At 42.9% G+C, this 72,089-nt stretch overlaps 2 protein-coding genes and 1 long non-coding RNA gene across 3 annotated transcripts in view; 2 read left to right on the top strand and 1 right to left on the bottom strand.

Annotated features, from left to right (window-relative positions):
- LOC115144879 (CUGBP Elav-like family member 5) overlaps window positions 1-10,029 on the top strand; it is a 49,544-nt gene extending 39,515 nt beyond the window's left edge. Inside the window, exons 9-11 of the mRNA XM_065002787.1 lie at window positions 9,187-9,393; window positions 9,843-9,929; window positions 10,025-10,029. Of these exons, the coding sequence (XP_064858859.1) occupies window positions 9,187-9,393; window positions 9,843-9,929; window positions 10,025-10,029 (299 nt within the window). The remainder of the gene's footprint in view (window positions 1-9,186; window positions 9,394-9,842; window positions 9,930-10,024) is intronic.
- Window positions 10,030-24,620: 14,591 nt separating this feature from the next.
- Window positions 24,621-35,371, bottom strand: LOC115144877 (repulsive guidance molecule B-like). Its single transcript, XM_029685975.2, has 3 exons — window positions 35,145-35,371; window positions 31,241-31,752; window positions 24,621-26,305 (listed from the first exon to the last, which is right to left on the bottom strand). The coding sequence occupies exons 1-3, from the start codon at window positions 35,236-35,238 to the stop codon at window positions 25,607-25,609; spliced, it is 1,305 nt and encodes a 434-aa protein (XP_029541835.1). The 5' UTR covers window positions 35,239-35,371; the 3' UTR covers window positions 24,621-25,606.
- Window positions 34,366-48,946, top strand: LOC115144878 (uncharacterized). The gene is made up of 2 exons (XR_010459419.1): window positions 34,366-34,469; window positions 46,548-48,946. It is a non-coding gene; the product is annotated as an uncharacterized LOC115144878 (long non-coding RNA).
- Window positions 48,947-72,089: the final 23,143 nt, after the last annotated feature.

Raw genomic sequence — 72,089 nt, 5'->3', positions numbered from 1 at the left:
TTATTCTTTGTGATCAGAACACCTCAAACTTAGATTAGTCTGACCATAACACTTTTTTTTTTACAATCTTCCTATGTCCAGTGTCTGTGTTCTTAATCTTAATATTTTCTTTTTATTGGCCAGTCTGAGATGTGGGTTTTTCTTTGCAACTCTGCAACTCAACTCTGTTGACATTGAGATTGGTGTTTTGCAGGTATTATTTAGCTGCCAGTTGAGGTCTTGTGAGGCGTCTGTTTCTCAAACTAGACACTCTAATGTACTTATCCTCTTGCTCAGCTGTGCACCAGGGCCTCCCACTCCTCTTTCTATTCTGGTTAGAGCCAGTTTGCACTGTTCTGTGAAGGGAGTAGTACACAGCATTGTATGAGATCTTCATTTTCTTGGCAATTTCTTGCATGGAATAGCCTTCATTTCCCAAGAATAGACTGATGAGTTTCAGAAGAAAGGTCTTTGTTTTTGTCCATTTTGAGCCCGTAATCGAACCCACAAATGCTGATGCTCCAGATACTCAACTAGTCTAAAGAAGGCTAGTTTTATTGCTTCTTTTATCAGAACAACAATTTTCAGCTGTGCTAACATAATTGCAAAAGGGTTTTCTAATGATCAATTAGCCTTTTAAAATTATAAACTTGGATTAGCTAACACAGCGTGCGATTGGAACACAGGAGTAATGGTTGCTGATAATGGGCCTCTGTACGCCTATGTAGATATTCCATAAAAAATCAGCCGTTTCCAGCTACAATAGTCATTTACAACATTAATAATGTCTACACTGTATTTATGATCAGTTTGATGTTATTTTAATGGACAAAAAATGTACATCACAGAAGAATGAAATGTAAGCAAAACTGTTTGACATAGAAACACCAGATTTTTGTTTTATGTTATTTTATATCATCTTTATTAATTATGAAAATATGAAAAATATTAATAACATTCCACCCATGAGGCCAAAGAGTGTGCTTTTGGTCATTGACTGCAGGAAAGGGCTACGGAGAGTTCTCTGAAAACAATGAAACATCCATTTGATCAACAGATGTAAAGCATTTAAGCTTGATGGCGCATAAGCAGCCGGCCAGATGGTTGACTTGATTAGAGCATGTGTCCTTACAATGATACATGATGATGCTTATTGAAAATAATGTTCAGCAGGTGCACTTCCTGAGCTACATAAGAAATCCAAATGAAACGATAAAGAAACATGTTCCCGATCCCCTGGGATAGATAGGGGGAGGGGTGTGAAAGGAAAATGGCAGTCAAGAGTGCTTTGTTAGGTCAATCACATAAGCAGGAAGTGTATAATCAAAGTCACATAATGTTATGTTCCAGAGCGCTGCACTACATGGGCTGAATGCATATGTTCCATGTAGGCCCCTGCCTAACCGCACTCCCATTCAATTCATCCCTGACTGTGTCATTGATGAAAGTGGGTTTAGACTGGGGTCCAAATCATGATGCAGGATGATACCACAGAGTGATTAATGCTACAGCTGAAGCTAATGAGCTGTTTGACATAGTGTTTGTGACCACCTGAAGGGCTCTGTGCAGAACTACACCTCAGTGGGAAAGCCTGCCTGGCTGCCTGACTGGGCTGCCTGCCTGACTGGGCTGCCTGCCTGCCTGCCTGCCTGGGCTCAGGGCTGCCTCACCTTGCGTTGCTGTGTGTCACATTATCCATGGGATTCCAGCTCAGACAGAATCCCCCCTTTGGCACAAGCCCCATTTGTCCTCCCAGGGTTGCTGCATACAGACCACGACACTGAATCACATTTTATAAAATATCTACCATATAAAGACTCACCATTACCATCATCTAAAATAGAGCTCCCTTTTTTAGGCTGGACTTCATCACATTACAATGGATAGGATTTTAATGTTCAGTAGCAACATTTTGTAGATTTCTTGCTAACTTAATCTATACCAAAACAGTTTTACCTTCACATTTGAACAACTACAATATATACGATTATATACGATTGCACCTAGTTTTTAAAATCAACTAAATGAAAACATCAGTTATGAATGCTTATTTCTTGCTTCACTGAGAGACTGTCCTTGTGTACATAATGACTGTGGTCCTCTCCAATATGGGTCCAGTGCTCCTTGTCGATTTGATTGTTTAATTAGCATAATAAATACTTATTTTGCATATGGCTGGCCTCTTTCTCAGTGCAATCATAATAGGGTGTAAATCCACAATTTTCCCAAAGAATAGACTGCAATAATGCAAATGTAATTACGCTTTCATAGCATAAAACCAAGTGGACTATGTAGTAGACTCACTTCATGGCATAATAACTGTAGAAAGCTGACAGATAAGACAGAGTTGTATAATATAAGCAATCTCTTGACCCATAGCATCCTATTACCCATTCTGGAGTACAAAACAACATGTCATTATTTTGGGCCGATGCATTCAGTAAACAGGCATTCAGTAAACAGGCATTCAGTAAACAGGCATTCAGTAAACAGGCATATGTATATTCACATGCTTGTGTGTGCTTTGCAAACACACTATGAATATGATTTTCACAGTGCACGCTGGAGTATAAAATGAAATGTTTTGTATGTATGGCACCATATGGAGAACAATCTTTGTCATGCTCAAGCTATAAAGACATTTACTGAGGCCTGTTCCTAATATTTTAGTAGTATATGAGGTATAAGAGGAATATGAGGCTAAATGAAATCATGTTCTCAGTATATTCTTCACAATCCCACCTGTCCATAGCGACGTACTTATTGTATACCAAAGGTTTTGAGCAGTTTCACCCCCCAGAGATATACACTGAGTGTACAAAACATTTGGAACACCTTCATAATATTGAGTTTTACCCCCCACACACACCCCTTTTGCCCTCAGAACAGCAACAATTTGTCAGGGTATGGACTCTACAGGTGTCGAAAGTGTTCCACGAGGATGCTGGCCCATGTTGACTCGTCAGCTGTCAGAGCAGCTTACCGATCGCTGCAGCTGTACACAGCCCATCTGTAAATAGCCCATCCAACCAACTACCTACCTCATCCCCATATTTGTTTTTGTTTTTCTGCTCTTTTTCACACCAGTATTTCTACTTGCACATCTTCATCTGCACATATATCACTCCAGCGTAAATTGCTAAATTGTAATTACTTTGCCACTATTGGCCTATTTATTGCCTTACCTCCTTACTTAATTTTCACACACTGTATACAGATTTTTCTATTGTACAATACTGTACAATATTTTGTCCCATGTGTAACTCTGTGTTGTTTTTGTTGCACTGCTTTGCTTTATCTTGGCCAGGTCACAGTTGTAAATGAGAACTTGTTCTCAGCTAGCCTACCTGGTTAAATAAAGGTGAAATATATTTTAAAAAAGAAAAAAAAGGCTTCCCACAGTTGTGTCATGTTGGCTGGAAATCCTTTGGGTGGTGGACCATTCTTGATACACAGCAGTGTTGCAGTTCTTGACATGGACCGGTGCACCTGGCACCTACTACCATACCCTGTTCAAATGCACTTAAATCTTTTGTCTAGCCCATTCACCCTCTGAATGACACACATGCACAATCCATTTTCTCAAGGCTTAGAAATGATTATTTAACCTTTCTGCTCGCCTTCATCTACACTGATTGAAGTGGGTAACAGGTGACATCAATAAGGGATCATCATTTTCACCTGGATTCACCTGGTCAGTCTATGTCATTGAAAGATGTTTTGTACACTCAGTGTATTGGTGACAATATAAGTGTCAATCGGTGTCAATATATTGGTGTCAATAGAGTTGTTATCTCTCCCAGATATATATATATATATATATTGGTGTAAATGAAAGGCCCAAAAGATTGTCAAAGACTCCAGCCACCCAAGTCATAGACTGTTCTTTCTGCTGCCGCACGGCAAGCGATGCCGGTGCACCAAGTCTGGAACCAAGAGGACCCAGAACATCTTCTACCCCTAAGCCGTAAGACTGCTAAATAGTTAGTTAAATAGTTAACCAAATACTGTAGCTATCAGGACTATCTGCATTGACCCTTTTTGCACTAACTGTTTTGACTCATTACATACGTTGCTGCTACTGTTCACTATGTCACTTTATCCCTAGTTATATGTACATACAGTGCCTTGCGAAAATATTCGGCCCCCTTGAACTTTGCGACCTTTTGCCACATTTCAGGCTTCAAACATAAAGATATAAAACTGTCTTTTTTTGTGAAGAATCAACAACAAGTGGGACACAATCATGAAGTGGAACAACATTTATTGGATATTTCAAACTTTTTTAACAAATCAAAACTGAAAAATTGGGCGTGCAAAATTATTCAGCCCCTTTACTTTCAGTGCAGCAAACTCTCTCCAGAAGTTCAGTGAGGATCTCTGAATGATCCAATGTTGACCTAAATGACTAATGATGATAAATACAATCCACCTGTGTGTAATCAAGTCTCCGTATAAATGCACCTGCACTGTGATAGTCTCAGAGGTCCGTTAAAAGCGCAGAGAGCATCATGAAGAACAAGGAACACACCAGGCAGGTCCGAGATACTGTTGTGAAGAAGTTTAAAGCCGGATTTGGATACAAAAAGATTTCCCAAGCTTTAAACATCCCAAGGAGCACTGTGCAAGCGATAATATTGAAATGGAAGGAGTATCAGACCACTGCAAATCTACCAAGACCTGGCCGTCCCTCTAAACTTTCAGCTCATACAAGGAGAAGTCTGATCAGATATGCAGCCAAGAGGCCCATGATCACTCTGGATGAACTGCAGAGATCTACAGCTGAGGTGGGAGACTCTGTCCATAGGACAACAATCAGTCGTAAATTGCACAAATCTGGCCTTTATGGAAGAGTGGCAAGAAGAAAGCCATTTCTTAAAGATATCCATAAAAAGTGTCGTTTAAAGTTTGCCACAAGCCACCTGGGAGACACACCAAACATGTGGAAGAAGGTGCTCTGGTCAGATGAAACCAAAATTGAACTTTTTGGCAACAATGCAAAACGTTATGTTTGGCGTAAAAGCAACACAGCTCATCACCCTGAACACACCATCCCCACTGTCAAACATGGTGGTGGCAGCATCATGGTTTGTGCCTGCTTTTCTTCAGCAGGGACAGGGAAGATGGTTAAAATTTATGGGAAGATGGATGGAGCCAAATACAGGACCATTCTGGAAGAAAACCTGATGGAGTCTGCAAAAGACCTGAGACTGGGACGGAGATTTGTCTTCCAACAAGACAATGATCCAAAACATAAAGCAAAATCTACAATGGAATGGTTCAAAAATAAACATATCCAGGTGTTAGAATGGCCAAGTCAAAGTCCAGACCTGAATCCAATCGAGAATCTGTGGAAAGAACTGAAAATTGCTGTTCACAAATGCTCTCCATCCAACCTCACTGAGCTCGAGCTGTTTTGCAAGGAGGAATGGGAAAACATTTCAGTCTCTTGATGTGCAAAACTGATAGAGACATACCCCAAGCGACTTACAGCTGTAATCGCAGCAAAAGGTGGCGCTACAAAGTATTAACTTAAGGGGGCTGAATAATTTTGCACGCCCAATTTTTCAGTTTTTGATTTGTTAAAAAAGTTTGAAATATCCATTAAATGTCGTTCCACTTCATGATTGTGTCCCACTTGTTGTTGATTCTTCACAAAAAAATACAGTTTTATATATTTATGTTTGAAGCCTGAAATGTGGCAAAAGGTCGCAAAGTTCAAGGGGGCCGAATACTTTCGCAAGGCACTGTATCTACCTCAATTACCTCGTACCCCTGCACAGTGACTCAGTACTGGTCCTCCAGACAAGTTATTGTTACTCATTATGTATCTATTATTACTTTTAATATTACGTGTTTTACTTTTGTATTATTTCTCTATTTTCTTTCTCTCTGCATTGTTGGCAAGGGACCTTTAAGTAAGCATTTCACTGTTAGTCCACAGCTGTAGAAGCATGTGACGAATTAACTTTGATTTAAGCTGAGTAGTGTTAATTATTTAAAGCTATTTATTATCTCTATTTATATCTGTACTCTCTCACATTACACATGGTGGACTTCGCTCCCTGCTGCTGTCTCTCCTCCATGATACACTGGGCTCTCCCTGGCCCCAAGGTCCACCAGTGCCGCCCAACCAGCACAATCTCCCAACCTGTGACTTCTATAATCTCCTTTCTCTGAGCTCTTATCCCACACTGCATCTGCCTGCTGACCCTGAGGCACACGGCGGCCGCCACCCACTGCTAAGCCTTGGAAAATGAATTTTCCTGATGATGGAGAGGCTGCATTATGGCGCTGTACAGTAGAGTGCGTGTGGTCTGCCAGACTGGCTGTCTGAGCCCTCAGAACGGGGAGCAACAGTCTCCTGGGGCCCCGCCAGAGAATGGGCCAGAGCTGCCGTCTAATTCATCACAGGTCGGCAGAAAACAAGCAATCGCAGAGAGCTTAAACAAAGAAATGGTGCAAAAGACACAAAAGCTCTCGCCGGGACCCAGGCAATTCCCCTGGTCACAGCGGTTGGCTGCATGAGTGTCAGGTTAAAGAAGGATTTTTGAGACAATGAATTGTGTATGTGTGCCATTCAGAGAGTGAATGGGCAAGACAAATGATTTAACTGCCTTTGAACGAGGTATGGTAGTGGGTGCCATGCGCACCAATTTGAGTGTATCAAGAACTGCAACGTGCTGGGTTTTTCACGCTCAACAGTTTCCCATGTGTATTAAGAATGGTCCACCACCCAAAGGACATCTAGCCAACTTGACACAACTGTGGGAAGCATTGGATTCAACATGGGCCAGCATCCATGTGGAACGTTTTCGACACCTGTCGAGTCCATACCCTGACCAAATGAGGCTGTTCTGAGGGCAAAAGGGGTGAGAGGTGGGGGGATTTCAACGCAATATTGGGAAGTTTTTTTAAATGTTTTGCACACTCAGTGCATATCTGTGAGAGGGAAAAGGGTGTGAAACTGCTCAAAAACTTTGATATAGGTACTTTCAATTGCACTAGTGGGATTATGAAGAATATACTGAGAACATAATTTAATTTAACCTCAAATTACTTTTGTTTTTACTTTACTTCTTTACTTCTCTATGGGGGATCTTTGCTTCGCTATAGAGGTTATTTACTTCTCTACAGAGGCTCTTTACTTCTCTACAGAGGCTCTTTACTTCTCTACAGAGGCTCTTTACTTCTCTATAGAGGCTCTTTACTTCTCTATAGAGGCTCTTTACTTCTCTACAGAGGCTCTTTACTTCTCTACAGAGGCTCTTTGCTTCTCTATAGAGGCTTTTTACTTCTCTATATAAGCTATTTAGTTCTCTATAGTGGTTCTTTACTTCTCTGTGCTACTCTATAGTGGTTCTTTACTTCTCTGTAGAGGCTCTTTACCTCTCTGTACTTCTCTATAGAGGCTCTTTACTTCTCTATAGAGGCTCTTTGCTTTTTCTATAGAGGCTCTTTACTTTTGCTTCTCTAGAGGCTCTTTCTTTAGAGGCGTTTTACTTCTCTGTAGAGGCTCTGTACTTCTCTATAGAGGCTCTTTGCTTCTCTATACAGAGGCTCTTTACTTCTCTGTAGAGGCTTCTCTTCAGAAGCTATTTAGTTCTCTATAGTGGCTTCTCTTGCTCTTTCTACATAGGCTCTTTACTTCCTACAGAGGCTCTACTTCTCTATAGAGGCTCTTTGCTTCTCATACAGATTTACTTCTCTGTAGTGGTTCTTTCTATAGAGGCTCTTTGCTTTTAGAGGCTCTACTTCTCTATAGAGGCTCTTTACTTCTCTATATAAGCTATTTAGTTCTCTATAGTGGTTCTTTACTTCTCTTTAGAGGCTCTACTTCTCTATAGAGGCTCTTTGCTTCTCTATAGAGGCTCTTTACTTCTCTATAGAGGCTCTTTGCTTCTCTATAGAGGCTCTTTGCTTCTCTTCAGACGCTCTTTACTTCTCTATAGAGGCTCTTTGCTTTTCTACATAGGCTCTTTACTTCCATACAGAGGCTCTTTACTTCTCTATAGAGGCTCTTTGCTTCCATTCAGAGGCGTTTTACTTCTCTGTAGAGGCTCTGTACTTCTCTATAGAGGCTCTATACGTCTCTACGGAGGCTCTTTACTTCTCTAGAGGCTCTTTACTTCTCTATAGAGGCTCTTTACTTCTCTATAGTGGCTCTTTACTTCTCTATAGAGGCTCATTACTTCTCTATAGAGGCTCTTTACTTCTCTATAGAGGCTCTTTACTTCTCTATAGCGGCTCTTTACTACTCTATAGAGGCTCTTTACTTTTCTATAGAGGCTCTTTACTTCTCTATAGAGGCTCTTTACTTCTCTATAGAGGCGCATTACTTCTCTATAGTGGCTCATTACTTCTCTATAGTGGCTCTTTACTTCTCTATAGAGGCTCTTTACTTCTCTATAGAGGCTCATTACTTCTCTATAGCGGCTCTTTACTTCTCTATAGTGGCTCTTTACTTCTCTATAGAGGCTTATTACTTCTCTATAGAGGCTCATTACTTCTCTATAGAGGCTCATTACTACTCTTTACTACTCTGTCTTTACCGAAGTGGTCCCCAAGGCTGATGCTCCACTATTGAGCTTACTTTCAAAGTAGCCACCATCCATATTGAGATCCTCCTCAAATAGACTCATTCACATTCCACAGAAGATTGCACATGTTCAACAAGAGGCTGGTTTTAAAGGATCATCCAATTCTATTTCAACCGTGAAACATCCTGCAACCGCGCGTGTGTGTGTGCGCGCGCGCGCACGTATGTGTGTGTGTGTGTGTGTGTGTGTGTGTGTGTGTGTGTACTTATTCATGGTATGTCAAACTATTGGATATTTTTCATGATGTTTAAAGAGGGTAGGAGTCTATGTTTTGCTTCCCCTGTCCACACTGAGCAAATCTTTCACTGTAATCTCCTCTATCTCTCAGGATCTTACTGGAGTTTCATAGTGGTTCCCTCATCCTGTTCACACTCAGATCCAGCAGGGTAACTCAGAAACACAACAGACAGGCTCATTTTTTGACAGGTTCCCAGTTTTCCAGCGGCATGTCTCACCACCAGCGCCTGCTATGTAACAGTCCTTGTGATGGAGGGGAAGGAAGTGTAGTGAGCAAAATGGTGTATGTGTGTGGGTATGTGTGTATGTGTGGTTATATATGTGTGGGGGTAGTATAAAAAAAAAAGTATAAATATCCTTGTCTCAGCAGGCCTCAGCTCTCCACCAGCCAACATTACCACTCCCAACATCGTCACTCCCATCGTCAACGGCTTCACGGGTATCCCCCACCATCAGCCCAACGGACATCCCACCATTGAGACCATGTATACCAACGGTCTCTCGCCCTACTCCACCCAGAGCCCCAACGCCGCAGACACCCTCCAGCAAGCCTTCACCGGAGTACAGCAATACACAGGTATTGTACACATTGAGAAGTAGAGCAATACACAGCACAGATACTGTGCACACTGGCCTGGGCCCTTAAACCCTGGCCCAGACTGAGAGAGATGTGCACTAATATGGTGCAGGAGTAAAATCAGGGACGTGTTGGTGTACCATAAAGCAGAATGGCTACTGTTTCTTTACAGGTGCATATCATTGAATGACAAACTACATAACTGACAGCATAAACACAGCGTACCTGACCGAAAACAAGAGATACTGTATTGAGAGGTATAGAGATCTATATGAGATATACCAATACAAAGTGTGTGTGTGTGTGTGTGTGTGTGTGTGTGTGTGTGTGTGTGTGTGTGTGTGTGTGTGTGTGTGTGTGCGTGTGCGTGTGTGTGTGTGTGTGTGTGTGTGTGTGTGCGTGTTTGTGTGTGTGTGGGGGTGGGGTGTGGGTGTGGGTGTGTGTTACAGCTATCTACCCAGCCGGCACACTGACTCCCATAGGTCAGACACTGCCTCAGCCATCACAGGTCATCCAGCAGCAGCAACAGAGAGAAGGTGAGGGTGAGAGAATAATATTTCTATTTTACAACGCTATTGTAAATATTCACTTTTATTGCTTTATTTTCATATTTCGATATTCCAATTTACAGGTTAAAGAGTATTATGTTAAATACAATTGCATTTCATTTTTTGGTATTACACTTTCCTAGTAATATTGTCCAGGTGTTATAATGCTGTGATGAAATGTTCTCATTTTGAAAATGAAAGTGTTACACAGTACTCTGTACGCATAATGGTATTATCTGGGGCAAAACCAATCAATCATCATCATCAATGTGATGCAGGATGGACTTTGGCTTCAACCTTTTCCTAAAAGTAGACTACATGGAGATTACATTAGAGCATGTACAGTATTGGTTGATTGCATTGTGTAATCCATTGACTGGGTTCAAACACATTTCTCGTCACATCTCAATCTGCTTAGCTGATTATGATGACAACCGTGTGGGATGTCATGTCATTTTGGATTCACTATTTCTAAGTCGTTACCAATCTGTTTTTCCTCAAATAAGTATGCGTGCATTATTATTATTATGTAGGCCTTTGTGTTGATGAAATAGTCTGATTTCCACCATTGTTTGACTAGATTATATGCTTGAATGAAGGCTTAATGCTGCCTCTGAACGGCTCCATCTAAACAAATCAGAAAGTTTCCACCTCAGTGATGTAATGGTGCCACACCATGCAAAATCAAATCAAAGTTGGAAAATGCACAGTTTGTATTTGTGGTGGTAAGCACAGTTTTATTATTTATTAATACTGTCACAGAAGTCAGAACAAATGTCTTTGCCACTCCATTAGTCGTGCTCCTCAGATCTGTTCCCCGGCCAAATGAGAAGCCACGGGTCTGCAGGCAGCGGAAAATAGGTCTGATTGTGGTTGCCATGGTTTCTGTGTGTTCGCAGGGCCCGAGGGCTGTAACCTGTTCATCTACCACCTGCCACAGGAGTTTGGAGATAACGAACTCATGCAGATGTTTCTGCCTTTCGGGAGCGTCATCTCCTCCAAGGTCTTCATGGACCGAGCCACCAACCAGAGCAAATGTTTCGGTGAGTTTTAAAGCTAGTTTTAAATGGGTGGTCTATGTTTGTTCAGTCAACCAAACAATTAAAACAGTTTCATGTATTGCAAACAAGGCAAGGATTCCTGTGATATTTCAACAAAAGTAAACTTTTTAAACAAATTGTTAGCCTATAATCCCCTTGTTATTTCAGTGGGGATGTCCTCAGAGCTTGAAAAGCATTTATCTATCTGTTTACTACAAAGCTTTGGAATAGGATGTATGTAGCCACAGCATCAAGATCACCACTCTGTAACCCATATACCTGTCAATACCCAGTGTGCACTGGTGCTGATTCACACCCCAACCTGGATCTGGTCCCACTTGGCTCCACAGACCAGACCTGACTTTGGCCTTGAAAATAAAAGTGGGGATGAAGAGAGGGGAGAGAAAAGATTTGGCAAAGGACAATTATAGATCAGCATTTGTTTTCACTTGAGGGAGCCGTACATCCCTGGGTAAAACTGATTTCTGCCATGCTCTCAGGGCGAACTTAATAACATAGAAATTCATAAAAGAAGTCCTATTTGCAGTATTGACTAATACACTATGCTTTTACAACATAATGTTAGGTCTGACAGGGCTGCTTTGTAGGGTAATTCATCTAGAAAGCAGGAAGAGGGTTAAACCCAGACTGATGGTGCATGGAGAACAGCTGACATGGAGAGCTCCCCTTAAAAGGAAGTTTAAGTCCACATCCTTCCCTGTTATCTGTGGCACGGTTGGCCCGGGGTCCTCCTTTCATCCTCTCCTCCTCCCTCCCTCCCTCCCTCTCTCCCCCTTAACCCTTCCCCCTAATGAGGCATTATAGGCAGACACCTCCCTCCCATGTGGCAGGAGACCTGGGGAGGATCCTGTTGTTTTTCATGGGTCATCGACTGTTGCTAATGACACTCTAGACACTGGGGATTGCATCAACCGGAGCCACACTCCACTGCAATTTCTGGTCACTTACTTTTACGGCTTTATTCTTACACTTGATGGAAACAGGATGCTCAGCATGAGTTTGGGCTTGGGTGTCTAGGGTCATACACATGTGCCTCTGCTTCGGCCTGTCTCTCTGTGTTCATCTGTGGGCTCTGCTTTTCTGTGCAAGTGGCACATCCACAAACGCATGCTCATTGATATATATTGAAGAGCATTTGAGAGTGTTTGCACAAGCTACACGGAGAAGCAAAATGGTTCAAATGACAGAAATTGTTATATATTGTTCAATATTGTTCAACATTACTTTGGTTCCAATCAAAATAAGCACTTTGATATAATAAATAGTCAAAGCATAATGCTATTAGATTGAGCAAGTGCATTGTTTGAAATCCTTTCTCTGTTTCCTCATAATTCAATTATTATTTGGCTACATGTTCGTATTGTACAGTTTTGGCTTTTAGGTTTATACACTTCGTTTCTTTTCTCCTAGGGTTTGTGAGCTTCGACAACCCAGCTAGCGCACAGGCAGCTATTCAAGCCATGAATGGCTTTCAGATTGGAATGAAGAGGTTGAAAGTCCAGTTAAAACGACCGAAGGATGCCAGCCGCCCTTACTGACACAACCTAGCCATCAGTATTCACTGCAACAGCACAGGTTAGCCCAGTGGACTCTCTTATAGACTCAGACTGATAGAATGCCTGTCAACTAGAAATGGGAAAATCTATCATCATCATGATAGACAAAGATTGACTGAATTGCAAATGTGGGCTGGCTTTCTCTAAACCATCACACTGATATCATGGGCAGAATTGAATAATTACAAATAACTGTAAAATCTATACCTCAAGAAATGTAATCTACATATCTAAATAACTTCAAAAGAAAGTAAGCTAGATCTAAACATGGTTTGATATTTGTCTTCTAGGTTTTGAGAAAACTGAAGATATCTTGGAGTTCAACTTTTTTCTTTGAAAACAAAAAAATATGTTTTAAAAAACATCAACACAAGGAATTTTTGAAGACATATCAGCATTTACTTATGAAGAAGACATAGGATTACGCAGCTATAGGAGGAGGTGTGGAGTTAGCAGAAACTACACAGAAGGACTTCAACAACAACGCAACAAACTGCACAGTGCAAGACAGACTAGAGAAGTAAAAAATGGGAAAAAGATGTGAAACTCTTAACAACAGAACTTTTCTCGTTGAGACTTGAATTGTTAATTAAGCAACAAACAAACAAAAAGCAGCAACAACAAATAGATTTCTATATACGTATTATATACACACATATATATATAAAGAAAAAGGCGCTTGTGGCTTTTATTATACTGGACAAATGAGGGTTAAAAGTTGAAGATCAAGACAAAGTGGTAAAAAGAAGTGATTCTGTCCCACTGATGGACTTTCTTACTCTTTCCCTCTTTCTCTAATTCTCTCACTGTCTTTCAGCAAGCGCAGAACTATGGCTTTCTCGGGTCACTGAGGTTTCCATTCGCTACAGTACATCTGAAAATATTTCACCCCTAAGGGACCAAAGGACCAAACATTTGTATTGTTCTAAACGGTAATATATACTATTATTGATTCTAATACTGCAAACTACAATTAATAATGTTACAAGTTCAAACTTAGAAGAAAGAAGAAACTTACTAGCTTCCGGTTGGAGGAGGAAAAGGGGTTTGGTTTATTCTCCTTTTACATTTATAGCTACTGGGTTTGAGAATATTTAAACAAAATATAAAAAAAGATAACAAATATTTGAAAAGCTTTACTATTTTAGTGGACGTAGAATATGTGGATTAGAGATTGTTTCGGGCATGTTCAGATGTTCTTTTAGCAGTCATCCGTCACCCTTACATTCCAAATCTGCACTTTTCATTTTTCGACATATCTCTCTCTAGTAACTTCTCTGTGTGGGAGCAATAAGGCAACTCTGAGTAGTTGCACATGAAGCTCAACACAGTAGTGCCAAAAGATATCCTGTAAATTGTGTCAAACCAAAACATTCAAGACATACAGTGTATTGAGAAATGTCTTCAATCATCTGCTGTTTCTAGTCCTCTGTCAGTGCACTGCATTCCATCGTGATGTATTGTCATTGTAGACCCCCATCTTTTTCATTGCAGAAAAAGGCATTCCGTGTCAGGAAAAAGCGAGGCAGCATCATTAAAGCACTGACAATACAGTTAATCTGACCACTAAGCACAGCGGTAAAAGTGCCACCCAGTAGTGTGGATATGTAGTAAAGAAGTGCAACACCTTCAACTGGTTAATAAAATATACAAATTACCCTGACAATGGTTATAAAATTGCTATCCAAGCTGCGCAAGGCTTGCCGGGTCCTGCCCCCTTCCGCTGCCAACCTTCTCCAGCTGCTTTCTGCAGGGGGGCTCCCCGCTCAAGCACATCTCTTTTTATAGGGACCATCATTTTACGGGGACCTGAGAGCTAACGCGCATCATAATTAGGGTAATGCTAATATTGATCAGATGGAGAGCAACACTGCAGGGCAAAAGATGCACAATCAATTAACACACATGACATATATCTAATACATTCCTGGAATGGAAACAAATGGTTCTATGTAGCATAGCAGCAAGCAATGAGGTCAAACGGAGCCTGCTTGTTTGCTCTAGATGGGACTTAACTAAAGAGCAGATGCAGTCTTTCCATTGGGCACAATAGCACACTGAGAGGAGAGCTCTTACACCATGAGGAACAGCTTGGCTTTAGCAGCCTTAGGAGGTCAAATTAATAGCAAAATGATCCATCAATTAGAATGCAGCAGGCTTGACTTTAAATGTAGTTACTGCAGCTGCTGCTCGGAAGGAAAGTCAAAACCAGGAACACAAACTCTGCAACAGAGGGACAACATCGAAGCATACTATTAGCCTCAACAACCAATACTGTGTTTTCTAGTAGCTGGCAACACATATGGCCAGATTGATTAGAAAAAGTAAACTGTTAAAGCAGTATAAGTTACTATTCCAATAAAATATGAACATGGTTTACACTAATGATATGTCTGGGATGAAATTGGTTTGAAGATGTGTCTCTTCAGTTGTAGTAGTAGTTCTACTCAATTCTATTCCCTTTTCCAATTTTCATCGCAAAGCTATTCTATTATCATACTCATTCTCCTCTGATGCCTATCCATCTCCCACTGAGAGGCATCTCCCTCCCTCTCTCTCTTTCCCTCTCCCCCCTCTCTGTCTCTCTCTCTCTCTCTCTCTCTCTCTCTCTCTCTCTGTCTCTCTCTCTCTCTCTCTCTCTCTCTCTGTCTCTCTCTCTCTCTCTCTCTCTCTCTCTCTCTGTCTCTCTCTCTCTCTCTCTCTCTCTCTCTCTGTCTCTCTCTCTCTCTCTCTCTCTGTGTCTCTCTCTCCTCTCTCTCTCTCTCTCTCTCTCTCTCTCTCTCTCTCTCTGTCTCTCTCTGTCTCTCTCTCTGTCTCTCTCTCCCTCTCTCTCTCTCTCTCTCTCTGTCTCTCCTGTAGGTTGACAGAGTCCAGCCTTGCTTCTCTCTGCTCATTATGCCTATTTAGACAATGTTTTGTTCCACCACACATCCCGTATGTCTGTCTGTCTGATGACTGGCAAATGGCATCTCTTGGGTTTGAATGACTGAGCAACAAACCAGAATGACAATTTGGCTGAGCAAGTATTCCCTACCAGCATATATATTTAGTGCTCTCTGAAGAGTGCTGAATGTAAGCCTCAGCATTGAAACCAAATGGACAATGCATACTAAACTTGACCACGGACAGCAACAAAAGGCTAGAGTTCTTGTATGCTGTCACGGTGTTGTAATGCCTTTATCAACATCGGAGTTGCCAAATCTCAGTCGAATGCATTTATAAAGGGAAAACATCTGTTTAATTCCTCCATCAGACATTAAAATGTGCGGATTGTATATCCAAAAAAGGGAGAAACGGATGAAAGATGAACAATATTCATATGCAGCAGTGCAATTGGTAGTAGTAAATAGTAGTAGATTAAATGTTTGATGAGGTATTAGTAGGTGAAATATTCGCAAATTATAGAACAAGATAGAGAACATAATGACAAAGTAGGTATTCGAACACAGTCTCTTCATGAGTTACTGTGTTGGTCCCCTCCATTTCCCCTTCCCTCTCTGGACTTGGCACCTTAGGAAGCTGTTACATACAGACATGTGCCCCAAGGGTAGCTACTGGAGGGATTTTTTCATTATTAAAATCGAATTAAATTCAACAGCTTGGGTAATACAAATTAAAGATGGCAACTGTGGCTGAAATGTAATTAGTTTGAGAAATGTGAGGTTATTTTTGTGGAGGGGGAAAAGTTACAAGAGTACAATAATTGCGACGGAGGCGTGTGGATGGAGACTGTTTATATCAATTCCAGTATTATTTGCCCATTGGGCGCGAGTTTACAGGTACTGTCCTATCTGATTTGGAGGCAACACTAGTAATTCTCATTGCACCATTCTGCCATGTTCATCCTTTGTCATTCCATCTCTCCAACCATGATGCTCATTCAATATCTGAGCATGCTCAATAGGGGGGCTGGGGGGTTAAAGATTATAATAATGGTACTAGCTACTCGCTTTAACAATATTATTATTTACCAATGGTTTGAATGCTAAGGATAGTAGCTTATTATTAATATGAAATCTGTATATTATGGAAAATCAGCACAGGTCCTTTCTTTGGGTGGGTGGAATGGGTGGAATGGGGAGGGAGGGGAGGGTTTTTGCTTCATAAAGATGTTAAACTTCTGGTTTCTCAGCACAAAGCATACAAAAATATATGACAAAAGTATTGAATCTGTTTAGTAGATTTTATTGACATGTTATAGGGCAAGGGACATTTCAGTGCTATTCTCTAAACCTGGACCAGAACAATGCTGTTTACAGGCTATTTTTTTCTTCAAGAGGAGAGCACCACCTATCTGCTTGATGGGCTCAGTACAGCATGGTTAACTGAAATGGAAAGCAGTACCTTTTTATAAATAATAAATCAATTAAAATATGTGTTCTGTAATAGCCTGAGAAACCAAACGTTTTTTCCCCTGTTGACATTTCTTGAATACTTGCTGCTTAGATTATTTCATATTAATGATTAATAATTTAATGGTTTTATAATTATTTATTTGATCAGGTAAGAAACTTGATATGTAAATGTATTTATTCATCTATTTATTGAATTGTTTATTTACTGATGTATTTATTTAATTGATAATTAATTTAATGTATTTATTTTATTGTTCTGTTATGATAAGGTATGTATAAAAGGAAATGCTTATTGGGGCTTTTCTCTTTCTCTCCTTTTTTTCAATTTTACAATAAAATTTCAAACTGGATGTTGCATTCTCAGATGTGTAATAAATGCATAACTACACCACAGAAAAGGGGAGTCGTTGCACGAACAGCCATTCCAGGTGTCCATCCCTCTCCCGAAGGCAGTGTATGTCTACGGGTATAGGGTAATTGAGTGTGCTGAAATGGCCATTATCACTGATTACCTTATGCCCTTTCAGCACGTTACCAGCAGTACCAATCACATGCAATCTCTAGGGCAACACCTCCAAGACCTTCCGGAAACAAACTTGTGATAATTAATTAGAAAATATCTGATATGAGTCTGTTCTAGGATTCACAGTGTAGCATAGAGCAAGGCAGTAGGTGGAGGGGTAATGTATCCATTTTATGCTTCTATAGAAACCTAATGAGGCAAGGTGTAGAGTGATTGAAATGACCTGTCATCCTAAAGACTGAGGGCCCAGTGCTCTGCTATTTAATAGGTTACCTCTGATGGTATGGTTATTGGAAATTATATATTGTAAGGCCAATTTTGATGGGTAACAAAAACCAGAGGGAATGATGCTACATTTTCATCGACCACGTATATGTTTGGACGGAGTATGGGCAGGAACAGTCAAAATGATTGCGTTACAAATAAAGAAACTGGTAAAACATAAATACTGTACATACATTATGCTCTCAGTGCAATGAATATAAATCATGGCAGCTGCACGAACAGATAGCACCTTCATGCAATACTGACAAAAAGTACAGTATATCCATGAAAATATACCATGTCTTAGGTAGACACAGGAAAACAAACAAATATGTTATCACTGACTTGACAAATTGGCCTGTGTAGTAAAAATCTAAAGATAGGCTATTTAGTGACAGAAACAGTATGGCTGTGACACTACAGTAATGAATGGAGGAAGAACATTTTAAAGAGCAGTGGGAAAAGGGAGGACAGAAAGAGTAGAACCACTGGCTCATGCAATAAATTGGCCCAATTATAATAAAGTGTGGCTCTTGGTCAGTGTGCAAGCCCGGCAGTTCATCTTTATTACAATCAGTTAATGAAAATCAATCCCCCTCCTGATAAACTCTTATCTCCACAGCCTTTGCGCACCCCGTGTTCAGGGACATAATAAATTAGGGTAATATTGCCTTTGATGAGGGAGTGAATTGCAAATTATTGTAACTTTCCAAGATTTATGATGCAGATGCCGAGTGGGGTTTTTCCAGGCTCTGGGATGCAGAGGTGCCATTTGTTAAAAGTTTAGTGACACAGCCTCATAGCAGAACTATACACAACTGTCCAGGTAATCTCTACTGTGTATTGCTTTACTGTACAGCAGTGCAACTACCACTGCAATGGCATTAATTACTTATTGCATAGGATGAAGGAACATCCTTGTTATTTGACACAATACAGTGAATAGAATACAGCAACATGCCTGCTGAAAGACACAACCCAGGGGAGGTTATACAGCAACATGCCTGCTGGAAGACACACCCCAGGGGAGGGTATACAGCAACATGCCTGTTGAAGGACACAACCCAGGGGAGGGTATACAGCAACATGCCTGCTGAAAGACACAACCCAGGGGAGGTTATACAGCAACATGCCTGTTGAAAGACACAACCCAGGGGAGGGTATACAGCAACATGCCTGTTGAAGGACACAACCCAGGGGAGGTTATACAGCAACATGCCTGCTGAAAGACACAACCCAGGGGAGGGTATACAGCAACATGCCTGTTGAAAGACACAACCCAGGGGAGGGTATACAGCAACATGCCTGTTGAAAGACACAACCCAGGGGAGGGTATACAGCAACATGCCTGCTGAAAGACACAACCCAGGGGAGGGTATACAGCAACATGCCTGTTGAAAGACACAACCCAGGGGAGGGTATACAGCAACATGCCTGTTGAAAGACACAACCCAGGGGAGGTTATACAGCAACATGCCTGCTGAAAGACACAACCCAGGGGAGGGTATACAGCAGCATGCCTGTTGAAAGACACAACCCAGGGGAGGGTATACAGCAACATGCCTGCTGAAAGACACAACCCAGGGAGGGTATACAGCAACATGCCTGTTGAAAGACACAACCCAGGGGAGGGTATACAGCAGCATGCCTGCTGAAAGACACAACCCAGGGGAGGGTATACAGCAACATGCCTGTTGAAAGACACAACCCAGGGGAGGGTATACAGCAACATGCCTGTTGAAAGACACAACCCAGGGGAGGGTATACAGCAACATGACTGCTGAAAGACACAACCCAGGGGAGGGTATACAGCAACATGCCTGCTGAAAGACACAACCCAGGGGAGGGTATACAGCAACATGCCTGCTGAAAGACACACCCCAGGGGAGGGTATACAGCAACATGCCTGCTGAAAGACACACCCCAGGGGAGGGTATACAGCAACATGCCTGCTGAAAGACACAACCCAGGGGAGGGTATACAGCAGCATAAGCGGTTGCTTAGAGGTGTCCATCAGCAGTTTTTCTCTTGCTACGTCAGTCACTAACCAGGTTTCCATCAGCAGTTTTTCTCCTGCTATGTCAGTCACTAACCAGGTTTCCATCAGCAGTTTTTCTCTTGCTACGTCAGTCACTAACCTTGTTTCCATCAGCAGTTTTTCTCTTGCTACGTCAGTCACTAACCAGGTTTCCATCAGCAGTTTTTCTCCTGCTATGTCAGTCACTAACCAGATTTCCATCAGCAGTTTTTCTCTTGCTACGTCAGTCACTAACCAGATTTCCATCAGCAGTTTTTCTCCTGCTATGTCAGTCACTAACCAGGTTTCCATCAGCAGTTTTTCTCCTGCTATGTCAGTCACTAACCAGGTTTCCATCAGCAGTTTTTCTCCTGCTATGTCAGTCACTAACCAGGTTTCCATCAGCAGTTTTTATGCAAGTAAAGTCACACCATATTAAAAACAATCACGACAGCTGTGATGGAAACAGCAAGTTTCGGTACAATTTTATAAATGGCGACACATAATTTATGGTGGGAACTTTTTGTGTATTTAAAATGTATTATGAGAGAAAATGGCGGTGGGAATGCCTTTTGCGCAAATGTTGATATTATGTCCAACATATCGAAGTAAACTTGGAGTCACGTGATGATATGCTGTGTGGTCCTGCCATTATCAATCAAATGTATTCATAAAGCTTTTTGACAAAGCTATTGGTAGAGTTGAAAATGTGATTTATTTTAATCCCCAGCAATTCAGTTTGGTGGAAACATACCACTGGTGGGAAAATTCACATATTTTCTTTATGCAGATTTTATTAGAATGGCAATAAAATCTGTCGCCAATTGGATGGAAACCTAGCTACTGACAGACACTCAAATAGTCATGTCAGGTAACAATTTTTTGATTGGTATTTAGTCTAGCCTGTTATCTAAACTTGTAGAAATCATGGGCGAATACCAATCGGTCATGCAGGGCATGTGTCCAAAGGACCTGACCTCCAGGGGCCCCATATTGATTTTGTTGGTCATTGTCACTCAAATATCATATTAACATGGCATTAGCAGGGTTGGGGAGTAACTGATTACATGTAATCAGTTGCACTTAATCTGATTACAAAAAAACATGGAACAGTAATCAGTTACATTACCAGTAAAAAATATTGTTATCGGATTAGATACTTTTGGAAAACTGCATTACTTCTTGGATTACTTTTAAATTCAGAAATTATGTCTGAGAAAAAATACATTATGACACCTTTCTGTTTTCTCAATGACATTAATTTCAGCAAAAAGGCGCAGTTCTAAGTTTTTTCCACCTGAGTTAGTCTGACCACTATGATGACACCAAATGCGTTTGATGGATATTTTTTGGTCTTCTTCTAATGCCTCTTAAATGGAAAGTAATCCAAAAGAATACATGTAATCAGATTACGATACTGAGTTTGGGTAATCCCAAAATTATGTTACTGATTAACATTTTCGACAGATAATTAGTAACTGAAACGGATTACATTTAGAAAGTAACCTACCAATCCTGGTCATGACATTGCAAAATGTCTAGAATTGCAGGATATTAGCTTTAAAAAGTGCAAAAATGTCTCTCTACCCCATGGCAAAATGTCTAGAATAGCAGGAAATTAACTTTAAGCTTAATATTTTCTCTCCGCTTTCAAGAGAGGGCCACTAAAATGTTATGCCACGAGGTTGGGGTCCCCCCAGCCAAATCTCACTTAGGGAACGCAAAAGGCTAGGGCCAGGCGTGAGGGTATGTGTTTACTTAAGTAGAAATGGCAGTCCTCCTTTATACTATTATTGTCTCTCATACCAGAGTAGTTTGATATGTAGGTCAGTGACCATGTGTGTATCAGGTTGCCTGTAATCAGAGACATGTTCAGGTTCCCCCTGTCAGCCTGATTATTGAAGAGACAGAGAAACATTGACTTGTTCAAGTATGAAAGCCTGTGCTTTGAGATAGCTGGGATCATCCAGAATCCCCCTCTCCATACACACCCTCCACCTACAGAAACTTCTAACATGTTGGCTTATGTTAAGTTATGTTGTTCTGTTGCTGAGATCTATGCAACAGTGTGTGAGTTGTGTTTATGTGCTGAATTACAAATGGCTGTATCTTACACAAGCACAAAGGTAGGGCCACAAACTAGGCCCACGGCCTGAATGCATAACTATTTTACCATTATGCACAGCACACCAGCTACCTGCCACTGATTCATGGTAAAACAGGACGAGTTGTGATTTAATTGGCCATGAAAAACATGTAAAAAATAATACAAACTTGAGAACTACCATACTTGCTGCTGTCCACAAAGGTAGCTGAGCTATTAAACAGGAGTTCCACACTTTCATATAATCAATTATTTATTCCCTAAATGTGAAATGATTGAAGTGAAAGTGCTTTTAAAAAAGATTGTCCACAGTGAATCTCAGCATTTTTGCTTGAAATAAATTGCATACATTGAAAGTCTTGCACCATGTTTTTCAGTACAATCTTGACTGAAGATAATATCACTATACCAACAATAACTTCACCAGTCACATATTTAAATAGCACTACAATGCGAAGAGACTTAACATAGAACATTCTGTTGACCTTGTATAATACAGAACTCTGTGTCCTTATCAAGGCCAAGTCATTTTCAACCTTGTATAAAAACAGCCATCAATCTAACTATTTATCAATCAAGGAGAGGACTCACATAGCACTATCTATTTATCTTGCCAACTGCTCTGTTAATATCAAATTAATTTCTCCGTTGAGAGTATCAATCACTCAAGGGTTTCTTCTCAACTCATTAGCATTTTAATTGTCCTTGTTTACAGGGGAAATGAAGGGAGACTTGTTGTAGAGAGTGGGTGATGGCCAATCTATATGGCTGAAATGTACAAACCCACTTATCTCAATCCTTTACATAATGTAAGTCTACATGTGTGTACCATTCGGAGCATGCAAGACATCTACTCTAAAGGAAGATGTTTTTTAAAGAAAAATATATTTTTGTAAACGTATTTATTTATTTTTATCTTCTAACCAAATTTGTGTACTGGCTTGTCAGATGTTTAAATATTTCAAGTTTGAACTATTCAGAGCCCGCATGTCAGTTTTAGTGGCAGTAGTCATGCTGTCACTAGTTCTCCCAGATATGAATCAGGACTGAATCTTGAGTTTGTTTAACACCGCTAGGAACATTTACATTTCATCTCCCCACCATGTTCACAATCAAAGAACAACATGGACAGTCTTAACCCATCTATTTATGGAATGAAAAATCATAAGGCAACTGAAGTGGGAGGGTTGACAAATGTCATTAAAACAGAAAAGGCTGTATAGTGCAGAAAAATAACCATTAAAGCGTCAATTGGACCCATATAGCCGTCAGCATGTTAACTAGTGCTCTGTGTGCTCGGCTGCCAAGACAAGATATCTTGTGACAGGTTTTACAACCCAACACAATTTACTCTCTTCATATTTTTCCCCTCAGATGATATAAAAAATAAGGGTGATGAAGCAGGCACCCCAAAAACAAAATGATTGAGGGCATCTGGAGTGTGATAAGAGTATAATGATCAAATGTTGACGCATTTCATCATTTCCCTGCCCGTCTCCATACCCTTGTGACTCATTGGAGTATCATCTGAAATGTGCATACTAGTATACAGCAGACAATGTGAGAATATGGCTTAGCCTACATTGCAAAATGAATAAATACTGGAATAAAACACAGCCAGGGAATGCTGACGAGCTAACTGGGAACATTTATGTATCTAACAATGTCCTGTGCTGTCTGTGGTGTATTTATTGTTTTTAAAATACTGTCAAGCACAGGCCAAACCTTGTTTGAAGCCTAGTCTGGCAAACTCGATCAGATTCACTAGCCAGCTCAGCAGTAAACTAACATTTACACACAGACCACACATAAACACCCCCTACTGCTGCACACACACACATGTATGCACACAAAGAAAGTAGAGCCAGATAGAAGCAGTTAGTTTGGGGACTCTTGAGGAACCCGGCAGGGAATCAGTGGGATAATAACCATGGCATGTTCTGTATGCAGGAAGAGGGCACCTATAGCCTACAGACTTGGAAAACCTGGATTATTACCGTAATATAACCATTGACTATGCTTCTATGAATGGTACTTTCAGAGTGCTATACACACCCTTCTGTTAACCATATTTTGTAGTTGCCAGTTCAGGAATAGCCTATAAGTCCCTAACAAAACAAACAAAATTAGGTTCTCTCTTCACTTGGAGACAAAACCTTCTCTCACTATTTGTCAAATTCTAAATGATTTGGCACAGATCTTGGCATAAAAAATACTAGTTACCCAATTGGCTTAATCCAAATTCATTTCAGAACTGCTTAAATGTAGATCTTCATTTAATCAACAGGAAAGTGGGCTGGATGGGCTAGAAGGACAGCCATCAATATCTCTGGCTTGTCAGTCTGTGGAATAGGCTCCAGTGCGCAGCAGAAATGTGCTATATTTTCTGTTGGCAAGTAAATCCCTTCCACACGGTCCACGACACAAATGTCCCCCTCGTTCAACACAACCTGAACACCTAATGCCTTCATTTTAAATATATCCAGGGTGTTTTTCAAAAGTGTTTCACTTTATCCAAAACTGAGAAGTGGGTCTTATCCATCAGTGGTGCAAAGGCTGTGTGTGTGTCTGTCTGTGTGTGTGTGTGTGTGTGGCAGTGACATTTTCTTATGGGTTTTATCCCACCAATTATAGCATTTTTATTAGTTTCACTCAGAAACAGTCAATGGCCTATGCTAAATCCAAAATACAACCATTTAGGAAAACTCAAAGAATTGACAGATTTGCACTAGCAAAACCAATCTAGTGCAGTAGACAGCATTGAAAGGTGGATGGAAAAATATCAAACAAACTAAGCCCTGGTGTCCAACACTTTTTAATATGGAAAATGACAGCTAAGGTAAAACACATTAGTTAACTTTTCATACAAGAATTTAAAAATACCTAACTAATCATAACAATAAAACATAGTACAGTTAAAACATCTATACACAGGTAAATGTACACAATATAAAACACATATATACACTTTCAATATATTATTATATAGAGATTTTGTTTCTTTACCTTTAAAAACTGAAAGCCAAGCAGCTTGAAGAGGGAGTGTTTCACCTAACTGATAACTATCACACTTGGATGCAGAGAATATCACACTTAAACCAAATACATATGGATAGGTAGTATTTTCAGTTAGTTGTTGGATCATCCCATTTAAACATACATATTTTCAGTAAATATGACAACACAGAGGAACTAAATGTGTAGTGTTCACTGTTTGGTGCCAAATGATGATACTGTAAAGAAGATTGTGTCTTTCATTTCCACAAAGGTCTCTGCACTATAACAGACCATTTTCACCATCTTCAGCCTGATAGGCCTACTTTCTATGATTGTGATGTCTGGCAGGGTTGTGTGCATCGTGACGTATTCCCAACAAACATGAAATATTTACAAAGATGACTTTTGATAAGCTGTCTTACATCCAGGCTCACAGACGACAACAACAGTGTTATGATGAATTTCACATTTCAAGCATCCTGTAACAGTCTTAATCCAATTTACAAACAGTGTGAAAATGGAAAGAGCATTACGCACTTAACCATCGACAGATCCCACATGATTGTGTGCATTCAGACTCATACTCAATTAAGTGGCAGATGCTGGCAGCCATCATGTATTTGGGGGGACAAGAAGCATTGGGATCCTTTTTGAGTGTTAAATCCTTCAAACGGTTAAGTGACAGGAAAAGAACCACAACATTCACAAATGCAAAAGAAAAACATCTCTGACTTCTAGGCTTCTGTCCTCAAGCTGGGGTCACGTCAACTTTCAGTCCTATTTTCCCTTTACAAAAGCAGCAGAACCAGAAGCAGGAATGTGACCAGACTGGGGGTGGCTGTAGCCAGTATGTGTGGCCCGCCTCTGTTGAGTTGGACACGAGGAGTCCTCGGAGAGTTCTGCTTCAGTTTGCTGGGAGGAAGGGCCTTCAGATCCTCCAGGGCCCCGTAGGCTGCCATGGAGAACTCAGGGTCCCCCGTGGTGAGCAGGTCAAACACACAGGACTGGAAGTACACGTCCTCCACCTGCAGGGTCTCCCTGCACTTGGCTGTGGCGCGCTCCACTGTGTAGGTCTGATGTGGGGGCAGGAGGGGCCCCAGCTCGGGGTTAGACCCAGAGCCCGGGAGGCGGGGGTGAAGAGGCTGGCGCCCCAGCATGTGCTCCTTGATGAGCTCGTTGCGCGGGCATCCGTGCAGACAGAGCTGCAGCCCACTGTTCTCCTCAGAAAAGTCAAGGGTGTCCTCCGGCATGCGGATGGCAAAGGTAAGGTATCGGCCCACCCGGCGCACTATGATGGACGTCCCGATGTAGCGGGCCTGGATCTTCACCAGGCGGCCCCCAGAGCCACCCTTCTCTACGATCCACAGACTGCCCCCCTCCCCGCCACTCCGTGTGCCATCCTGGAAGGCAGAGGGTAGGTCCTCTGTGGTGGCCTGGTACACCTTCTGCTCAGTACAGCCATGGTACGACTTGAAGATCACCGTTATCTGAAAGACACAAACAAAGAGATGCCAGTGAATGAAAGTCCGTTCCTGATTTAATTGGAGGCAATTCAATTAACATCTACCCTTCTACTCTTTCAATAGTACTGCATGAAGGTAAAATCTGTTGAAAGTTGTGTCCTGCATACAGGTACACAGATTACTAATAGGTCTACTAAGCAGCAGAACCATCAGACGCATTCAAAAGGTGTAATACTATGTTGAGCCACAGTATGTCAGTAGGACCTTCACTTTGTATGACAAGGGGAACAGTTCATTTCAATGTTTGAAAACCCAAATTCCTGTCTTTCTCTTGGAAAAGGTATCCAACTATTATGTAATCTGAAGGAAGGAAAGCACCGTGAGCAGAAATATTCATTATGCCCTTTATTTTACAGTAAATATGGACAAGAAAACATCACTAATACATAGATGATGTCTTGTCCCACCAATTTAGAGATTATCAACCCCAAAGAAACAACTAGGCCTACTCAATATGTGCTTTCTAAAACAAATATCAATGTAAATGTCATAAACCATTGCATATGTAAGGCTCCATACTTTTTCTTGAGAGAGTGCAGGATCAAACAAACCCAGCTGTCTGATAGACCCATAAATCAGAAATACCTTCCACTACAACTGCCACAGGGTCTGGACTACTCTCTGACAACTCTGGAGTCCAGTCTGGATATTTTGTACTAGGCCGACATTTCTTCAAAGCTGTTATTCGAAGAGGTGGCTATGGTTAACTTTATACAGTTAAGGGGATACTGTTTTTGATGAACGATTCCCTTTCTGTACTGTAACAGTTGAAAATGACCCCAATTCAAGCAGACGGTGGTGGCATGCGGGTGTTGGCACCGGCACCCTGACTTACAGCTTTGTATTTTTCTCCTCATATGCACTCAAAACTATTTTAAATAGTTGGGTCTGAAATCTCTCTGGTTCTCTCTTTAGTAGTGTTTGGGCGGCAGGGTAGCCTAGTGGTTAGAGCGTTGGACTAGTAACCGGAAGGTTGCAAGTTCAAATCCCCGAGCTGACAAGGTACAAATCTGTCGTTCTGCCCCTGAACAGGCAGTTAACCCACTGTTCCTAGGCCGTCATTGAAAATAAGAATATTTTCTTAACTGACTTGCCTAGTTAAATAAATCAAAAATGAAAACGCAAAGGTTATTTAGTAAACTTCTTGAGGTTCATGGATTTCAACAAACTCTGATATGAAAGAAACTTGCAGACCACAGTTAGTATAACTTTGTTTTTATAGAATCTAGCCTATATGATTTGGCCTAGGCCAATTTCTATTGTTCTTCTCAATCTGGCTAGTCCAAAACCAAATCGTTAGTGCTGTTGCTTGTAATTCACATGAGCTGAAAATAACAGTACTGATAAAAATAGATTCTCTTAGAAAATAAGCAAATGTGGCAAGGTGGGCTAGCTAGCACTAGTAAAATTGATAGTATGCCTACTTTTTAGTGTCTACCAAGTGTTGTATTCATCTAGTGCATATCTACAAATAATACGTTGAGCTCCAAGTATGGTCTTCAGTATAAATATAGCCAAAGAACCAGACTTAAATTCAGACTTCAGATTATATTAAGAAAAGACAAACTCAAATCAGTAGAATCAAAAATATGCTGCTTCTACCAAACAACTTCGTTATTTTTCCAAATAATTTCATATTTACACAAAAAGACCTGTTAATTATTTGACTAGAGAGCTGAAAAAGGTTATCCAACTGTGGGAGAGGAAAATGTTTGAACAAGCGTTAATCACTACCATATGACTACCCATGTGTTAAAGGTAAAGCGCTCAAGCATGTCCCTGATCCAACCCCACTGAATGACCCAGTCTTTCCACTGGTGTCTGGAAGAGAAAAGGTCAGAGGTAGGGTGCCTGGAGGCAGTAGAGACAGATTGATTCCTAACTTGAGATAATATTTCTATATATTGAACCATCGTTCAATGTATGACATACAGTACCAGTCAAAAGTTTGGACAGACCTACTCATTTTTCTTAATTTTTTACTATTTTCTACATTGTAGCATAATAGTGAAGACATCAAAACAATGAAATAACACATATGGAATCATGTAGTAACCATAAAAGTGTTAGACAACTCAAAATATACTGTACATTTTAGATTCTTCAAAGTAGCCTCCCTTTGCCTTGATTACAGCTTTGCACACTCTTGGCATTCTCTCAACCAGCTTCATGAGGAATGCTTTACCAACAGTTTTGAAGGAGTTCCCACATATACGGAGCACTTGTTGGCTACTTTTCCTTCACTCCGCGGTCCAACTCATCCCAAACCATCTCAATTGGGTTGAGGTCGGGTGATTGTGGAGGCCAGGTCTTCTGATGCAGCACTCCATCACCCTCCTTCTTGGTCAAATAGCCCTTACTCAGCCTGGAGGTGTGTTGGGTCATTGTCCTGTTGAAAAACAAATTATAGTCCTAAGCGCAAACCAGATGGGATGGCGTTTCGCTGCAGAATGCTGTGGTAGCCATGCTGGTTAAGTGTGCCTTCAATTCTAAACAAATCACAGACAGTGTCACCAGCAAAACACCCCCACACTGCCCCCTCCATGCTTCGTTGTTGGAACCACACATGCGGAGTTCATCCTTCACCAACTCTGCGTCTCACAAAGACACGGTGATTGGAACCAAAAATCTCAAATTTGGACTCATCTGCTCAAAGGACAGATTTCCACCGGTCTAATGTTCATTGCTCATGATCTAATGTACATTGCTTGTGTTTCTTGGCCCAAGCAAGTCTCTTCTTATTATTGGTGTCCTTTAGTAGTCGTTTCTTTGCACCAATTTGAACATGAAGGCCTGATTCACGCAGTCTCCTCTGAACAGTTGATGTTGAGATGTGTCTGTTAATTGAACTCTGTGAAGCATTTATTTGGGCTGCAATCTAAGGTGCAGTTAACTCTAATGCAGCGGTAACTCTGTTTTCCATCCTGTCTGTGGTGGTCCTCATGAGAGCCAGTTTCATCATAGCGCTTTATGGTTTTTGCAACTGAACTATAATGTTAATATTTCATCCCGCCAGGCGAGACACAAAACTCAGAAATAACGATATAATTCATGCCTTACCTTTGACAAGCTTCTTCTGTTGGCACTCCAATATGTCCCATAAACATCACAAATGGTCCTTTGTTTGATTAATTCCGTCGTTATATATCCAAAATGTCCATTTATTTGGTGCGTTTGATCCAGAAAAACACTGCTTCCAACTCGCGCAACATGACTACAAAATCTAATAAATTACCTGTAATCTTTGCCCAAACATTCCAAGCAACTTTCCTAATACAACTTTAGGTATTTTTAAATGTAAATAATCGATAAAATGTAAGACGGGATAAACTGCGTTCAATAGCGGATAAAAACAAAGTGGAGCGAGCTTTCAGGTCACGCGCCCCTGACAAACAGTACACTAGGGTCGACCCTCGTTCTGAACAGCCCTACTTCTTCATTACACAAAGGAAAAACATCAACCAATTTCTAAAGACTGTTGACATCCAGTGGAAGCGATAGGAACTGCAAGCAAGTGCCTTAGAAATCTAGATCCCCATAGAATAACACATTGAAAAGAGTGACCTGAAAAAATATTTTCCCTAGATGGTTTGTCCTTGGAGTTTCGCCTGCCAAATAAGTTCTGTTATACTCAGACATGATTCAAGCAGTTTTAGAAACTTCAGAGTGTTTTCTATCCAAATCTACTAATGATATGCATATCCTAGCTTCTGGGCCCGAGTAGCAGGCAGTTTATTTTGGGAACGCTTTTCATCCGGACATGAAAATACCGCCACCTAGCCTAGAGATGTTAAAGTAATGATGGACTGTAGTTTCTCTTTGCTTCTTTGAGCTGTTCTTGCCATAATGTGGACTTGGTTCTTGCCATAATATGGACTTGCCTATCTTCTGTATAGCACACAATAACTGATTGGCTCAAACAAATTAACAAGGCACACCAGTTAATTGAAATGCATTCCAGGTGAAGCTGGTTGAGAGAATGCCAAGACTGTGCAAAGCTGTCATCAAGGCAAAGGGTGGCTACTTTGAAGAACCTCAAATATGAAATATATATTTTTTTTTTACCCCTTTTTCTCCCCAATTCCGTGGTATCCAAATGTTAGTAGCTACAACCTTTCTCATCGCACAACTCCCGTACGGGCTCGGGAGAAACGATGGTTTAAAGTCATGCGTCCTCCGATACACAACCAGACCAAGCCACACTGCTTCTTAACACAGCACGCATCCTACCCGGAAGCCAGCAACACCAACGTGTCAGAGGAAACACTGTGCACCTGGCAACCTTGGTTAGCGTGCACTGTGCCCGGCCCGCCACAGGAGTTGCTGGTGCGCGATGAGACAAGGATATCCCTACCGGCCAAACCCTCCCTAACCCGGACGACGCTAGGCCAATTGTGCGTCGCCCCACAGACCTCCCTGTCGCGGCCGGTTACGACAGAGCCTGGGCGCGAACCCAGAGTCTCTGGTGGCACAGCTCGTCCTGCAGTAGAGCGCCCTTAACCACTGCGCCACCTGGGAGGCCCTATAATATATTTTGATTTGTTTAACCTTTTGCGTGTAGGGGGCAGTATTTTATTTTTTGACTAAAAAAAACATACCCATTTGAAACTGCCTATTTCTCAGGGATGGGTAGCGCCAAGAAATTAACACTTTTTTTGGTTACTACATGATTCCATGTGTTATTTCATAGTTTTAAATATCTTCACTATAATTCTACAATGTAGAAAATCGTAAAAATAAAGAAAAACCCTTGAATGAGTAGGTGTGTCCAAACGTTTGACTGGTACTGTACATTAAAAATGCAGGTATCTTTGTTATGATTGAGCCCTAAGTTTTTCAGTGTTTTAATGACATTACTGTCAGCAACATGACCAGATGTGAACCCATAGCACAGCTTACCTTGCTGGTGGCGGTGGCACTGGAGCCCAGGACAACAGGCACGTTAGTCACCTGCACTGACAGGTAGCGGTTATCGATGAGAGGCCATGCCCCCTCCACCTTGCACGTCTGGAACTCGTCGCGGAACGTCCGCAGGTGCGGGTCCCCGAATAATCCACAGTGGGCGTACTTCTTCCCCTGGCCTGCGGGGCCCAAGGCCAGCACACGGCTCTCGTAGTCGCATAGCTCGGACACGGCAGGCCTGGAGGTGCTGGTGGCCTTGGCCGAGGAGGTGGGCCCGTCGCTGGAGCAGTTTTGCTGGGAGAAGAGCTCCTTGATGCGGAACACAGCTGAGTGGTAGACCAGGTCGCCCCTGCAGCTGCGCGCTGTGCGTCGGGTACACAGGGCATAGGCGCGCAGGGCGATGCAGTAGTCCACATCGGACAGGGAGTCCTCTTGGAGACCACTAGAGGGCGAGGTAGAGGCCACGTACTCCGCATTGCAGCGCTGGATACGGCACTGCTGGCAGTGTGCTGTGGGGAGGGAGGAAACAGTAGGCAGGTGTTACATGTTTATCATCGCTAAAGTTGTCAACAACCCCCCAATAACAGGTGACCAGAAACATTAGGGGGAAAGTATTTTATTTAGAACTTGAACCATTCATGTGTAAGTCAAAGCGAAGATATATCTTGGCCTAGTTCATGGTAGTGTATACGAATGTGTTTTGTGTCTCAACTCATTGTAAGAGTGAACATTGATGATGAAAAAACTGCTTAACACAACTGTAACGACCATATAATAAAAAAGATGTCCAACAGAAAACACTCTTATTAGTTTGTTCACTGCCTAATAACTTTGTTATAGTGAATTTGCAGGGTTTAAACACATCAGCTGTACAACCTAGCTACGTGCAGCAGGACAGCCAAACTTTTCCACCTATGGAGTTTACGTCAATAAAGAGCTCATTAAAACCCAACTACACCAGCCAGCCCACACGGGAATGGTCAGTCCAAACTTATTTCCCTCAACTCACCCTCACTGAAATAACACAGTGCTTCACTGCAGGAGGAAGCCAATCTGTGTAGTTTGCTTAAGGGTGTTGAATATGGTTTGGCTGTTGCTGGGTCAATATGGGGGGCATTAAGGAGCATGGCACATGACCACTGTATAAGAGGCTGAATTCAGACCCAAGAGGAACTGCACAAAGAGCCGTGCTTGTTCAGCATTGAGCAACAGCTGGCCAAGGATGTTGGGATTGTATAAATTTGGCACTTCCTATGTGAAGTTATTACTCAGTACTGTGCATCTGCCAGTGAATATGTTGGGGGCGACAAGGAGACTATGTATTCCAATGTTTGATGTTTTGAGAATATTATATCTTATCTTGAAGCTCTAGATGCCAGGTGCATTTGCATTACATCAACATAATGCCTGTGCAAGTGTCATAAGATGTCACAGATATAACACACTTAAATAAACAGCCTCAATAAGACTGAAAACAGAAATATAAACAATATTTTTTATTAACATTGAAAGAAGAGCTGACATAGGCTAATCGACAAGTCCTCCAAACTGTTTTAAATCCAAAGGGCATGATGAACTTGCCAATAATAAAAATATTGAAATATTTTTCCCAGACAGTCCAAAAAGATCCTTGGTTGCAAACTGTGTGAATAAATTCTCTAGTAACTGAAGCCCACATGGGTCTTGGCAACTGTTAATCAAAACTGAGATGAGTGTGAGGTCAACTCAGAAGCATTCTACCAGCCCTCGTCTGATTTCCACCAATGATCTCCCTGCAAGCACTGGGGTCACCGAACTCGGCTATGATTGTCCATTTTTGACAATCACGGCATATAGAGCTATGAACAACCATGTCTATCTCTAAAGGCTCTTTATGGCCAGCCTTTGACAAGAGGCAATGTGACAACCATGTGAGGAAAACATGGGAAAGGATTAAGAAGAGAATAGGACGAATTTGCATTTATAACAATATATTTCAATAGGCTTGAGAACAATTTAAGGGAAACAAAATAAACTGAACTAATCTGTGGAATAGAGGATGGCTTTAATATGTAAACAAAGGCAAGTATGTCATATCCAGTTTTATAAGAATTATCATCACCCTGCTATGTACATGAATACACTTAAAATGCACAATAACCCTGTCATAGCAGTCTACCACATTATGGGGAAGTAATCATTTAACTGGGGGTGATTCATGGACGGTGGCAGGGTAGCCTAGTGGTTAGAGCGTTGGACTAGCAACCGAAAGGTTGCAAGTTCATATCCCCGAGCTGACAAGGCAGTTAACCCACTGTTCCTAGGCCGTCATTGAAAATAAGAATTTGTTCTTAACTGACTTGCCTGGTTAAATAAAGGTAAAATAAAATAAAATAAATGGACAATAACCATAGTCTACCACATTATGGGGAAGTAATCATTTAACTGGGGGTGATTCATGGACAATAACCATGTCATAGCAGTCTACCACATTATGGGGAAGTAATCATTTAACTGGGGGTGATTCATTTAACTGGACTAGCAACCGGGGTGATTCATGGACAAGTTAACATTGAAAATAAGAATTTGTTCTTAATGACTTCTGGTTAAATAAAATAAAATAAATGGCAGTCTAATCATTTAACTGGGGTGATTCATTATAGCAGGGAAGTAATCATTTAACTGGGGGTGATTCATGGACAATAACCATGTCATAGCAGTCTACCACATTATGGGGGGGTGATTCATGGACAATAAATATTTCATGATAATTATGCTGAACTACATTGAAAATGATTCAACTATCACTAATACAGGCTACTACTGTTTTGCAAAGCGTAAACGTGGCTAAATGAAATCCATTAAATTAGAATTCATAGCGCCCAACTTTATGTGAAGTTTATATAATGATCTATGGAGAAACGCCCCACTGATTTGTTGACCTTCCAATTTCTACCACTCTTTTTGTGAGTGAAACTTGTGTAGGTAATATTATGCGAGTTTAAAGTCAAAAGGCAAATCACCACACATACACACTTTGTTTCGTTAGTTAGATGCATGTTTTGGTAACAAAGCATCCAAACGTCTGACGATGTATCGCGCATGCACACAACAAAGTTCAGGCGAAAAAAACACGTCAAGTTACTGCACGATGGACACATTCAGAGGCCGAGAAGTCTGACACCATGCCATGCATGGTAACAAATGAAGCATGAACACAACACCATCTAAAGTTTCATTTTGCAAGGTAAACTAGTCACGGCACTAACAGTTGGTTAGCGTGTTACGTGTTAAAACGTATTAGCAATTTGTTGCTACTTTGTACAAGCAACATGTTTGAACACAACGTCAATAGGTTATCAAGCCAAATGCTAACGATCTTTATTAGCGGACTTCTACAAGCTCGAACTTTATTCAAGACTTTGTGTGTGAATATAGTATCGATAAAGTATAATCGTGAAAGTATGATCGTGAAAAAAAATACATAATTGAAGACTGCTCGTGATTAATGTTACTTGACGGATTTAGAGAATGTAGCTAAAAGTTCGACCGAAGTAGCTCGTGTTGTCTAGCCAGCTAACTAGCAACAGCAGCAGGTTGGTTCGCGACGATGGCTGCTAAGCTAGCCTGGTATAGGCCAATGACTACCGTTATATTTGAAGGTCTAGGCACACAGCAAAAGTCCGCTGATGACCGAATTAACTTATAGTAACTGTCAAACAGTAAATAGCTACAACTACATGTACATACATATACTGTAAACAAAACACACTGCCATATTTTAGTTCATAAATATTTAAGAAAGCGAGTGTTTTTGTGAACAAGTCTCGCTCATCTTTAGCACAGCCAAGAAAGTTTTCCATCATCCATTCGCGATGCGGGGAAAATATTTTGCATGCATCACATATGAATGTTGCTTTACCTGGTCTGAGTAGCAGCGAAAGTAAAGCCATCGTACAATTAATGTAATTCCAAAGCTGCCGCTTAGCCAAGTTTTGAGGTCCGCTTCTCCCCATGCCAATCCATTCAGTTAGAATGGAGTTCTTCGACTGCTGCTCATCAACGCAGTAGCTGCGGGAAATTAGACATAAATTCGTATCTTTCCCCTGTGCTGTCTTTCAAAAGGGGTCTAGTCTTCAGGGCGGCTCTACGTGGGAGGGGTCTAACAGAGTCGACGGGGATCAGAGGGGGTTGTTCGCCAATGAAACACTAATTATTCGTTAACCACTTGATATTTACATAAGCGGTTTGTGGCAATCATGGAACATTGGGACCAAGCCAATGGAAAGTGTTTCTAAAGACAATGAAGGCGGTGCAAAATATTTGTTGTGTAGTATTTGAGAGGGAGTTAAATTAACAGGTAACCAACCGGTCAGGAAAGAGTGATGATGAAAATGATAGTTCTCACATCTAAATACAGCATGATTCTTTTTGCAGCCAACGTGATTTATCTCAAGACTGAAATAGTGAACCTCTTTCTGGGGAGAGTTTGAGATATGAGTTGTAGCTATGTCCACATAGCATGCCCCTCTGCACTATAACGCATTCAGCTGTGGCAGTTGTCCTGTTTGAGCTCCCTGGGTCTCAACAGAGCTGCGGAGCAAATTGCCCAATGCAAACAATCGTATTGTTTCTCTGCTCTAAGCATTACATTACTTCCTCCAACTGCTGAAGAAAATTCTCACCCAGGATGACAATGGTGTCATTAATGTCTAGCTTTGCTATTCATGCTAGGTGTTACATGGTGGTAAACGACCCTAGGTTTGAATACAGATGTGTCACATATATCAGCATGAAGGGAGTGAGTTTCAAGATACTTTTGTCACTTTGCTATTAGGCTGAATCTTTGTAAGGCGAGGCAGGTCACGTCATACAAGTTCAGAGGTGACGTGTTAATGTATGCACACATGGATTTGCATATGGAAAATTATAAGGTAACAATGATGCTGAAATGTACACTTCATGGCCAAAAGTATGTAGACACCCCTTCAATTTAGTGGATTTGGCTATTTCAGCCACACCTGTTGCTGACGGGCTCCCGAGTGGCACAGCTGTCTAAGGCACTGCACCCCAGTGCTAGAGGCATTAATACAGACACCCTGGTTCAAATCCAGGCTGTATCACAACCGGCCGTGATTGGGTCCCATAGGGCGGCGCACAATTGGCCCAGCGTTGTCCGGTTTTGGCCAGTGTAGGCTGTCATTGTAAATAAGAATTTGTTCTTAACTGACTTGCCTAGTAAACATTTTAAAAATACTTCTAAGTAAAAACATAGTTCTGTTTTGAAATATTTATTAACTCATTTCCAGATATCTTCTAAATTACCCACAATGCACTCTTTCTCAACGTCATATGGAGAATCTACTCTGTGCTTCCGAGATCGAATGCTAGCTCGGTAGCTAGCTCAAGCTGACTAATGTTAGCCACTTGCCATGCTAGCCACACAAGCTCACAGAACGGGAGCATGTAGTGCGTACAAACTGTCTGTCCTCCGTTGCAACACTCGCTACCGATTTCCAAACTGCCTCTGGAAGCAACATCAGCACAAGAACTGTTTGTCGAGAGCTTAATGAAATGGGTTTCCATGGCAGAGCAGCCCACACAAGCTTAAGATCACCATGCGCAATGCCAAGCACCGGCTGGAGTGGTGTATAGCTTGACTCAATTGGACTTTGGAGCAGTGCAAACGCGTTCTCTGGATTGATGAATCACGCTTCACCATCATTTTCAGTGGAAATTGTTAAAAGTCATCCTTGTGCATAGACTTGGTTTGTTTAACTTCGCAGTCATTGGTTTTTGTTTGGCATACATTTTAAATTGAGAAGTCTCAGCATCACTCTGTTACTATGGAATTGCTCATATGTTACCCTGGATGTTGTTTCATACCGGGGGTCACTAAGCATTGCCAGAGATGGTAAATCTGGTCAATATGTGGCATTTACCCATTAGTATTACATCTCTATAAAGATGAACAGCTTGTTATTTGAACATACACAATACAGGAGAGAAACTTTTCCATTCATTATTTTCTCTCAGCTAACCTCTGCTATTATTTTTTCCATTCCATTTTCAGTTAGTAACTTGTATGTTACTCCTCCATTTGTGGCCAACTTTCCATCCCTTGCCTCGAACGACACTGCGTCTTTCATTTGCACAGCTGCAAAGCTGGGCCACCAATACAGAGCAGCGCTTAAATAATCAGTGGGTTTTGATGCATGACCACCACAGTGTTCCTGTGGTTATCGTGTCATGTGATTGTACATTTTTTTATGGATAACCAATTACCCAATCAAATAGTGATGTAAAGAAGATTTTTATTTTATTTTATTTTTTTATTTTTTATTTCACCTTTATTTAACCAGGTAGGCAAGTTGAGAACAAGTTCTCATTTACAATTGCGACCTGGCCAAGATAAAGCAAAACAGTTCGACAGATACAACGACACAGAGTTACACATGGAGTAAAACAAACATACAGTCAATAATACAGTATAAACAAGTCTATATACAATGTGAGCAAATGAGGAGAGAAGGGAGGTAAAGGCAAAAAAGGCCATGGTGGCAAAGTAAATACAATATAGCAGGTAAAACACGGGACTGGTAGTTTTGCAATGGAAGAATGTGCAAAGTAGAAATAAAAATAATGGGGTGCAAAGGAGCAAAATAAATAAATTAATTAAATACAGTTGGGAAAGAGGTAGTTGTTTGGGCTAAATTATAGGTGGGCTATGTACAGGTGCAGTAATCTGTAAGATGCTCTGACAGTTGGTGCTTAAAGCTAGTGAGGGAGATAAGTGTTTCCAGTTTCAGAGATTTTTGTAGTTCGTTCCAGTCATTGGCAGCAGAGAACTGGAAGGAGAGGCGGCCAAAGAAATAATTGGTTATGGGGGTGACTAGAGAGATATACCTGCTGGAGCGTGTGCTACAGGTGGGAGATGCTATGGTGACCAGCGAGCTGAGATAAGGGGGGACTTTACCTAGCAGGGTCTTGTAGATGACATGGAGCCAGTGGGTTTGGCGACGAGTATGAAGCGAGGGCCAGCCAACGAGAGCGTACAGGTCGCAATGGTGGGTAGTATATGGGGCTTTGGTGACAAAACGGATTGCACTGTGATAGACTGCATCCAATTAGTTGAGTAGGGTATTGGAGGCTATTTTGTAAATGACATCGCCAAAGTCAAGGATTGGTAGGATGGTCAGTTTTACAAGGGTATGTTTGGCAGCATGAGTGAAGGATGCTTTGTTGCGAAATAGGAAGCCAATTCTAGATTTAATTTTGGATTGGAGATGTTTGATATGGGTCTGGAAGGAGAGTTTACAGTCTAACCAGACACCTAAGTATTTGTAGTTGTCCACGTATTCTAAGTCAGAGCCGTCCAGAGTAGTGATGTTGGACAGGCGGGTAGGTGCAGGTAGCGATCGGTTGAAGAGCATGCATTTAGTTTTACTTGTATTTAAGAGCAATTGGAGGCCACGGAAGGAGAGTTGTATGGAATTGAAGCTTGCCTGGAGGGTTGTTAACACAGTGTCCAAAGAAGGGCCGGAAGTATACAGAATGGTGTCGTCTGCGTAGAGGTGGATCAGAGACTCACCAGCAGCAAGAGCGACCTCATTGATGTATATAGAGAAGAGAGTCGGTCCAAGAATTGAACCCTGTGGCACCCCCATAGAGACTGCCAGAGGTCCGGACAGCAGACCCTCCGATTTGACACACTGAAATCTATCAGAGAAGTAGTTGGTGAACCAGGCGAGGCAATCATTTGAGAAACCAAGGCTGTCGAGTCTGTCGATGAGGATGTGGTGATTGACAGAGTCGAAAGCCTTGGCCAGATCAATGAATACGGCTGCACAGTAATGTTTCTTATCGATGGCGGTTAAGATATCGTTTAGGACCTTGAGCGTGGCTGAGGTCCACCCATGACCAGCTCTGAAACCAGATTGCATAGCAGAGAAGGTATGGTGAGATTCGAAATGGTCGGTAATCTGTTTGTTGACTTGGCTTTCGAAGACCTTAGAAAGGCATGGTAGGATAGATATAGGTCTATAGCAGTTTGGGTCAGAGTGTCCCCCTTTGAAGAGGGGGATGACCGCAGCTGCTTTCCAATCTTTGGGAATCTCAGACGACACGAAAGAGAGGTTGAACAGGCTAGTAATAGGGGTGGCAACAATTTCGGCAGATAATTTTAGAAAGAAAGGGTCCAGATTGTCTAGCCCGGCTGATTTGTAGGGGTCCAGATTTTTCAGCTCTTTCAGAACATCAGCTGAACGGATTTGGGAGAAGGAGAAATGGGGAAGGCTTGGGCGAGTTGCTGTTGGGGGTGCAGTGCTGTTGACCGGGGTAGGAGTAGCCAGGTGGAAAGCATGGCCAGCCGTAGAAAAATGTTTATTGAAATTCTCAATTATGGTGGATTTATCAGTGGTGACAGTGTTTCCTATCTTCAGTGCAGTGGGCAGCTGGGAGGAGGTGTTCTTATTCTCCATGGACTTTACAGTGTCCCTTTTTTGAGTTAGTGTTGCAGGAAGCAAATTTCTGCTTGAAAAAGCTAGCCTTGGCTTTTCTAACTGCCTGTGTATAGCGGTTTCTAGCTTCCCTGAACAGCTGCATATCACGGGGGCTGTTCGATACTAATGCAGAACGCCATAGGATGTTTTTGTGTTGGTTAAGGGCAGTCAGGTCTGGGGAGAACCATGGGCTATATCTGTTCCTGGTTCTAAATTTCTTGAATGAGGCATGTTTATTTAAGATGGTTAGGAAGGCATTTAAAAAAAATATCCAGGCATCCTCTACTGACGGGATGAGATCAATATCCTTCCAGGATACCCCGGCCAGGTCGATTAGAAAGGCCTGCTCGCTGAAGTGTTTCAGGGAGCGTTTTACAGTGATGAGTGGAGGTCGTTTGACCGCTGACCCATTACGGATGCAGGCAATGAGGCAGTGATCGCTGAGATCTTGGTTGAAGACAGCAGAGGTGTATTTAGAGGGAAGTTGGTTAGGATGATATCTATGAGGGTGCCCGTGTTCAAGGCTTTGGGGGTACCTGGTAGGTTCATTGATAATTTGTGTGAGATTGAGGGCATCAAGTTTAGATTGTAGGATGGCTGGGGTGTTAAGCATGTTCCAGTTTAGGTCGCCTAGCAGCACGAGCTCTGAAGATAGATGGGGGGCAATCAGTTCACATATGGTGTCCAGAGCACAGCTGGGGGCAGAGGGTGGTCTATAGCAGGCGGCAACGGTGAGAGACTTGTTTTTAGAGAGGTGGATTTTTAAAAGTAGAAGTTCAAATTGTTTGGGTACAGACCTGGATAGTAGGACAGAACTCTGCAGGCTATCTTTGCAGTAGATTGCAACACCACCCCCTTTGGCAGTTCTATCTTGTCTGAAAATGTTGTAGTTTGGAATTAAAATTTCGGAATTTTTGGTGGTCTTCCTAAGCCAGAATTCAGACACAGCTAGAACATCCGGGTTGGCAGAGTGTGCTAAAGCAGTGAATAGAACAAACTTAGGGATGAGGCTTCTAATGTTAACATGCATGAAACCAAGGCTATTACGGTTACAGAAGTCATCAAAAGAGAGCGCCTGGGGAATAGGAGTGGAGCTAGGCACTGCAGGGCCTGGATTCACCTCTACATCGCCAGAGGAACATAGGAGGAGAAGAATAAGGGTGCGGCTAAAAGCAATAAGAATTGGTCGTCTAGAACGTCTGGAACAGAGAGTAAAAGGAGGTTTCTGGGGGCGATAAAATAGCATCAAGGTATAATGTACAGACAAAGGTATGGTAGGATGTGAATACAGTGGAGGTAAACCTAGGTATTGAGTGATGAAGAGAGAGATATTGTCTCTAGAAACATCATTGAAACCAGGAGATGTCATAGCATGTGTGGGTGGTGGAACTAATAAATTGGATAAGGTATAGTGAGCAGGACTAGAGGCTCTACAGTGAAATAAGCCAATAAACACTAACCAGAACAGCAATGGACAAGACATATTGACATTAAGGAGAGGCATCCTTAGTCGAGTGATCAAAAGGGTCCAGTGAGTGGAAGGTTGGTTGGGGGTCACGGCGATTTAAACAGCTAGCCAGGCCATCGGTAGCAAGCTAGCATAGGATGGAGGTCTGTTGTTAGCCACCTCTTGCGTTCCGTCAGTAGATTAGTGAGGTTCCGTGTGGTAGAGGGGATTAATCCAAATCACACAAAAATAAAATAAAATAAATAAAAAATAAAATAAACATTAGATATAGTTAGAGGCCCAAGAAGAAACATAATAATAATACAAATAAATAAATTGTCCGATTGTCTATTCTGAGAGCAGCCGGTAAGACAGCTAACGGTTAGCAGGCCGCAGATGGGCGTCCAGGTAACGTCGCGACGGAGGAGCCAGCCGGATCTCCTTCGGGTAGATAACGTCGGCAGTCCAGTTGTGAAGGCCCGGTGGGGCTCCGCGTAGGCAGTACAACGGGTCCGGATAGGTGACTGCAGCCCAGGAGTGATTGATGGAACTCAGGAGTGATTGACCGAGCTGGCTAGCTCCGGAGTAATTGATGTTTGCTCCGGAATCGACGAAAGCAGATAGTCACACGGATAGCAGCTAGCTGTGAGATCCGGGTATGAATGTCCAGAGAGCAGTTGAAATCCAGGGACATGGAGAGAAAAATTGGTCCGGTATGTTCCGTTCCGAGCCGCGTTGCGCCGTACAAAACTGGCGATAGATTTTCGAGCTAAAGGATAGCTGATGACCACAAAACGTGGTTAGCTGAATACTAACGATTTGCCAGTAAAGAAGCTAACTAGCTTCTGAACTAGCTTCTGGGTTAGCTTCTGGGCTAGCTTCTGGATAGCTCCTGGCTAGTTTCTGGCTAGCTTCTTGGAGTTTCTGGCTAGCTTCTTTGAGTTTCTGGCTAGCTTCTTGGAGGATTGCAGATTTGAGGTAAATAATACTTATTTATAAATATAAATTGGTGAGGCGGGTTGCAGGAGAGTGTTTTGAAGATGAGTTGATGGAAAATATAAATAAAATGTATGTGAAAAAAAGTTGTAAATATATATACAGGACACGACAAGACGGGGACAAAAGACGTCTGAACTGCTATGCCATCTCGGAATTGCTGATCAAGATCAACAATTATATTCTGCATAATTTCTTAATTGGGTTTAAAACTGAATTAACTCAAACAATTTGGACATTCTGTGCACTGGGTGACATACCTCTTCTGACTTTATTGGAAGCAACTGAACTTAGACAGGTATTGGATCACTGGTTTATCTTTTCACTTGATGGCTCCTCTGGCCCAAACAATTGTGTGATTCAGGTGCTGTTTCAGTCTTGTGAAAGGTCCTCACAGTCCTTGTCGATGTGGGGTTGATATACAGTGCCTTCGGAAAGTATTCAGACTACTTGACTTTTTCCACATTTTGTTACATTACAGCTTTATTCTAAAATGGGTGAAAGAAAAAAATCCCCTCTGCAATCTACACACAATATCCCATAATGACAAAGCCAAAACAGGTTTTTTGAAATGTCTGCACATTAAAAAAAGAATAATAAAAAATTATCTTATTTACATAAGTATTCAGCCCCTTTGCTATGAGAATCAAAATTGAGCCCAGGTGCATCCTGTTTCCATTGATCATCCTTGAGATGTTTCTAGAACTTGTTTGGAGTCCACCTGTGGTAAATTCAAATGATTGGACATGATTTGGAAAGGCAAGCACCTGTCGATATAAGGTCCCACAGTTGAAAGTGCATGTCAGAGCAAAAACCAAGCCACGAGGTCGAAGAAATTGTCCATAGAGCTCCGAGACAGGATTGTGTCGAGGCACAGATCTGTGGAAGGGTACCAAAACATTTCTGCAGCATTGAAGGTCCCCAAGAACACAGTGGCCTCCATCATTCTTAAATGGAAGATGTTTGGAACCACCAAGACTCTTCCTAGAGCTGGCCGCCCGGCCAGCAGAAGGGCCTTGGTTAGGGAGTTGACTAAGAACCTGATGGTCACCCTGACAGAGTTCCTCTGTGGAGATGAGAAAACCTTACAGAAGGACAACTATATCTGCATCACTCCACCAATTAGGCCTTCATGGTAGAGTGGCCAGACAGAAGCCACTCCTCAGTAAAAAGGCACATGACAGCCCGCTTAGAGTCTTCCAAAAGGCACCAAAATACTCTCAGACCATGAGAAACAAGATTCTCTGGTCTGATGAAACGAAGAATGAACTCTTTGGCCTGAATGCCAAGCGTTACCTCTGGAGGAAACCTGTCACCGTCCATACGGTGAAGCATGGTGGTGGCAGCATCTTGCTTTAGGGATGTTTTTCAACGGCAGGGACAGAGCAAAGTACAGAGAGATCCTTGATGAAAACCTGCTCCGGAGCACTCGGGACCTCAGATTGTGGCGAAAGTTCACCTTCCAACAGGACAACGACTCTAAGCACACAGCCAAGACAATGCAGGAGTGGCTTCGGGACACGTCATTGAATGTCCTTGAGTGGCCCAGCCAGAGCCCGGACTTGAACCTGATCGAACATCTCTGGAGAGACCTTAAAATAGCTGTGCAGCAGCTATACCCCACCCAACCTGACAGAGCTTGAGAGGATCTGCGGAGAGGAAAGGGAGAAACTCCCCAAATACAGGTATTCCAAGCTTGTAACATCATACCCAAAAAGACTTTGATGCTGTAATCGCTGCCAAAGTACTGAATACTTACATTTTTAAAAATAAATTAGCAAACATTTCTAAAACCTTTTTGTTGCTTCGTCATCATAGGTTATTCAAATCAAATCAGGCGGGACGCAATGCAAATAGTCCGGGGATCCATTTAATTACCTGTTCAGGAGTCTTATGGCTTGGGGGTAAAAGCTGTTGAGAAGCCTGGTGTAGAGGTCCTGGATGGCAGGCAGCTTAGCCCTGGTGATGTTCTGGGCCGTATGCACTACCCTCTGTAGTGCCTTGCGCTCGGAGGCCGAGCAGTTGACGTACCAGGCAGTGATGCAACCAGTCAGTATGCTCTCGATGTTGCAACTGTAGAACCTTTTGAGGATCTGAGGACCCAAGCCAAATCTTTTCAGTCTCCTGAGGGGGAATAGGTTTTGTCGTGCCCTCTTCACGACTGTCTTGGTGCGTTTTGACCATTCTAGTTTCTTGGTGATGTGGAAACCAAGGAACTTGAAGCTCTAAACCTGCTCCACTACAGCCCCGTCGATGAGAATGGGGGCGTGCTCGGTCCTCCTTTTCCTGTAGTTCACAATCATCTCATTTGTCTTGATGACGTTGAGGGATACGTTGTTATTCTGGCACCACCCAGCCAGGTCTCTGACCTCCAGGCTTACCACTGTTGTGTCATCTGCAAACTTAATGATGATGTTGGAGTTAGGCAGGTTACCTTGGTGCTCTTGGGCACAAGGACTATGGTGGACTGCTTGAAGTATGTTAGTTTTACAGAATCAATCAGGGAGGGACATGTTGAAAACGTTTGTAAAGACACTTGCCAGTTGGTCAGCACATGCCCGGAGCACATGTCCTGGTAATCCGTCTGGCGCAGCGGCCTTGTGAATGTTGACCTGTTGAAAGGTCTTACTTACGTCGGCTACGGAGAGAGGGATCACACAGTCGTCCGGAACAGCTGATGCTCTCATGCATGCTTCAGCGTTGCTTGCCTCGAAGCGAGCATAAAGGTGATTTAGCTCGTCTGGTAGACTCGTGTCACTGGGCAGCTCATGGCTGTGCTTCCCTTTGTAGTCTGTAGTAGTTTGCAGGCCCTGCCACATTCGACGAGCGTCGGAGCCGGTGTAGTACGATTCAATCTTAGTCCTGTATTGGCGCTTTGCCTGTTTGATGGTTCGTTGGAGGGCATAGCAGGATTTTTTTATAAGCATCTGGGTTGGAGCCCCGCACCTTGAAAGTGGCAGCTCTATCCTTTATCTCAGTGCGAATATTGCCTGTAATCCATGGCTTCTGGTTGGGGTATGTATATACAGTCACTGTGGGGACAACGTCCTCAAAGAATCACGGAACATATTTCAGTCTGTGACAACCTTTGTTATGAATAAATCCACATGCGTTGCTACAATATTTAATGTCTTATAGACCTAATGAATATCTAAAAACTTGTGCAGCAGGGGGTTTGAAATGTGTCCGTTATGAACCAGCCATAGATCAAGACCAAAATGAGCTGAACAAACACGTTTTTTAGATTGAAAATGAATACATTTTAGAATAAGGCTGTAACGTAACAAAATGTGGAAAAAGTCAAGTGGTCTGAGTACTTGACGAAGGCACTGTATATAGTGGAGGGAGAAATGAAGACATCTCAACCCAAGTGGAATGTTTGGATTGTTCTGTTTTGCCAGAAAGGTACAGTGGATACACTGTGCCAAGTCGGTCCCCTGAGGGTCAATGTTATCATGTTTGTTCAGCTAATTTTGGTCTTGACGTTTTTCCGGAATGTGATGTAATATGGAGGACACGGCAAGCCAGCCTATACACTATAATGTAAACTCCTACAGAAATAACTTCAAATGTATTACTTCAAATTAATCCAAATCATTTGCACTCATGACTACTGGTTTTAATGACATTTTCAGCCAATTTACAAGTAAATACTTTATGAATGTATTGATGTTACAAATCAACTTGCACGGTTGTTAGCCAACTAGCCTGCTAACGTTAGCCCTACTAGCCTGCTAACATTAGCCCAGCCAGCCTTCTTACATTAGCACTGAATGAGTCAGCCAGTTGTTATCAACACTTAGCTTGTAGCTACATTAAAGTTAACCAAAGTTTTGGAAATACGGTGATATTTATATATCCATCTAAACAATTATCAAAGCACGTTAGCTATATTCAGTTATCTTAGCCAGCAAGCCAGCCTGCCAACTAGCTATTAGCCTAGCCAGCCTAGCCAACCACCATGAACACAACTAACACAACACAACTAAAACAAACTGCAGATCAAAAGCAAAGAGAGAGCAGAGACTTACAGATTGATAGCTGGGGCACATCTTATAGTAAAACGTGAGGATCATGAGGATACACATGGCCACTTGTGCCCAACCTGTTCATTGTTTACATCACACTTCCTCGTGATTGGTGGATTGTAGATCACCACCGCCACCACTTGGTCTGGAATGTAATTACATGCTAGCATGGCTAGTAGCTAACGTTAGCCAGCTTGAGCTAGCTACCAAGCTAGCATTTGAACTCGGTTGAACAGAATAGATGCTCCATGTGACGTTGAGAAATAGTGCATTGTGGGTAGTTTAGAAGATATCCAGAAATAAGTTAATAAATATTTAAAAACCACAAAATATAACTATGTTTATACTTACAGGTACATAGATCGTGACTGTTAATAAGTCTTTGACCACACGGTGTTGTTACATTGGTGAGTATAAACTCATGCTTCCTACGCTTTAAGATGTTTTCTCATTTCTCTCCCTCATCAGGATGGAGGACAATGAAAAATCACAGAAATATCAAATAAAGGCAGACCAATCAATTAGTTATAGTGTTTTTACTGATATCAATGTTCCTTTATTAATTATTAAGTGATTCAAACTTGGTAACGAAATTTATACAATTGAATTGCCTACAATGGGAAATTGTGGTAGACACAAACCACAATTGGGCTCACAAGTTTGGACAGCACTGTACAGCACAGTATAGTTCAGGACAATAAACTAGAGTTGAGTACACTATAATGTACTGCATTGTGCTATACTGTACTGAACTACACTTTACTGAACTCTGCTGTTCTGTAATGTGCTCTACTGTACTCTGAGCTTTACTGTGCTCTACTTTGATGTCCAAACTTGGTTCAGATTTGGTCCGGTCTGGACCAACCAAATTTGGTCTTGTTAGGAGGCAGAGCACATTAAAATAATAGCCAGTGTGTAGAATATTGCATATTTCTACTTTTTGTGTACCTATTTAGGATACATCACCATGAAGAAGAGAATGACACATTCATAGCCATAATTATGCATTTCTGTGTCGTACAGATCAGGGACCCATGATGAAATTCTGTTACTACAATTCCATTACGGGGCGTGTAAATCCACTTCACTTAAAATAGACTTTTCAAAGTCAATTTGTCATGTCATAGCTGACACCCCATTCCTTCTGCAGACATTGTTGAATCTAAATTCGGAGCAGATATTTTGGAAAACGTGGACACATTTTAAAAAAAAACAATAAAAAAAAAGGAATAAGGGGAGAGTTGCCTAACTGACAAAAACATGGGGTTGGAAGAGAATGAGTATTGTGGGTAAGGAAACTAGAAGTAAAGAAGAGTGAAAGGGTTTTGAGAGTCAGACAGAGAGAAAGATCCCCAGGATTATGGCAATTGTAGCTCAGAAGAGAAGAGTGAAATGAGAAGGCAGCTATGTTGGAGACTGTGAGTGAGGAGGAGTGTGTAGCAGCAGGAGAGAGGGAAGAGAGAGGGGGAAGAAAGGGAGAAGGATTGGGTTTCCTCTGACTGTGTCTGGGCAGCTCCACATGTTCCACATTAAGGTCCTAACACTGCAGGACCAACTAGGCCTACACACCGTGCTGCTTGTTTTGTTATTAGGCCCATGTGGTCGAGAAACCTAAACTTGGCCAGTGCTATAGACCGTCTCCTCTCTCCTGAAATCCTTTGCAAACTATAGTGAACAAAAATATAATCACAACATGCAACAATTTCAGTGATTTTACTGAGTTACAGTTCATATAAAGAAATCAGTCCATTGAAATAGATGAAAACGCCTGAATCTAACAATTTCACATTACTGGGCAGGGTCACAGCCTCGGATGGGCCTGGGAGGCATAAGCCCACCCATTGGGGAGCCAGACCCACTGACTGGGAAACAAGGCCCGACCAATCAGAATGGGTTTTTCCACACAAAAGTGCTTTATTACAGACAGAAATACTCCTCAACACCCACCACCCCTCCCTCAAACGATCCCACAGGTGAGGAAGCCGGATGTGGAGGTCCTGGGCTAGCGTGGTTACACATGGTCTGTGTTTGGGAGGCCGGTTGGACGTACTGACAAATTCTTTAAAATGACGTTGGAGGTGGCTTATGGTAAAGGAATGAACATTCAAATATCTGGAAACAGCTATGATGGACATTCCTGCAGTCAGCATGCCAATTCTCAATACTTGAGACAGCTGTGTGATTCTGTTGTGTGAAAAACTGCACATTTTAGAGTAGCCTTTTATTGTACCCAGCACAAGGTGCACCTTCTTGATATGCCACACCTGTCAGGTGGATGAATTATCTTGGCAAAGGAGATCTGCTCACAGGGATGTAAACACATTTGTGCAAAACAATTAAGAGAAATATGTTTTTTGTGCGTATGGAACATTTGTAGAGTCTTTTATTTCAGCTCATGAAACATGGGACCAACACTTTACATGTTGTGGTTATATTTGTGTTCAGTATAGTATACACCCCTTGTTTAGAGCAATCCTCTTCTAAAAGTTTATGATCTTAAATAAACTGTGTTTTTTGTTTTATTTCACACTAATTTGTCCACTGAAATCCAGATGTAGCCTCCTGTGTTCTATTTATTATTGTCAAATATTACACAAAATACTTTGTTCTCCATATCCCCCTTCCCCGGCAAATATTGTAATGTAAATTGTTTGAGTGCCTTCCTTGTATTTATGTGAACCTGCAAGTAAACATGTAATGTGTTCACCATGTGTTCCTGTGCATATGACAAATAAACTTAACTTGAACTTGATGTTTTGGGATAAAATCTGAAAATAGAATCTAGATAAATGCTTTATTTGGTATTTTATTAGGATTCCCATTAGCTGTTGCGAAAGCAGCAGCTACTCTTCCTGTAGTCTACACAAAACATGAAACATGACATAGTACAGAACCTGTAATATGATGGATAAAATTCAATCCTAAAGTGGAAAGTGTGCACGTTTGCTTTTCAAGTGCTCCTGTCTGGGGTGAAGTGGCCTAGTTACCCTAGTACCTTGTTTGTATGAGTGAGCAGCAGTAGGGAGTGTGTGGCTACATAGCACCAGGGTAGGCCACTCACAGCAAAGGGACTGTTATCTGGAGGCAGATAATAGATCCAGTGGTGTGAGTGTGTACGGGGCTGCCTTGATAACATCTCCTCTCAAGGATCCCACTTACGGGCCATGATTGATACCTGACAGAGCACAGAGGGGGATCCTCACAGTGTTTTTCTAGCTGCTTTGCAGCCCTCGCTGTAGGAGGCCATGCATGCATCTGCGCCTGAGTCAACATAAGTTGTTATCAAGGAGCTGTATATCTACTTTTAGCGTCTATGCTTTAAATAATATATATTATTTTTGTTGTTGTTGTTGTTGACCCTTTTCTCTCCCTAATATAGTGATATCCAAATGGTAGTTACATTCTCTCCTACGGACTCAGGAGAGGCTTGGCAGGTTCAAAACACGACCCTACCAAGCAGCACTGCTTGACCCGGCCCGCCTCAAGGAGTTGCTCGAGTGCGATTGTACAAGGAAATCCCGGCCAACCAAACCCTCCCCTAACACTGGGCCAATTGTGCGCCGCCTCATGGGTCTCCCAGTCACGGCCTGCTGTGACACAGCCAGGGATCAAAACTGGGTCTGTTGTGATGCCTCAAGCACTGAGATGCAGTACCTTAGACCGCTGCGCCACTCAGGAGGGCTATGCTTTTAGAACAAGTTATGTGGTCACTGGTTTTTATTAGCAAATCATTTTTTAAATTCATACTGGTATCGGCAGAAAATGTGAAGGCAGTTCTGTCATGAGGTCACCATTTCAGATCTCCTATCTGAAAAAATGAAGTTTGCATAGACTAACTGTTGATCAAGAGTAGATAAAACATCAAATCTATTGTTATTGGTTGCGTACACATCGCAGATGCAGCGAAATGCTTATGTTTCTAACGCCAATAGTGAAGTAATACCGAATAATATACATAAATCAAAAAATATCAGAAGAAGCAATGTCAGAGTCCGGAATATAAATATATATGTATATGATGGTGCGTATAGACAGTATATGAATAGAAAAGGTGTGTACAGCAGTAGTTAGATGAGTCTTGACTAGGAAATTAAGTGGGTAAAACAATATGGAAACATTATTTAAGTGACCAGTGTTCAATGAATCCAACTTTGTTCATGACTGTATTATCTTGACTAGGGGCATACAATAAAACCATATTCTGTCTATAAACCCTTAACCTAATCCTAATCGAAAACGAAAATATCACAGAAGTTTCTGTTCATCTCTCACCCTAACAATAAGCCCCCTCTCCCCTCCTCAACAGAACAAATGTTGACATAGCGTCAAGCTCAGTGCCTTTCAATAGACAGTCAACTAACAGGTAACCTTAGATTTTGTGTCAGGGGGTCTTCCTGCACTGATCAAACAAATCAAATTGTATTGGTCACATACACATGGTTAGCAGATGTTAATGCGAGTGTAGCGAAATACTGGTGCTTCTAGTTCAAAGAGTGCAGTAATATCTAACAAGTAATCTAACAATTTTACAACTACTACCTAATACACACAAATGTAATGGGATGGAATAAGAATATGTACGTATTTTTATTTATTTAACTAGGCAAGTCAGTTAAGAACAAATTCTTATTTACAGTGACGACCTAGGAACAGTGGGTTAACTGCCAAATTCAGGTGCAGAACAACCAATTTTTTACCTTGTCAGCTCGGGGATTCAATCTAGCAAACTTTCAGTTACTGGCTCAATGCTCTAACCATTAGGCTACCTGCCGCCCCGTAATTATATCCATACATTTATGGATGAGCGATGGCCGAGTGGCATAGACAAGATGCAATAGATGGTATACAATACAGTATATACATATGAGATGAGTAATGTAAGATATGTAAATATTATTAAAGTGTAATTCTTTTAAAGTGACTAGTGATCCGTTTATTAAAGTGGCTAATGATGAACATATATGTAGGCAGCAGCCTCTGTGTTAGTGATGGCTGTTTAACAGTCTGATGGCCTTGAGATAGAAGCTGTTTTTTAGTCTCAGTCCCAGCTTTGATGCACCTGTACTGACCTCGCCTTCTGGATGGTAGCGGGGTGAACAGACAGTGGCTCAGGTGGTTGTTGTCCTTGATGATCTTTTTGGCCTTCCTGTGACATCGGGTGGTGTAGGTGACCTGGAGGGCAGGTAGTTTGCTCCCGGTGATGTGCTGTGCAGGCCGCACCACCCTCTGGAGAGCCTTGCGTTTGAGGGCAGTGCAGTTGCCTTACCAGGCAGTGATACAGCCCGACAGGATTCTCTCAATTGTGCATCTGTAAAAGTTTGTGAGGGTTTTATTTGATGAGGGATGATAGGTCAAATAATTGAAGTGCAGAATACAGAGGGAACTCTGATCCTTGCCCAATGGGAGAGAGTTCAGCCTGGTTTGGACAACTACAGTAAGAGGATCTCACCTTTGACCCTGACACTACCTGTGCATCTGCAGTGCAGGTGAGTCAGGAGCCAGTAAGCTCCGGGGGGCCCTGAGGTAGGAGGTGTGTGTGTGAGGATTAGCCAATGTGTGTGTAACTTTATGCAGACAGATGAACACCAAAGCTTCCCTAATCTTTCAACTGTCGTCTAACCACAAAAAGTACTTTGCCTGCATTGCACTCCCTTTCATTAGGTCATGCAAAAAAATAATATTTTGCATGGGCTGCTGTGATAGATTGTGATGATACAAGAAAAATGTGTCTTGGGTTGCAAAAAAATATTTTATTGCCTTGCTAGAACATGTTTGGGCTTTCCACTCCCAATCTCTCCTGATACCCCTCCCCCACATCTCCACTCTAGGGCAGGCTGAATAGTGAGATAGAAGTCATTACAAAGTCATTTGTTGGCTGACAACACTCTTTCCCCTCGGAAATGATAGACAATTTGCTCTTAAAAGCTTCACCCATTCAAACAAAAATGATTGACCTTGGTACATACCACACGTTACAAGCTTTCAATGTGTTTTGCTTGTTTATGGGTTACCTGAACCAGTAAAGGTACATTTTTTTGTATAAATGTTTTTGTTGTTGAATATTTCCAACTCTAGTGTATACTTGTGTTCTATCATTGAACCTTCTAACCACAGACCTCTCTAACTAAGTTCTCTCTCAGCCAGAGAGAGTCAAAGCCTCCAGCGTCTGCCCCATGCTGTCACCAAAGACACCAGGATTCCTCTACTGTTTTTCTTTATACTATTTTTTCTTCATTCTCCTTCTCCTGCAGAAACTGTAAACCTTTGACTGAGTGCAATGACACCTAAAAACAATTGCCCATCTCTATACACACTACATGATCAAAAGTATGTGGACACCTGGTTGTCAAACATCTCATTCCAAAATCATGGGCATTAATATAAGGTTGGTCCCCCCTTTGCTGCTATAACAGCCTCCACTCCTCTGGGAAGGCTTTCCACTAGATGTTGGAACATGGCTGCGGGGACTTGCTTCCATTCAGCCACAAGAGCATTTGTGAGGTCAGGCACAGATCGCTTTCAGTGTTCCAATTCATCCCAAAGGTGTTTGATGGGGTTGAGTTCTAGGTTCTGTGCAGGCCAGTCAAATTCTTGCGCACCGATCTTGACAAACCATTTCTTCTCACACCTCGCTTTGTGCACAGGGGCATTATCATGCTGAAACAGGGGCCTTCCCCAAACTGTTGCCACAAAGTTGGAAGCACAAAATCATCTAGTATGTTATTGTAGGCTGTAGCATTAAGATTTCCCTTCACTGGATCTAAGGGGCCATGAAAAACAGCCCCAGACCATTATTCCTCCTCCACCAAACTTTACAGTTGGCACTACACATTGGGTTAGGTAGCATTCTCCTGGCATCTGACAAACCCATGATTCGTCCATTGGACTGCCAGATGATGAAGCGTGATTCATCACTCCAGAGAACGCATTTCCACTGTTCGAGTCCAATAGCAGCAAGCTTTACACCACTCCAGCCGACGCTTGTCAAATGTCAAATGTCAAATTTATTTATTTATATAGCCCTTCGTACATCAGCTGATATCTCAAAGTGCTGTACAGAAACCCAGCCTAAAACCCCAAACAGCAAACAATGCAGGTGTAAAAGCACGCTTGTCATTGCGCATGGTGATCTTAGGCTTGTGTGTGGCTGCTCGGCCATGGAAACCCATTTCATGAAGCTCCCGACGAACAGTTCTTGTGCTGACGTAACTTCCAGAGGTAGTTTGGAACTCGGTAGTCAGCTCTCGGCGGTCCCGTTCTGTGAGCTTGTTTGCCCTACTACTGTTGCGCCTAGACATTTCCACTTCACAATAACAGCACTTAGTTTACCGGGGTAGTTCTAGCAGGGCAAAAAATATGACGAACTGACTTGTTGGAATGGTGGCATCCAATGACGGTGCTACTTTGAAAATCACTGAGCTTTTCAGTAAGGCCATTCCACTGCCAATGTTTGTCTATGGAGATTGCTTGGCTGTGCGCTCGATTTTATACACCTGCCAGGAACAGGTGTGGCTGAAATAGCCGAATCCACAAATGTTAAGTGGTGTCCACATACTTTTGTATATACTTGTAACGGCTGTTGGTGGAAGAAGGTGAGGACCAAGGTGCAGCGTGGTACATGTCCATGATTTTTCTTATAACCAAACACTAGAACAAAAATGATCAAAGCGGCACAAACAAAACAGTTCTATCTGGTGTAGACACACAAAACAGAAAACAACTACCCACAAAACCCATGTGGGAAAAAGCTACTTAAGTATGGTTCTCAATCAGAGACAACAATAGACAGCTGCCTCTGATTGAGAACCACACCGGCCAAACAACAAAGAAATACAAAACATAGAAACTGAACATAGAATGCCCACCCTAGTCACACCCTGGCCTAACCCGAAATAGAGAATAAAAGCCTCTCTATGGCCAGGGCGTTACAATACTGTATAACCAATTTTCAGTGCGGCCCTCCGGACCTCGTTGAAGACCGAATGCGGCCCCCAGGGCAAAATGAGTTTGACATCTCTGATCTAAAGCGACATCCCACTGGGCACACTATGTCATTTCAACGTGGATAATTGGGTAATATTTGGTTGAGACACTGATCAATGATTTTACAACCTATATTCACTGGTTTAATCCCATTGTTTAACATTTATTTTTGGTTGAGTTGGAGACAAGAATCCAACATATGTGTTAACTTGTCAACAAGTAAATAAGCTATTTGCTGTATTGCAAAAGTGAATCAACATTTGAAGGAGATTTATATTCTGCTTGAATAGTTCCATCTGTGCCATTGACTTAATTCCAGTTTGAAAACTTCTGAATGTTTTAAATAAGACATCTAAAAAAAATTGCACTAACATTAATTGCTCTGGATAAGAACATCTGCTGAATTATTAAAATTTAAAATGTCAATAGAAGTTGGATTTGATTTAGTGTTTTTCTTTAATTTAGTTGAGATGGAGACGTGAATCCAATATATCATTTATTCATTTGTAGACCAACTGGACTTAAAGCCAGACTAATTAGTGGCACAGATGGAACTATCAAAGCAGAAGATACAACTCCTTCAAATGTGGAGATGTTTGCGTGGACAAACACAATTGTGATCATATTTTAAATCAACCAGAGCTTGAAACCCTATGTATTGTCTATTTTTAGTTAAATTCGGGGTTGAATTGAAACAATTGCTGTTGATGACTTTGCAAATGCTGTAGGCCTAAATAGCATCATTGATGACATATGAGTGATAAAGTATGGTCACATTTAATTTGCTCTCTTAAACCTACCCTTTAGAATGACTTCGATAGCAACAGTGAATCTATTTGGTTTAGTCAGTGACAAGCCCATCTAAGTTGGGCTTGGTTAAAACCTTGGATGGGAGACCAAAGAGTAGCTGTAGCTACAGTAGATCAATTCTCCAGTAGGAGAGCCCAGCCTATTGTTTTTTTTCTGATAGTCAATATAACTTTGAAAATCTAATGTTGTTTTAAAGGTACAAATTCCAAATATTTTATACAAGGTTTGTCTGTTGAAATTTGGTTAGAATGATGACAATCATGTGGTTGAAATTTCACTCTCAAAACAACCTTAATTACTTTTTTCCAATGTATTTTTCACATAGACTCCACATCATAATATGTTGACAAATTGCGTTGAAACTTTGATTCAACTGGTTTGTGTCCAGTGGGATCATAGTCACCCTCAACAGTCATTTTCCTTTCTCGCAGAGGCAATACATGTGGGTCATTCCATATCGTTTCAGCACGTCGTTATCTAAGATCGTTTCAAACTACAGAAATGATTTCATTACAGATAAGATTAGCATTCCTCAAATTTTATTTTGTTGAAATTTGATTTGATCTCTGAGAAATTAAGCAAATTGATTGAACCCAAATCGGCTCATTTTAATTTGTAGGATTCACATAATATTCAATAAATATAGTACCCAACATCCGATTTGGACCAAACTTCTTCCTACCACCGAGAAAGACATGATGAATCCAATGAATTGGTCAAAGCCACCCATGGACCCCCCACACCTCACACCAATCCCACCCCAACAACCAGTATACAGTATCAGTTCTCTATGTCTGACATGTAGTGTGGAGCTGCTGCTTAGAATATTGCTTCTTCACCCATTGTAAAGTATTCCCTGTCAATCTGGTGATGTTTTTTTTTTTTACCTATTCAGAGAAATTAGCCATTGAAGTTGCTTGCATTGTTTACCATAAATTAGTGTGAGTGTCAAGTTCTGCTGTTTCTGCTACTGCCACCACACCTTTGTTTAATACGTTTTGCTGGTCTCTTGTGTATATTAAATTATTCACAACATTTTCTTTGCAACTTTGGGTAGAAAACCAATAGCTTTTGCTCATGATGAAAATAAATTGTGTGGTCAAGCCAGTCCTCCAAGAAAGCAATTCCGTCTGTCCTTCTCTTAGCAACCTATTGCTTCAACACAACGCTCCTTAAATAGTCCAACAAATGGCAGCTCTGAGAATTTTAGGTGGAAATCAGCATATTTTGCTTTATGATTAGCATATTATCACAAACACAAGTACAAGTGTAGTGAATTGATATTACTTCAGCTGTAAGCTAGCATGGAAAGTTAGCCTACAATTAAAGCTGGAGGCTTCCTGTATCATCTTTAATTGTAAAAGTGTTCTAGCCTGTATGGACATTGTTTCGAGAAAGGTAATGAACAAGTTCAACATCTCTACATGCCGTGTTGCATTATTCAAATGTGTTCATTTCTGTGCAGCATGAGTGGGGAGCTAACAATGCAGCCCAGAAAGCTCTAGCAATGACTGAGTAAGTGAAGCAGGCAGTTTGCTCCTTGCGCTATAAAGGGGCTGCGCTGATAGACAGGCTTGTTCCTCTCAATCACGTGAGACACATTTGACAGAAGTACCGAACATAGCAAAATTGTAGTACCAAACTGTTTAGTTTGATGGAGAAATGGGCTAGTCACTAAAATGTTGTGACAACCCTAATAAAATTATAAACCATTGCATGCAGTCATATGTTATTATTATTTAATAAATTATTATTACGTCTCCATACGTAGTGTGATTAGTGACATTAACCATTAAAACCAACGTATGTGGTTGGAACTTTTACCATTGAAGAGCATTAGAGAGTGTAACACTGAAACCATTAGAACGCTTAGCCTAATGGATTGCTTGTTCACCAGGAGTGGTCTGACCAATCCAGACCTTTTTTTGAAGGGAATCAACCACACATAGAGGGTCAATTTCCTGGACACAATTTGAAACGAAGAGAAGGACAAACTGAATTGCTTTCATGGAGGACTGGCTTGAGTTATGAGGATGACCACACAATTTATTTTCATCATGAGCAGAAGCTATTGCTTTTCTACCCAAAGTTGCAAATACATTTTTGTGATCTATTTAAAACCCACAAGAGACCAGTAAAATTGATTTTAAAAAGGTGTGGTGGCAGTAGCAGGAACAGTGGCATCTAGTCAGCAAAGCGTGATACTTTCGCAAATGCACACTAATTTGGGTAAAGAATGCAAGTGACTTCAATGGCTAATTTCTCTAAACAGGGAAACAAAAACCACCAGATTCACAGAGAATACATTAAAGTATGAATACTACTTGTCAAACATAGGGAACTTTGTTGTCAAACATGTATACACTTTGTTGGGCTGAGAAAAATCTGAGCTGGTGGGTGTCAAAATCCTCTTTCTTGTGGTTTTTGAGGTGGAATGACTCATGTACAGTATGTTGTCAAGACATTGCCATCAGCTACAGGTATAGTCAAAGGACTTGAAGGACTGGTTGAATCAACGTTGTTTCCACGTTGTTTCAACAAAATTACGCTGAACCAACTTGGAATAGATGTTGAATTGACATCTGTGCCCAGGGGTATGCTTTTTGTTCTATTTTACTGTACAGTACTGACAGGAAATTATTTAGATAAAAAACAGACGAATATTGACCATGACCAGCAGGGCCTGTTCTAGGCATAAGCGACATTAGGGGTTGCTTACGGCCCCCAGCTGCTATAGGGGCGGCAGGGTAGCCTAGTGGTTAGAGCGTTGGACTAGTTACCGGAAGGTTGCAAGTTCAAATCCCCGAGCTGACAAGGTACAAATCTGTCGTTCTGCCCCTGAACAGGCAGTTAACCCACTGTTCCTAGGCCGTCATTGAAAATAAGAATTTGTTCTTAACTGACTTGCCTAGTAAAATAAAGGTTACATTTTTTTTTTTTTTTAAATAGGGCCCAACACCCCCCCCCCCAATTTGTTTTCTAATAATCATATATACAGTACCAGTCAAAAGTTTGAACTCACCTACTCATTCAAGGGTTTTTCTTTATTTAGACTATTTTCTACATTGTAGAACAATGGTGAAGAAATCAAAACTATGAAATAACACATACGGAATCATGTAGTAACCAATAAAGTGTTCAACAAATCTAAATCTATTTTATATTTTAGATTCTTCAAAGTAGCCACCCTTTGCCTTGATGACAGCTTTGCACACTCTTAATATTCTCTCAACCAGCTTCACCTGGAATGCTTTTCCAACAGTTTTGAAGGAGTTCCCACATATGCCGAGCACTTGTTGGCTGCTTTTACATCACTCTGCGGTCCAACTCATCCCAAACCATCTCAATTGGACGGAGGTCAGGTGATTGTGGAGGCCAGGTCTTCTGATGCACCACTTCATCACTCTCTGTCTTGGTCAAATAGCCCTTACACAGCCTGGAGGTGTGTAGGGTCATTGTCCTGTTGGAAAATAAATTAAGCGCAAACCAGATGGGATGGCACATTACTGCAGAATGCTTTGGTAGCCTTGCTGGTTAAGTGTGCCTTGAATTCTAAATAAATCACAGAGTCACCAGCAAAGCACGCCTACACCATCAGCCCTCCTACTCCATGCTTCGCGATGGGGAACCACACATACGGAGAACATCCGCTCACCTACTCTGTGTCTCACAAAGACACGGCGGTTGGAACCGAAAATCACAAATTTAGACTCATCTGACCAAAGGACAGATTTCCAGTCTAATGTCTATTGCATGTGTTTCTTGACACAAGCGAGTCTCTTCTTATTATTGTTGTCCTTTAGTAGTGGTTTCTTTGCAGCAATTCGACCATGAAGGCCTGATTCACACAGACTCCTCTGAACAATTGATGTTTAGATGTGTCTGTTACTTGAACTCTGTGAAGCATGTATTTGGGCTGCAATCTGAGGTGCAGTTAAATTTAATGAATGTATCCTCTGCAGCAGAGGTAACTCTGGGTCTTCCTTTCCTGTGGCAGTCCTCATGAGAGCCAGTGTCATCATAGTGCTTGATGGTTTTTGTGACTGCACTTGAAGAAACTTTCAAAGTTCTTGGAATTTTCTGGATTGACTGACCTTCATGTCTTAAAGTAACGATGGACTGTGGTTTCTCTTTGCTTATTTGAGCTGTTCTTGCCATAATATGGACTTTTTTTCTTTCTTTTTTTACCAAATAGGACTATCTTCTGTATACCACCCCTGCTGTACCTTGTCACAACACAACTGATTGGTTGGAAAGCATTGTCATAAGGGGAAAACATTTGACTTACCTTCGATTTCACTGTGTGTGATGTTGTATGCTGTATGGGGAGTAGGACCAGGCAAAGACGGTTAACCCTTGTTCCCCTGCAACCTGAACTGGTGGACTGTGCTGTTCTGCTATATCTGGGAATGAAAGCATATGACATAAGCTATTTGTTGACAGAACTTTGATTGGAGAAGGTTTGGTAATGAGCAATGTTCTCTAATTCCTACATATCTGTTAAGATGGGATATTAGTTAAGATAAAAAAATATAAATAAGTATAAATAGTGAAACAAGGAATAAATACACAGTGAATAATGAATAACAATGACGAGTAAAAGTAACATGGATTTACAGTGCATTCGGAAAGTATTCAGACCCCTTGACTTTTTCCACATTTTGTTATGTTACGGGCCTTATTCTAAAATGGATTATATAGTTATTGTTCAACAATCTACACACAACACCCCATAATTACAATGCAAAAACAGGTTTTTATACATTTTTGCAAATGTATATAATAAAAAAAACTTAAATATCACATTTACATAAGTATTCAGACCCTTTACTCAGTACTTTGTTGAAGCACCTTTGGGAGATATTACAGCCTTGAGTCTTAGGTATGACCAGTGGTGTAAAGTACATAAGTTAAAATACTTTAAAGTACTACTTAAGTTGTTTTTGGGGTATCTGTACTTTACTTTACTATTTACATTTTTGACAAATTTAACTTCACTACATTCCTAAAGAAAATAATGTACTTTTTATTACATACATTTTCCTTGACACCCAAAAGTAATTGTTACATTTTGAATGCTTAGCAGGACAAGAAAATGTGGTCTAATTCACATACTTATCAAGAGAACATCCCTGGTCATCCGTACTGCCTCTGCTCTGGCAGACTTACTGAACACATGCTTCGCTTGTAAATGATGTCTGAGTGTGCCCCTGGTTATCTGTAAAAAAAAATTAAACTAGAAAATGTGGCTGTCTGCTTTGCTTAAATAGAAGGAGTTTAAAATGATTTATACTTACTTGTACTTTTGATACTTAAGTATATATAAAACCAAATACTTTTAGACTTTTACTCTAGTATTTTACTGGGTGACTTTCACTTTTACTTGAGTCATTTTCTATTAAGGTATCTGTACTTTTACTCAAGTATGACATTTAGACTTTTTCCACCACTGGGTATGATGCTACAAGCTTGACACACATGTATTTGGGGAGTTTCTCTCATTCCTTTCTGCAGCTCCTCTGTCAGGTTGGATGGGGAGTGCCGCTGCACAGCTTTTTCAGGTGTCTCCAGAGATGTTAGATCGGGTTCATGCCTAGGCTCTGGCTGGGCCACTCAAGGACATTCAGAGACTTGTCCCGAGGCCACTCCTGCGTTGTCTTGACTGTGTGCTGAGGGCCATTGTTCTGTAGGAGGGTGAACCTTCGCCCCCAGTCCTGAGGTCCTGAGGTCCTGAGCGCTTTGGAACAGGTTTTCATCAAGGATCTCTCTGTACTTTGCTCCGTTCATCTTTCCCTAGGTCCTGACTAGTCTCCCAGTCCCTACCGCTGAAAAACAATACTACAGCCTGATGCTGCCACCACCATGCTTCACCGTAGTGATGGAGCCAGGTTTCCTCCAGGCGAGAAGTTTGGCATTCAGGCCAAAGATTTCAATCTTGGTTTCATCAGCCCAATCTTGTTTCTCACAGTCTGAGAGTCCTTTAGGTGTCTTTTTGCAAACTCTAAGCGGGCTGTCATGTGCCTTTTACTGAGGAGTGTCTTCCATCTAGCCACTCTACCTTAAAGGCCTGATTGGTAGAGTGCTGCAGAGATGTTTGTCCTTCTGGAAGGTTCTCCCATCTCCTCAGAGGAACTCTGGAGCTCTGCCAGAGTGACCATCGGGTTCTTGGTCACCTCCCTGACCAAGGCCCTTCTCCCCCGATTGCTTAATTTGGCCAGGCTGCCAGCTCTAGGAAAGGTCTTGGTGGTTCCAAATGTATTCTATTAAAGAGTGATGGAGGCCACTATGTTCTTTGGAACCTTCAATGCTGCAGAAATGTTTTGGTACCCTTCCCAGATCTGTGCCTTGACTCAATCCTGTCTCAGCGTTCTATGGACAATTCCTTCAACGTCAGGGCTTGGTTTTTGCTCTGACTTGCACTGTCAACTATGGGACCTTATAAAGACAGGTGTGTGCCTTTCCAAATCAGGTCCAATCAATTGAATTTATCACAGGTGGACTCCAATGAAGTTGAAGAAACATCAAGGAGGATCAATGGAAACAGGATGCACCTGAGCTCAATTTTGAGCCTCATAGCAAAGGGTCTGAATACGTATGTATATAAGGTATTTCTGTTTATAATTTGTAATAAAGTGGCTAAAATTGAAATGTATTATATTAAAAGAGTGAGGGAGGCCACTGTGTTCTTGGGGACCTTCAATGCTTCAGAAATGTTTTGGTACCTTTCCCAGATCTGTGCCTCGACACAATCTTGTCTCTGCACTCTACAGACAGTTCCTTCAACCTCATAGCTTGGCTTTTTCTCTGACATGCACTGTCAACTATAAGACTTTACATAGACAAGTGTGTACCTTTCCAAATCAAGATCAATCATTTTAATTGACCTCAGGTGGACTCTTTGATGGTGTTGGAGTCATGCGTGGCCATGCAGTCGTGGGTGAACAAGTACAGGAGTGGACTAAGCACACACTCCTGAAGGGGCCCTTTGTTGATGGTCAGTGTTTTTTTTTAACCTTTATTTAACTAGGTAAGTGGTTAAGAACACATTCTTATTTACAATGACAGCCTAGGAACAGTGGGTTAACTGCCTTGTTCAGTTGCAGAACAACAGATTTTGACCTTGCCAGCTTGGGGATTCAATCCACCAACCTTCCGGTTACTGGCCCAACACTCTAACCACAAGGCTACCTGCCTTCCCTTGTGTGGCGGATGTGTTGTTGCCTACCTTCACCACCTGGGTGTGGCCCGACAGAAAGTCCAGGATCCAGTTGCAGAGGGAGGTGTTCAGTCCCAGGATCCTGAGCTTGGTGATGAGCTTGGAGGGGACTATGGTGTTGAATGATGTGCTGTAGTAAATGACAGCATTCTTATATAGGTATCAATTTTGTCCAGGTGAGTGGAGTGCAATAGAGAGTGTGTCATCTGTTGGGGCGGTATGCGAATTGGAGTGGGTCCAGGGTGTCTGGGACAATGGTGTTGATGTGAGCCATGACAAGCCTTTCAAAGCACTTCATGGCTATAGATGTGAGTGCTATGGGGCAATATTCATTTAGGGCGGTTAGCTTGGCATTATTGGGCACGGAGACTATGGTGGTCTGCTTGAAAGAAGTTGATATTATAAAAATAGGTTGAAAATGTCAGTGAAGACACCTGCCAGCTGGTCAGCGCATGCTCAGAGTATTGTCGTGACGTTGTATTAGTTAATGTGACGACTGTTGCTCATCGAATGATTAAAGGTTTCTAATTGCGTGATTAACTGAATCAAGCACTTATTAACTCATTAACCTGGGGCACCATGGGAAAATTAATTTTTATTCAGTTTCTATTTCCCAAATGAACTCAAAGAATATCAGAATATCGATTTTACAACAGCCGCTAATTAATCAGATACCTCTACAGTCTCGTTCTGAATGTCGCATAATCCGGGAATCTGCACAGACCCGGGTCTCACCAATGAGTTCGTACCACACCAATCTTAGTTGAGTATTTATTTACTAGAAAGCTAAAATGATGATAAAAGATATACATACACAAAAACACATTCTAAGCTGTTGATTAGAACTTAGTATAACGGGCTAACACACTATGGCGCGTGTTACCCAAAATGGGGATTTAAAAGAGACTTGAATTCACCCGCTTAGACACAGCTACTCATCCGTAGCTTGGGTAGTGTCACGCCCTGGTCTAAGTATTTTGTGTTTTCTTCATGTATTGGGTCAGGCCAGGGTGTGGCATAGAGTTTTTGTATTGTGGTGTGTTTTGTCTTGGGATTTTGGTATGTGTGTATAGTGGGATTGTAGCTTAGTGGGGTGTTCTAGGAGAGTCTATGGCTGTCTGAAGTGGTTCTCAATCAGAGGCAGGTGTTTACCGTTGTCTCTGATTGGGAACCATATTTAGGCAGCCATATTCTTTGGTTGTATTGTGGGTGATTGTCCTGTGTGTCTTGATGTCCTGGTTAGAGGTTAGTAGACACTTGTATAGGCTGTTTTCGGTTTTCGTTTTGTAGTGTTAGTGTTTTGTTGTGTGTTACGTTTTTTTATTAAAGATGAATCGCAATAGACACGCTGCAGTTTGGTCCGACTCTCCTTCACCATTAGAAAGCCGTTACAGAATCACCCACCACAGGACCAAGCAGCGTGTCAACAGGCAGGAGCCACAGGAGAAGCAACAGAGGCAGCAGCAGCAGGAGCAGCAGCAGCTACAGTGGGAGAGATTGCACTACCTGGAGAAATGGACATGGGAGGAGGTACTGGACGGTAAAGGACCCTGGGATCAGCCTGGAGATTATTGTCGCCCCAAAGCCGAGCTGGAGGCAGCAAAAGCAGAGAGGCGGCATTATGAGGAGCTAGCACGGCAGAGCGGATGGAAGCCTGAGAGTCAGCCCCAAACATTTCTTGGGGGGGGGGCTCACAGGGAGTATGGCTACGCTAGGTAGGAGACCTACGCTAACTTCCTGTGGTTACCGGGGGGCTAGAGAGACCGGGCAGGCACCTTGTTATGCAGTGGTGCGCACGGTGTCCCCAGTGCGGGTGCATAGCCCGGTGCGGTATATTCCAGCTCCTCGTATCGGCCGGGCTAGTGGGCATCGAGCCAGGTAAGGTTGGGCAGGCTCGGTGCTCAAGAGCTCCAGTGCGCCTGCACGGTCCGGTCTATCCAGTACCACCTCCACACCCCAGCCCTCCGGTAGCAGCTCCCCGCACCAGGCTTCCTGTGCGTGTCCTCGGTTCATTACCACCAGTGCCAGTACCACGCATCAGGCCTACAGTGTGTCCCGCCTGTCCGGCGCCGCTGCCGGAGCGTCCCGCCTGTCCGGCGCCGCTGCCGGAGCGTCCCGCCTGTCCGGCGCCGCTGCCGGAGCGTCCCGCCTGTCCGGCGCCGCTGCCGGAGCTTCCCGCCTGTCCGGCGCTGTCAGAGCTACCGCCCCTCATGCCAGAGGCGCCAGAGCCCCTCATTCCAGAGGCACCAGTACTCCTCTGTTCAGCGCAGCCAGAGCTGTCTGCCTGCATGAAGCATCCAGAGCTGTCAGTCTGCCCAGCGCCGTCTGAGCCACCCGTCTGCCCAGTGCCGCCAGTCTGCCCAGCGCCGCCTGAGCTGCCAGTCTGCCCAGCGCCGCCAGTCTGCCCAGCGCCGCCAGTGCCGCCAGTCTGCCCAGCGCCGCCTGAGCTACCAGTCTGCCCAGCACCGCCAGTCTGCCCAGCATCGCCAGTCTGCCCAGCGCCGCCAGTGCTCCCAGTCTGCCCAGCGCCGCCAGTCTGCCCAGCGCCGCCAGTCTGCCCAGCGCCGCCAGTCTGCCCAGCGCCGCCAGTCTGCCCAGCGCCGCCAGTCTGCCCAGCGCCGTCTGAGCCACCCGTCTGCCCAGCGCCGCCAGTGCCGCCAGTCTGCCCAGCGCCGCCTGAGCTACCAGTCTGCCCAGCGCCACCAGTTTGCCCAGCGCCACCAGTGCCGCCAGTCTGCCAGGATCAGTTAGATCCGCCAGTGTGCCAGGATCCGCCAGTGTGCCAGGATCCGCCAGTCAGCAAGGATCCGCCAGTCTGCCAGGATCCGCCAGAAGTGCCAGTCAGCCAGGATCTGCCAGATCCGCTAGTCAGCCAGGATCCGCCAGTGCCGCCAGTCTGCCCAGCGCCGCCTGAGCTACCAGTCTGCCCAGCACCGCCAGTCTGCCCAGCATCGCCAGTCTGCCCAGCGCCGCCAGTGCTCCCAGTCTGCCCAGCGCCGCCAGTCTGCCCAGCGCCGCCAGTCTGCCCAGCGCCGCCAGTCTGCCCAGCGCCGCCAGTCTGCCCAGGGTCGCCAGTCTGCCCAGCGCCGCCAGTCTGCCCAGCGCCGCCTGAGCTACCAGTCTGCCCAGCACCGCCAGTCTGCCCAGCATCGCCAGTCTGCCCAGCGCCGCCAGTGCTCCCAGTCTGCCCAGCGCCGCCAGTCTGCCCAGCGCCGCCAGTCTGCCCAGCGCCGCCAGTCTGCCCAGGGTCGCCAGTCTGCCCAGCGCCGCCAGTCTGCCCAGCGCCGTCTGAGCCACCCGTCTGCCCAGCGCCGCCAGTCTGCCCAGCGCCGCCTGAGCTACCAGTCTGCCCAGCGCCACCAGTTTGCCCAGCGCCACCAGTGCCGCCAGTCTGCCAGGATCAGTTAGATCCGCCAGTGTGCCAGGATCCGCCAGTGTGCCAGGATCCGCCAGTGTGCCAGGATCCGCCAGTCAGCAAGGATCCGCCAGTCTGCCAGGATCCGCCAGAAGTGCCAGTCAGCCAGGATCTGCCAGATCCGCTAGTCAGCCAGGATCCGCCAGTCAGCCAGGATCTGCCAGATCCGCTAGTCAGCCAGGATCCGCCAGTCAGCCAGGATCTGCCAGATCCGCTAGTCAGCCAGGATCCGCCAGTCGGCCAGGATCTGCCAGAACCGCCAGTCAGCCAGGATCTGCCAGATCCGCTTGTCAGCCAGGATACGTCAGTCAGCCAGGATCTGCCAGATCCGCTAGTCAGCCAGGATCCGCCAGTCAGCCAGGATCTGCCAGATCCGCTAGTCAGCCAGGATCCGCCAGTCGGCCAGGATCTGCCAGAACCGCCAGTCAGCCAGGATCTGCCAGATCCGCTTGTCAGCCAGGATACGTCAGTCAGCCAGGATCTGCCAGTCAGCCAGGATCTGCCAGATCCGCTAGTCAGCCAGGATCCGCCAGTCAGCCAGGATCTGCCAGATCCGCCAGTCAGCCAGGATCTGCCAGATCCGCTAGTCAGCCAGGATCCGCCAGTCAGCCAGGATCTGCCAGAACCGCTAGTCAGCCAGGGTCAGCCAGGATCTGCCAGTCAGCCAGGATCTGTCGGAACCACCAGCCAGCCAGGATCTGGTAGATCCATCAACCTGCCTGAGCTTCCTCTCACTCCCGAGCTTCCTCTCACTCCCGAGCTTCCTCTCACTCCCGAGCTTCCTCTCACTCCCGAGCTTCCTCTCACTCCCGAGCTTCCCCTCAGTCCCGAGCTGCCTCAGTCCCGAGCTGCCCCTCAGTCCCGATCTGCTCCTCAATCCAGTGGGTTTCTGGGTGAGGACTACTAGGCCATGGTCGGCGGCGAGGGTGGACTATCCAGGGACGCGAGGAGAGGGGACTAAGACATTAATTGAGTGGGGTCCACGTCCCGCGCCGGAACCGCCACCATGGACAGACGCCCACCCGGACCCTCCCTATTTGTTTTGAGGTGCGTTCGGGAGTCCGCACCTTAGGGGGGGGTTCTGTCACGCGCTGGTCTAAGTATTTTGTGTTTTCTTCATGTATTGGGTCAGGCCAGGGTGTGGCATAGAGTTTTTGTATTGTGGTGTGTTTTGTCTTGGGATTTTGGTATGTGTGTATAGTGGGATTGTAGCTTAGTGGGGTGTTCTAGGAGAGTCTATGGCTGTCTGAAGTGGTTCTCAATCAGAGGCAGGTGTTTACCGTTGTCTCTGATTGGGAACCATATTTAGGCAGCCATATTCTTTGGTTGTATTGTGGGTGATTGTCCTGTGTGTCTTGATGTCCTGGTTAGAGGTTAGTAGACACTTGTATAGGCTGTTTTCGGTTTTCGTTTTGTAGTGTTAGTGTTTTGTTGTGTGTGACGTTTTTTTATTAAAGATGAATCGCAGTAGACACGCTGCAGTTTGGTCCGACTCTCCTTCACCATTAGAAAGCCGTTACAGGTAGAAAGATATTTTTTGTCTTCAAACTTGTGTTGCGTTTTGGGTTTGTTGACTTTTTAGACGTCGGCTGCAGCTTGGGTCACTTAGTCTTATCTGTAAATTCTTCACTCTCAGGTTTTATACCATCGGGTCAGAAGTGGGCGTAACCGCCTTTAGGGCAATTCTCTGGGCATACCTAGTTAAGAGGCCAGGTCTATATTTGACTCAAGTCCAATTTTAGACAACTAATTTCATCTTTACCAAAACATTCTCTTTGATTTTCCATACAACGTACAATGTATAAACATCAAACATATACTAGGTAAACTGTTGATGTTACAATGTTTTCGTAATAACGTCATCTATTAACCTTTTAATAACAAAACAAAAATGACATACATTTTATATTCCATCTATCGTCATGACCACCATTGTGGCTGATGGAAACCATTGTTCCAAAGTCCCTTTATTTCATGTTTAATGTTCTGAGGCTGGTTCTCCATAGTAACAGGACAAAAGGAATTTGTCTGTGGCCTAAGACTTACCATGGTCGTGAGGGGTCATAAAACCCCCACATCTTCAGACCCCTAGAGCTCTCCTCCTCTGTTGGGGTTGAGAGATGATCTGTAGGTTTGTGGTCTCCTGTAACCTGACCTGATCAGGACAGTCATGACAGAATGCATCCTGGTATTCCATCTGGCCCTGCGGCCTTGTGAATGTTAACCTGTTTAAAGGCCTTACTCACATTTTCAAAGGAGAACAAGATCATACAGTCACCCAGAACAGCTGGTGCGCTCATGCAAGGGTTCAGTGTTGCTTGCCTCGAAATGAGCATAGAAGGCATTTAGCCCGTCTGGTAGGCTTGCGTCACTGGGCAGCTCGTGGCTGGGTTTATCTTTGTAAACCGTAATCGTTAACAAGCCCTGCCACATCTGTCGAGCGTCAGAGCCGGTGTAGTAGGATTCGATCTTAGTCCTGTATTGACACTTTGTCTATTTGATGGCTTGTTGGATGCCGTAGTGGAATGTCTTATAAGCATTCAGATGAATGTCCTGCATCTTGAAAGCGGCAGCTGTAGCCTTTAGCTCAGTGTGGAAGCTGCCTGTACTCTATGGCTTCTGAGTATGTAAGTGCGGTCATTGTGGGGATGACGACGTCGATGCAATTATTAATGAAGTCGGTGACTGATGTGGTAAACTCCTTAATGTTATCGGATGAATCCCAGAACTTATTCCAGTCTGTGCTAGCGAAACAGTCCTGTAGCTTAGCATCCGCTTCTTCAGACCACTTCCATATTGAGTGCATCACTGGTACTTCCTGTTTGAGTTTTTGCTTGTAAGCAGGAATCAGATGGATAGAGTTTTGGTCTGATTTGTCAAAGGGAGGCAGAGGGAGGTGCCTTGTATGCATTTCTGTGTGTGGAGTAAAGGTGATCTAGAGTTGTGTCCCCTCTAGTTGCACTGGTGACATGATAGTAAAAAAGAGGTAAAACTGATTTAAGTTTTCCTATATTAAAATCACCGGCCACGAGAAACACCCCCACTGAATGTGCATTTTCTTGTTTCCTTATGGCCCTATACAGCTTGATGAGTGCAGTCTTAATGCCAGCATCAGTTTGTTGATGTTGATAGACAGCTATGAAAAATATAGATGAAAGCTCTCTTGGTGAATAGTATGGTCTGCAGCTTATCATGAGGTATTCTAACTCAGACGAGAAAGAACTCAAGAATTCCTTAACATTAGAGATCGTGCACCAGCTGTTGTTAACAAAGAGACACACCCCTACCCCTCTCGCCTTACCCGAGTCTGCCATCTGGTCTTAAACCAGCGAGTTGTAAATCCATGTCCTTTTTCAGCCACGACTCAGAGAAACACAGGATATTACAGTTTTTCAGGTCCCGTTGATAGAACAGGCTTGAACGAAAGCTCATCCAGTTTGTTCTCCAGTGACTGCACGTTCGCCAACAAAGCAGCGGTCAATGGTGGTCTACATTCTCGCGACACAGTCTCGTCATTCTCCGCCTCAAAATTATTTTATATGATTCAGACTCAGACAGCATATGAACGCCATTCACCATCATTCATCATCTGCACGGGCCCCATAAATGTGTTTGGTTATCAGTTGGTTGTTGCAAACAGGCCGAGGTGATGTGAGTGTTATTAACCTTGCCACGGTGCTTGTGTGTGGTAGCTCCAGTATAGGGGTGTGCTATGGCTGATTTATGAGATCTAGAACAGCCAGAAGGCCTCAGACAGAGAAGGGGAGAGAGAGAATGTGAGAGGGAGACAGGCCTCAGCTCCAATCTGACTAAAATTCTATAGGAAATCCATGCTGACTGTGCCACCAAGGCAGTCGTATGCCCCGTGCTGTTAACCTGCAAATTCCATGACCAAGCATCCAAAAACTATGGAATATCTGGAGAGAAATAAACATAAATGTGTTCCTCTCAGTATGTTGTATTGCTGTGAATTAGTTTGAGTTGTTGGACATGTGTAGATTTTGCATTTGTGCTTTTTAGTTTGGTAGCATGCTTACAGTACATACTGTACTCACAGTTCAGAGCTACATAGCATAGAGCTACATAGCATAGAAAATGAATCTATGCAAACATCCTTTGAAACCCTATTGAAGCCAATATACATTTATAATTAAAGGCTACCAAATCCAGCATGCATCTTCAAAACTTGGGAAATGAGGAAAGCCTTTAAATTGATGTTTTTCATCCAGTTTCTGTCAAGTCTTTTGTCTGGCAGCTGATCAAATAGGTCGCTGCATTGACCATTCATTTCAATGGAGGAGTGAATTGTGTTTCAGTTGATCTATTGCTACTCCCCCCCTTTCATGTCCATTTTCTGTTTTCATAGACACATTCTAAAACACACACACACACATCACACACTTGTAAATGACCCCATCAACAAAATAGTGCGAGAGACCAATGATAGTGGGATGGTTTGGCGATACATGGCATGTCTTTTTTCCAAAGATAAAGGAGCAACATTTCGGCAACATGGCACCATTGGATTTGAGGCATTATTGGAGCCATATAATGTCTTGGCCTTACTGGTCCATGAATCTTTTTCATATCTGCCAAGGTGGAGATATTTTGTCACACATATCCCCGCTGGAGACAGATTGGCATGCGAGAGGGTTAAAATGAGCAGGGCCCATGCCAATGTGTGTTTGCCGCCCTCCTGTCACACACACTCACACATTGTTTTACAAACTTGCACACATCCATACAACACACACACACACACACCATGCCTCCAGTTGTTCCTTGCTCTCACTGCACACAGCAGGTGTCAGGCGGGCTCTGATAGAATGGGGGTGGGGTAAGCTAGCTCTGGCCTTAAGAACAGCATTCCTATTGTTTAGAATGTATGTGAAATCCTAGAATGGGATCAGAAAATTGAATGGATCATACCCTGGCCATGCAATTTGGCTCATATGAAATGGCAATGTATAATAAATACTTTTATTTGGTTTGGTTTGCGGTTTGCTGCTTGTAGCCCTTTACAGACCCTGGTAAAGGACTGCCTATGTATTCCTTGTATTCATTATGAATTACACACATTTCCAGGCAAAAACACACAAATCTTCCTTCCCTGACCCTCTCAGTTGTGCTCTCGATAATTCCTTGTCATCACCCAACATGGTATCCAAGTTGGCATGTGCATCAGGTGCCGTGTGGAGAAGGCAAGAGCAGCAGCCTTGGTTCTGAACACCCCCCTCTTTCAACAGGGGCTTCAACAAATCAAAAACATCCCCTGGCTGTCAGGACATATTCTAGGTTATGTAAATGAGAGCCAGGGGAGCATTAAGTGGAGAGAGAGTATTCCTGGTGCCACTTACTCACACCCTCTGAGAATCAAAGACCTCAGACTGAGCTGAACAGAGCTGTTTCTATTAGGACAAGGACACTGCTCTATAGCATGGTAGCCAGTTCTGTATTATCCATTATCCTACAGTGCTCTGTTGTTATGTTTATTGTTTGACCAGACAACAACAGATTGACTGTACAATCAGGCAGGGACGGCCCAACTATTAGGCAGGATTAGAATATTTAGCTTGTGTGCCTCTCTAGGGTCTTTTGGGGGGGGCGTCCTATTGGGCTCCTGGTCATTTACGACACCCGGTATTCTTAGGCGGTCTCCCATCCCAGTACTAACCAGGCCCAACCCTGGTGTGTTCAGGTTGGTATGGGCACAAGCTTATTTTTTTACCCCATTTTCTCCCTGAATTAGGTCCATTGGCTTATCTCTGCAACTCCTCAATAGGCTCGGAAGAGGTGAAGGTCGAATCATGAGACCTCCGAAACATGACCCGCCATAGCCACCTACTTCCTATCACACTGCTCTCTTAACCCAGATGTTAGTTTCACCAATGTGTCGGAGAAAATACTGTTTGACTGTTGACCGAAGTCAGCTTGCAGGTGCCCAGCCCTGTCATAAGGAGTCGCTAGAGCACGATGAGCCAAGGAAAGCCACACTGGCCAAACCCTCCCCTACCCCGGAGGGCGCTGGGCCAATTGTGTGCCGTCCTATTGGGCTCCTGGTCATGGCCGGTTGTGACACAGCCTGGGATCTAATCCCACACTTGTAGTGGAGCCTCAGCACTGCAGTGCTTCTGACCGTTGCGCCACCCAGGACCCTGTCGTGAAATTAATTTGACATAAATCATTTAGGCTACAAAGAAAGAGTAGTGTTTTTTCTGTTGCCCACAGACTGGAGACCAAATGTATTACAATGTCATGAGACAGACACTTTTAACATCATTAACTTAAATTAATGATAAGAGAGAGTGCAAGAGACAGGCAACTAAAAGGCGGTGGGTAGACATCATCTTTGGAGTGGACGCGGCATAATCATACAGAGGTGGACGGCAAACGCTGCTGATTTTTTAAAATTTTTAACAATTGTCTTCATTTGAATTCGACTTCATTAACAACGAGGGCTTTGTTGGAGCC

The sequence above is a fragment of the Oncorhynchus nerka genome, linkage group LG17 (genome assembly GCF_034236695.1).
Source record: "Oncorhynchus nerka isolate Pitt River linkage group LG17, Oner_Uvic_2.0, whole genome shotgun sequence".
NCBI classification, from domain to species: domain Eukaryota; kingdom Metazoa; phylum Chordata; class Actinopteri; order Salmoniformes; family Salmonidae; genus Oncorhynchus; species Oncorhynchus nerka.
Note: the sequence above shows the minus strand (reverse complement) of the source record. Positions and strands in the feature narration are given on the sequence as shown.

Excerpts from the sequence above, each read along its gene's own strand:
- LOC115144877 (XM_029685975.2), bottom strand. The coding sequence starts at position 35,238 with ATGGGGAGAAGCGGACCTCAAAACTTGGCTAAGCGGCAGCTTTGGAAT. Across the intron at positions 31,753-35,144 it reads TTCGCTGCTACTCAGACCAG|CACACTGCCAGCAGTGCCGT; the intron begins GTAAAGCAACAT and ends CCCTCCCCACAG. Across the intron at positions 26,306-31,240 it reads GTGCCACCGCCACCAGCAAG|ATAACGGTGATCTTCAAGTC; the intron begins GTAAGCTGTGCT and ends TGTGTCTTTCAG.